Consider the following 71,712-nt stretch of genomic DNA (forward strand, 5'->3'; position numbering starts at 1 on the left):
TTAGCCGTTAGAAAGGAGAATGCATCAATACTTTGCTAGGCTTGGAGAGTTTTTGACGATTCAAGTTTATTTTCAAGGTGTTTTCTATCCATGTTCTTAATAATATTTTATTTTATGATTGTTAGTAACTAGTTGCGTTTGCTAGGGCGAGGCCATGAGTCTTAGCAAGAATATGTAGTTTCTTTTCAATTTACTTATGATATCATGCATGCAAGTTTTGAATTATTAATCATCGGTTTAAACTATCTAATTGTCTTGATGATTGGCCACCATTAGGATATTTAGAAAAGTAATTCGATGCAATTTTGGCGCAGGGTTGTCCCTAAAATTAACTAAGGCTTCTTGTGGTCAATATGTGTAATTTCTTAGGATGGACGACACGTTTTAAGGGTTATATGGTTTTTCAAAAGGATTTCACAAAACTTAATGAGTCTTGCATGTTCACATTTGATTTGGACGCCACGAACGGGTTGCATTTTAGATATACGTTTTATGTTGGAGGTTCCAAGTAGGGCATACTTTAGGAAAACCTAACCTTCAAAATATGCATGGGTAATTCATAAGTAATTGGAAGAATTACATAGGATTATTAAGGTGACGGTGGAACCTTAGTGCTTAAATAGATTTTTAAAACTATTTTCTTTTGTTCTCTTTACTTTGTCAATTTATTTAATTATTTTTAATTAAATTCATTTTTAATATTTTAGGTCATAAAATCAACCTCTTCCAAACTTTGTTTTCAAATAATTAATTAAGATTTGGTTTTAACGTAAATTATTCATTCAATCCATGTGGAAAACAACCTTGCTTGATCTACTATACTACAATTACCTTATACTCTTGTAAGTATTTTAAGTATTTTTATCCCTATTTTTACAAGTGGTAAAAATCCTATCATCAATTATTTAGATAATCCCAAGTGAGATCGTAGTACTTTGTCTCCATTTAGCAAAAGACACTTGGTATAGTTAAAACCAACCCGAGAAATGCTTAACATGCAGCTATCCTATTAATTACTAACAACTTCCCATAAAATGCTAAGAATTGTTTGGCCATTTGCCTGTAGAAACATGACAAAGTGAGTTGCTAATCCGTTAAGTAGTCTCTCTTGCTTTAGCAAATTTCTCACATGGAGACTGGAGAGGCACCCCCTCCTCCACCAACAAATTCAAAAATTGAAAGAGAAGAAGGCAAATGCCATACAAACACACCTCTCATGAAGAAAAACGTGACTTGATGCAAAGGACAAAATAATTGGAATCGTCTTTCCTCCTAATAAGACAATAAAGATTGAGAATCTAGGCAATCGTTGTTCACTCTCAGTCTGTCATAAAGACACTCAAAAATCAATATTTAAAACGCTCAGAAAAAGAGTATAGGATGAAATCTCATATGTTTCTCAAACTCATGGTGCTTGGATTTGATGTTAGAGGCAATCATGTGAACCAATTCTTACAGAGTAAGTTGAGTTTCTTCATTTACATTGACTATTTTTGCACTTTTGCTCTTGGTGGTGTCATATTCATCTAAGTTCATTCTTTTGCAACCAAAACTCTCTACCAAACTAAGCATAAATTATTAATTTTTTATAAGCCTCAAAACCCCAATAAAACTCCAACTTCTCTTCACAAAACCATGAACTCACAATCTCAAAACACCACCACCAAAACCTGTGATCCAGAGTGCACAAAACCCTCTTGTTTCTTCTGCAGCATGAAAGAGCCGGACCCATCTAACCAAAACGTGAAAATCATCAGAGCCTTGTTAGATTTGCCTTTCAGCCATGACCAAGAGCATGTCCTTGTACTAAGCAGCCTGTGGAACATAGCCATGGAAAACCCTAATGACCCTGAATTTCCATCTCTTGGAATATTTGAATGCATGGCAAAGCTTATTCACAAAGGACTCAATGACAAGGAGTGGCTGCTGACTGATCAGAACATTTATATTCCTTACTATGCTGCTCATATCATCGGGTCATATGCCATGAACATAGTTGAATTTGCTGAGGAGGCTGTAAAATCCGGGGTGGTTTTGCCTTTATTAGAACTGATGAGAGGTGAGATCACATGGGTGGAGCAGCGGGTAGCGGTTCGTGCTCTTGTTCATATAGCTGGACATGACAAGGTGTTTGAAGAAGCCTTTTCTGCAAATGAGTTTGAGATTGTAGAATTAGCCATGGAGATAGCCTTGACTGGCCCAAAAGAGGTTTACGATAAGTTTGCTGGGTTGGAACGTACAGAAAGATTGAAGTACCATTGCAATTTGGTTACAAGTGGGGTTGACGGAGGGTAGGAGATTGAGAACCGAAAGGCGGAAGAGTGGGCGAGCCAGCTTCAGTGCTGGTCTCTCAGCCTTCTCCACTCCTTTGCACGCAGAGAAAAGTCTCTAAATTTAATCTGCAGGAAGGAATTCTTGGTTAAATTATGTGTAATGTGGGGTGGTTTGGAAAATCAAACCTCACCTGCTGGAATTGGGTTGTTGAGAACACTTTGTCAAACCAAATTTGGTAGACAAAGTGTAGCGAATTCAGAAGAAGTTGTGGTGGCACTCTGCAATCTGTCGAGGTCATCAGATGATTGGCACATCATGGCCATTGATTCCCTCTTGCTTCTTCTCAAAGACCCCGAAACAAGATACAAAGTCATGGAGAAATCAGTTGTGTTTCTTGTTGATCTGGTTGAGCTTAGAAGCTGTGGAGGAAGACCGAAAGTAGGAGACACAATTGCGCAGACGCTCTTAATAGATTATCATAAAATAAAGTATGGAAATTTGAAAGTGGAGAGCAAAAACGCTGAGATAGCATTGGAGGAGATATGGGATTTGAAGGTTGACAGAAAGAGGAGAGAGAGACTAATGTTTGAACAAGAAGTTAGAAAGAAAAAATCAATGGTGAAGGAGCTGAAGCAACGAGGGAATGAAAGCTTTCAGTCAGGGAACCTTGAAAAAGCTGTGCTGGAGTACTCAGAGGCCATGGATTTGTGCCCACTGAAGATACGAAACGAGAGGATTGTGCTGCATAGCAATAGAGCTCAGTGTTTCTTGCTGTTGAAGAAGCCTGATGCTGTCATTAGTGACACAACCAGAGCTCTGTGCTTATCTAGCTCAATGAGTCCTCATGGTAAGAGCCTGTGGAGAAGATCACAGGCTTATGACATGAAAGGGTTGGCCAAAGAGAGCTTGATAGACTGCTTAGCGTTTGTTAATGAACGATTGAAGTCTAAGGAACCCAAAACTGAAAAAATCCCGAGCTACGCGGCGCATATGTATATCAAGCAGATGAACAGAACCTGGTTATTTGCTCCTGCCACGTCCAGGACGTTTAACATGCATGAAGATTTATTAGAACTCCATGAGCGCTGTGAGTCCTCTTAACTAAGCACAGTCTATTAATCTTGATTTGCAACGTTGCTCTTTTCTTATTTTGGTAATTGCTACATTTTTATATTAAGTAATACCAATAATGTATCACTTTAGAGTTTAGAGTAGTATCTAACATATTGTCGATGAAACATTCTTCTTTTCTTATTTGGTAAAGCACTGCTAGAGTGGCAATAATATTTACTTTACAATATTTATTACATTATCAAAGAAAGCATTATCATTTTCTTATTTGGGATAGTCAAGTACCAATTAACATTAACTACTAGGTTGTCAATATCTAGTAATTTTGACATTGTATCAATTTTCATCAGTATCTAGTACGTTGCCGTTGCAACATTACTCTGATTCTTACTAAGAAAATCCTGACACCAATCTACAAACGGCTAGGTTGTTTATATGTGGTAATACCAACAATGTATCACTTTCCAGTATCTAGTACATTGTCGTCATAACATTACTCTTATTCTTACAAGGAAAATCCTGAAACCAATCTACAATATTAGCTAGGTTGTCGATATGTAGTAATATGACAATGTATCACTTTACAATATAGCACATTGTTGATGTACATTACCATTTACTTATATGAGAAAGTCGATACCAATCTATAGGTTGTTGAGATCTAGTAATAACATTTTATTAATTTACATTATCTAATACATGGTCGATGCAGAATTACTCTTTTCTTGTTTAGGGTTTAGGGTTTAGGGATAGAGAGGGGGAAGCTAGCCAAATGTGGGATTCCATGGCTAGTTGTATCCGAAAAGTAGCAAAAGAGGTATTAGGAGAGTCCAAGGGCTTTGCCCCACACCAAAAGGAATCTTGGTGGTGGAATGAGGAGGTACAAACAAAGGTGAAGGCTAAGAATGAATGTTGTAAAGCCTTATACAAGGAGAGGACCGATGAAAATGGTGAAAGGTATAGAAAAGCGAAGCAAGAGGCGAAGAAAGCTGTCAGAGAAGCTAAGTTAGCGGCTTACGACGATATGTATAAACGACTAGATACCAAAGAAGGAGAGTTGGATATCTATAAACTAGCTAGAGCAAGGGAAAAGAAGACAAGGGACCTAAACCAAGTGAGGTGCATCAAGGATGAGGATGGAAAGGTTCTTGCTACAGAGAACGCGGTTAAAGACAGATGGAGAGGTTATTTTCATAATCTTTTCAATGAAGGACATGAAAGGAGTGCTTCTTTAGGGGAGTTGAGTAACTCAGAAGAGTGTAGAAACTACTCTTTTTATCGTCGAATCCGGAAGGAAGAAGTGGTTGTAGCTTTGAAGAAGATGAAGCATAGAAAAGAAATAGGCCCAGACGATATACCAATCGAAGTGTGGAAAGTTTTGGGAGAGACAGGTATAACATGGCTCACTGACCTTTTCAATAGGATTTTGAAAACGAAGAAGATGCCAAATGAGTGGCGAACGAGCACTTTGGTGCCTATCTACAAGAATAAGGGCGACGTACAAAATTGCATGAACTATAGGGGTATTAAGTTAATGAGTCATACAATGAAGCTCTGGGAGAGAGTCATTGAGCATAGATTGAGGCAAGAGACACGGGTTTCGGACAACCAATTCGGGTTCATGCCAGGGCGCTCAACCATGGAGGCAATCTATCTCTTACGAAGATTGATGGAAAGATATAGAGATGGGAAAAAGGATTTACACATGGTCTTTATAGATTTGGAAAAAGCGTATGATAGGGTCCCAAGAGACATTCTTTGGAGGATTTTAGAGAAGAAAGGAGTACGAGTAGCATATATCCAAGCTATAAAGGATATGTATGAAGGAGCAAAGACTGCCGTAAGAACTCATGAAGGACAAACCGAAAGCTTTCCCATAACTGTAGGATTACATCAAGGCTCATCCTTAAGTCCTTACCTTTTTGCGTTGGTAATGGATGAGTTAACAAGACATATTCAAGATGATATTCCTTGGTGTATGCTTTTCGCAGACGATATAGTGTTGATAGATGAAACTCAGGAGGGGGTAAATGCAAAGCTTAACCTTTGGAGAGAAGTGTTGGAATCTAAAGGTCTTCGCCTAAGCCAATCAAAGACAGAATATATGGAGTGCAAGTTCAGTGCAAATGGAGGCCAAAACGAGTTAGGGGTGAGGATCGGAGATCAAGAAATACCAAAGAGCGACCGTTTTCGTTACCTAGGATCTATCTTGCAAAAGAACGGAGAATTAGATGGAGATCTCAACCATAGAATACAAGCTGGATGGATGAAGTGGAAGAGTGCATCTGGCGTGTTGTGTGACCGCCGTATGCCACTGAAGCTCAAGGGAAAATTTTATAGGACAGCAATAAGGCCGGCGATGCTGTATGGCACAGAATGTTGGGCGGTGAAGCATCAACACGTACACAAAATGGGTGTAGCGGAGATGAGGATGCTTCGTTGGATGTGTGGGCACACGAGAAAGGATAAGATTAGGAATGAGGATATCCGGGGTAAAGTAGGAGTAGCCGAAATTGAAGGAAAGATGAGAGAAAATCGGTTACGGTGGTTTGGACATGTTCAAAGAAGGCCTACTGACGCTCCGATTAGAAGATGCGACTATGGGACAGAGGTTCAGGGCCGAAGGGGTAGAGGAAGACCTAGGAAAACTTTGGAAGAGACTCTAAGAAAAGACTCAGAGTACTTGGATCTAACGAATGACATGACACAGGACCGAGCACAATGGCATTCTAAGATTCATATAGCCGATCCCACTCAGTGACTTGGATTTTCCAAGTCTCCAACCGAGAAGTTTTCCTCACTCGGAAAATTAAGGGAACACTACCCCAACCTACATGCTCCACTCAGAAAGCTTCAACATACAAGCTTCAACAAAAGAAAATTCAAAGAACTTAGCGAAGAAGGCTTTGGTGTATTTAACACAATACGTTGAAATGAAAGAAAGCTTATTTATTGATATCCCCGATAAGCTACAAATATGTACATATACATGAGTCAAAATAAACAAACAAGATGGAGCCTTCACAAAGGTTGCTTAGGAGAAGTCTCAGCAGTCGGTAGAGCCCCAGAAAGAGAAGGCATCGAAGGGGGATCATTCGGAGCCTCAGTACTGGACAGAACCCTAGAAGGATGAGGCATCAGAGGTTGATCATTTTGAGCTTCATTACGCGGTACAGCCCCAGAAGACGAAGGCAATAAATGCCTCTGGAACAAACCCACAAATCTCTGATGATCAAGTAAAACCTGACCATCAGTTTCCTTCATCTGGTCAAGCTTCCTCTTCATGTTTGTAGCATAGTCATGTGCGAGCCGGTGCAACTGTTTATTCTCATGCTTGAGCCCTCTAATCTCCTGTTTGAGACTCATCACTTCGGCCGCCAATGATTCAACTTGGCGGGTTCGAGCAAATAGGCGTTGGGCCATATTAGACACAGAACCTGCACACTGAACACTGAGAGCCAGCGAATCCTTAACAACTAACTCATCAGACCGTTTGGAAAGTAGTCTGCTATCTTTGGGAGTGAGAAGGTTCCTGGCCACCACCGCAGCGGTCATATCATTCTTCATCACGGAATCCCCAACGGTAAGATGACCAGTAGGGGAAACGAAGGATGGGCGCCATATGTTGTCTGGAGAAGGCGGGGCTGCCTCTTCAACAAGGTTCAAGTCAAAACGACGGTCGGAGGGGCCAGACATTTTCAAAGGTGTTGAAGAGAGAAGAGGTCGGACAAATCAAGATCTTACAAGTGCAAGAATGGAGCTTCTACTGGTGGAGATTCAAGTGTGCTTTGGAACTTAATGCCAGCCCCTATAAAAAGCGGCACTCGACGGAGCTTCAGACATCGAAGAGGCGCCTGCTCAGAAATCGAAGAGGCGTTTGCTTTCTCAAAAGCTGGGCTGCTTAGAGACCACGAGGGTTGATCTCATAAATCGAAGAGGTGTTTGCTTTCTCAAAAGTTGGGCTGCTCAAAGACCACGAAAGCCGATCTCAGAAATCGAAGAGGCGCTCGCTTTCTCAAAAGTTGAGCTCCTCATAGACCACGAGGGCCGATCTCAGAAATCGAAGAGGCACCTACTTTTCCAGCCTTGTCAGCACCTGTCACACGCATACTCAGCTTTGCGGAAATTATGGGTATTCTGTCGAAGATTTCTGGGGAAGTAGAAAACACATGAATCTTACTGTCCAATCACCCACTTCCCACACGCAACAATAGCTCATGGGTACCACAGATAACTTTGCCAAAGTTCTCTACCAAAGTTGAGCACGTGAAGCTTGCAGCTCCCACTACATCGCTCTGACCAAGAAGGGTAAAAGAATAGCAAAGAAACAGCACTAACAAAGTTTAGACCCATAAATTTTGAAGGTCTAGCTACCATATTATTACCCACAAGGGTAAAGGAACAGTACCACTGCTGGATAATTGGAAAGTCCCTGTGTGTCAACCTCTGTGCCTCGTGGCAAGGTAGACTAGCAAACATGCCCAACCTTTACTCATATTCGAGAAAACACTCCCAATAAGATTGCTTGCTCCAAAATCGAAGAGGCACCGCCCTCCGAATCTCGAGAGCCAGACTCCCAACATGACTACTTTCTCAAAAATCGAAGAGAGGGTAAAGGAACAGTACCATTGCTGGATAATTGGAAAGTCCCTGTGTGTCAACCTCTGTGCTTCGTGGCAAGGTAGACTAGCAAACATGCCCAACCTTTACTCACATTCGAGAAAACACTCCCACCAAGATTGCTTGCTCCAAAATCGAAGAGGCACCGCCCTCCGAATCTCAAGAGCCAGACTCCCAACATGATTACTTTCTCAAAAATCGAAAAGACACTGCTCCCCGAATCTCGAGAGTCAGACCCCCAGCATGATTGCTTTCTTAAAAATTGAAGAGGCATCGTTCTCCGAATCAATCGAAGAGGCGCTCGCTTTCTCAAAAGCTGGGCTGCTCAGAGACCACGACGGCCGATCTCAGAAATCGAAGAGGCACCTACTTTTCTAGCCTTGTCAGCACCTGTCACACGCACACTCAGCTTTGCGGAAATTATGGGCATTTTGTCGAAGACTTCTGGTGAAGTAGAAAGCACATGAATCTTACTGTTCAATCACCCACTTCCCACACGCAACAATAGCTCATGGGTACCACATATAACTTTGCCAAAGTCTCTGCCAAAGTTGAGCACGTGAAACTTGCAGCTCCCACTACATCGCTCTGACCAAGAAAGGTAAAAGAATAGCAAAGAAACAGCACTAACAAAGTTTAGACACATAAATTTTGAAGGTCTAGCTACCATATTATTACCCACAAGGGTAAAGGAACAGTACCACTGCTGGATAATTGGAAAGTCCCTGTGTGTCAACCTCCGTGCTTCGTGGCAAGGTAGACTAGCAAACATGCCCAACCTTTACTCACATCCGAGAAAACACTCCCAACAAGATTGCTTACTCCAAAATCGAAGAGGCACCGCCCTCCGAATCTCGAGAGCCAGACTACCAACATGATTACTTTCTCAAAAATCGAAGAGACACTGCTCCCCGAATCTCGAGAGCCAGATCCCCAACATGATTGCTTTCTCAAAAATCGAAGAAGCATCGTTCTCCGAATCTCGAGAGCCAGATACCACATACCACTTTTTCAAAGTGCTCTGACAGAGTTAAAACATGTGAAGCTGGCAGCTCCCACTACCGTGCTATGACCAAGCAGGGTAAAGGAATAGCATTACTACTTGTTGTTAGGGAGACTCCTATATATGTTGACCTCCATCCCCAACGGACAGGCAGACCTGCAAAAATGCTCAACCCTTCCTCATATCTGAGAGGGCACTCCCAACGAAACCTTTCGAAATATTCAGCTTTCTTTCCCCCCGATAATACCTCTGCAAACAAGCTATACTAGAGCAAGAATATCTCATATCATCAGGGTTAAAAGCAAGAGTATCCCATATCATGCTTTTTCCCTGTCTTTTCCTTTGGCCTTGTTTTTACCTGCAAGACAAGGAGAAAGAGAGCAATCAGTCAGCACTTGAAATCAAGCTCTCAGCCAGGAACTGACTGCCTGGAACCCCTTACCTGATTACTTACCTGGCATTGCTCTCGAGTACTCATCTTCAACATCTTATGTTTCCAGGGAAGATACCGCATCTGCTTGAGGAACAGATAGGGCAAGTGCGAAGGATACAAGGAAGCATGTGGAGACAAGCGTAACAGCATACGTACCGATACATCCATTACTCTGTCAAACGTACTCTAGATTTGATGGACTTGTTTTGACCCTCAAATTCTTCAGTCGGCCTTATACTCTGGAGGAAACCAGAAAACCCTCCAGCTCAGTTCAAGAATAAGCCTGTGGAAAGTTACTTCTTCAAAAGCAAAAGTATCCCATATCATCTCTTCTCATTTTTCTTCTCTTTATCCTTCATGCTGCTGCAAGATGGGGAGAAGGTGAACAATCAGCCGGAGCCCTGATTGCTTACCTTGTCTGTCACCTCTTTCAGCAGATCCCCTAGCCCGGCGACTTGGGGGACTCCTACTACATGGTTTGTATCGCGCTGGACCAAGCCTGAAACTACAAGTAAGCTTCAAGTGAAATTGATACATTACCTTGTGCATCTCCACCAGTTAAAGATACCACCCCTGGATGGAGGAAGAGTACTTCCAGAGAAGCTGCCACATCTACTTATGAGACAGATAAGGCAAGTCAAGATGATACCACACTCCGATACTTAGAAGTTTCGTGATTACGAGATCATTCTCCCACAATATTTCCTAATGTCATTTGTACTCTAATGTCATTTGTACTAAATCATTCACTGGTACTCACTAAAGGAGAGCTTGAACCTATGTACTTGTGTAAACCCTTCACAATTAATGAGAACTCTTCTATTCCGTGGACGTAGCCAATCTGGGTGAACCACGTACATCTTGTGTTTGCTTTCCTATCTCTATCCATTTATATACTTATCTCTATCCATTTATATACTTATCCACACTAATGACCGGAGCAATCTAGCGAAGATCACAAAAGCGACCGTTTTCGCTACCTAGGATCTATCTTGCAAGAGAACGGAGAATTAGATGGAGATCTCAACCATAGAATACGAGCTGGATGGATGAAGTGTAAGAGTGCATCCGGCGTGTTGTGTGACCGTCGTAGGCCACTGAAGCTCAAGGGAAAATTTTATAGGACGGCAATAAGGCTAGCGATGTTGTATGGCACAGAATGTTGGGCGGTGAAACATCAACACGTACACAAAATGGGTGTAGCGGAGATGAGGATGCTTCGTGGGATGTGTGGGCACACGAGAAAGGATAAGATTGAGAATGAGGATATCCAAGGTAAAGTAGGAGTAGCCGAAATTGAAGGAAAGATGAGAGAAAATCGGTTCCGGTGATTTGGACATGTGCAAAGAAGGCCGACTGACGCTCCGGTTCGAAGATGTGACTACGGGACAGAGGTTCAGGGCCGAAGGGGTAGAGGAAGACCTAGGAAAACTTTGGAAGAGACTCTAAGAAAAGGCTTAGAGTACTTGGATCTAACGGAGGACATGACACAAAACCGAGCGCAATGGCGTTCTAGGATTCATATAGCCGACCCCACTTAGTGGGAAAAGGCTTTGTTGTTGTTGTTGTTGCTTGATTTTGATATTCGATAATACTGACACTATATCACTTTACAATACCTAATACATTGTAAATGCAATATTACTCTTTTCATAAACCCACTGGTAATGTTTTACTTTCCATTACATTGTGCTCCCCCTTGTGCTTAATCACATTCATTTGTCTTGCAGGCAGACCTACCATTGTAGAAGAAACATTTGATGAAAAAAGATGGAGAAAGGTAGAAAGGGAAAGTAGAAAAAAGGATATAAATCTTAGTGATAGAGTGGGAAGATTGAAAATAGGGTAAGGGTAAGAAGACAAAATCAATAAACTTCTGCAACTTGAAAAAAAAAAAAAAAACAGACATTCTCTAGAGATTTTTCAGTGTAACCGTCACACGAGATGATACATCACGTGTTCCTATATAAATGGTGGGATATGTGTGTCAAAAGGTTAATTACCTAAAATTTAAAATTTTTCACCACTTACATAAACACACGTAGTGTACTATCCGTGTTCCCGTCACAACTAAAAATCTCTCTATTGTCTGGCAGCTTTTGCTTCAGGATTTAAGGACAGTTTTGCCTTTATGTCTACAGTCTACTGGTAGTGTGTTATGTGTATTGACCATAATGCCCTTATTATCTCAAATTTTGGGATGCCGGGGGGGGGGAAACCTTTTTGGAAACTTTAACGAAAAGCTATCGGTACTGTTCATTTTAACGAAAAACCACATTTTTACACTAAAAAGTCAATCATGGTACTATTCACTTTACTTTTTATTTTGTCCTTATCATTAAAACTAAGTTTTCAAGTCCTTTTCATTAGTTTTTCTAACCTTTTTTAGGATTGTGGGTATGACAATTAGGTTTTTCAGAAAAACCATGAATTCTATTCCCTTTTTTTTTTTTTTTTTTTGGGAGCAACATTTTCGTGCTTCAAAGATTGACAATTACAAACTTACAATTTCAATCATTCTCATAAAAAGTTTGGTGGTGTTTCGGAATAAAGGATGGTTTAAATTTTTTAACAGATAAAATTTTTATTTCTTTTTTATATTTTTTAATAAAAAAATCCAACAATTAAAGAGACCGAATTATCGATACTCTAGAGCATTATATAAAATTTTGCATTTTCATATGCATATCATAGATCTTGGTTTCTTTAACTTTGTTACAAATTCAGAATTTTCATTGGCATGGTACTAATCATATGAATTAATTTCTTTGGCATATTATTTTGATAAATATTTAGAGTTTCCACGGGGATTTGAGTTGCATAATCTGCTCATCATTTATAAATGTTGTAATTTGTATCAATTTGTGCAATTACAATCATCTCTTCATGCTGCCGCACACTCACACTCATTAAATTTTCATGGTTATGAATTTTCACATTGTTTTCTTTTTTTTCCTCCACTTTCTTACAGATCTGCCAACTTTTTTGATAAGGTGTACTTTCTTACACTTGATATTGTAATTAACCATTATAAAACCTTCTAGTAACAAAAGTCCTTCAAAACCCAATCAGATGTCGTTTTAAAGGATCATACCTAAAACTAATTGCACTCTTACGTTAGCAAAGGATAAATAATTTTATGGATGCACAATTGTTTGTTTTTTTTTTGTCAAATGATAACTTTTATTAAATTTTAATAGAAACGTTTACATCTTCAGCAAGAATATTAAATAAAAACTCTGGACCAAAAACATCCCAACGGAAAGCATCTCTATATGAGGCAACGTATGAGGCAACGTATGAGGCTATAGCATGAGCAACGGCATTTCCATTTCGCTTGATAAACACAAACCTCACCCCTCCTAATTGAGACGCCAAATGACCAATATCATGGATAAAAAACACTCCAAAGTAGCATCTACCACATACTCCCCATTAAGCATACTAATTATCACCTAAGAGTCATACTCAATCTCCACTTCATCACAACCCATCTCCATGCATACCATTAACGTTGTACAAATCACAGCAGATTTTGCCATCGCCACATTATTGAAAAATAGGCCTCCCTTCCCACCTACCGCTTGCAGCAATCCGACAAAGTCCCTCATAACCCACCCATATCCTCCTTTGAGTGTCTTCCCACACCATGCACCGTCACAGTTAATCTTAAGCACACTATAATTTGGCCGCCTCCATCAAACTAATTGTCCAGCAAAGATAGCTCCATCCTCATCCTCATCCTCACAACGAACAACAACTTGCTTCTTAGAATTATGGCATGCTCTGAATTCAATAATTTGCTAACCCCCTCTATGGGATTAGTCAACACTCCTTTAAACATCATCTCATTTCGACTCTTCCAAATTCTCCGCATAACAAAAACACACTCCTGCAAAAGCTCCTCTTGTCCATCTTTGTCACGAAATCAAGCACATAACCCTTGCCAAGACTCACGAAAATCCTACCCCATGATAGACTTCATGTCTAGCTGCAAAAAGCAGCAGTACCACAACACACGGCTGAACTCGCATTCAAAAAAAAAAACCAAATGTTGCTCCATGTCCTCCGCTTCTCCACATTAGATTAGTGAATTTTTAATGGCTTACGATAACACCCATTTTTTGACACATTTTGTATATCCCACTTCATAACTATTTACAAAGATCCGAACCATTTATCTTTTAGAAGTGCTCTAAAAATTATGTTGATAAAAATTACCTAAATCGGAAATCATATGACAATTGAATTAATGATAGTTACTTTAATGTTTACTTGCAAAACTATACTCGTCAACTTTATTCACTACAAATAAATGTTTAAACAATTTTAAATTTGCCTAACTTTTTGCAGTATTAAATCGATTAATATTAAAGACTATCTATGACTATGATATACGATATACCAATACAATAGCGTTATAATAGGACTAATTGCTAATTGATATGGTATAGCACTGCACTATTTGAGAACACTGCTACCGTAATAGTGGTATTTGAGAGCATTTCCCAAATCAATTTGATATATGTATGTGTGTGTTTCGTTCATTCACATTGGGTCTCACATATGAAAAACTCCATACAAACAACAAAATCATCTGCCGTTACCGTTGAAAAGAATTGGAACCTCATGACCCGTCTTGACACCGACTCCAAACCTCGATGGTGTAAGATGTAGTTAGTTCAAAGGAAACAAGGGAAAAGGTACGGTGGCAAACAATAATGTCCCAAAAAGGGAAAAGATAGTGAAATATTGAAAATGTATAACATGACAAGTATGTATTGTGAATTAAAATTGCAGGTCAAATTTATTGTGATGAACAATAACAAATGAAGAAGCACAGAAAATAACAATTACAAATTTATTATCCAAGGGAGCCTGTACAACAAATAAACATACAGCATGCATAACATGTTTACAATGATACAAGCAGGTGTAAGATTTGCAGAAATCTTGCCTCAAATTGACTCAGTTTCCCTCCGACAAATACCACAAACAATCTTCCCGCTTACAATATTTGGCTGCAACCAACTCAGATTCAGAAAGTCACAACATTGTATCATATGATGCGTATTTTACATGTGGGAGCTTCATTTGAATACTTGGATATCCAATATCTAAAGACCCTACAATAAATTAGGCCTCGTTTGGTTCCTTGGACTGAATTGGATTGGGTAACTCATAAACTCTTTAAGGTGTATTGATTATCGAAGGTTATAAGTGAATGATATTACAATCCCACCATTTTCAACCTAGAAACCAAACGAGCCCTAGTTTTGAGCAATCAGAGAGCTATACCATATTCTCATTAGACCTACTGATGCAGTGAACTCACCTCTTCAGGACTTTTAGAAGCTCAGTCATTGTAAGTGCTCAGAGCAGCAACAACTGAACCGGTTGTGGCCAAAGTTGATTGCACATCAGGATGATCTTTCCAGGATGTCGTTGACTTCAGACAAGGATACAACCAAGTCTTCATCGAATTAACAAACGAGTCCGGATCAGAGTTCAGAATGGCTTCCCAATCTACCTGTAAACCTTGTGGGATATTTCCTATGAACTCCATATTAGCAGCAAGAAATAATCCGAGCATAACAACAAACCCAACAGCTGCAGAGCCTCTTGAAAGAGGCATAAAATTGTACCTGAAAGAATATTATGTATGGATGTAGTCTTTATTTAGATCTATATATTTTTGGAAAGACAAACATGCCATATATATGCAACAAGGTTAAATGATATACCAATAATACGTCATCCTTAAAATCGCATCTCTCACATTTTCAAGCACGGTGAATTCATTAGATCCATAATTTTCACCGCAATAAGCATTGCATATAGCCTGCCAATACATAGTCAATACTTGCAAAATTAGTAATTTGTTCAATCAAACGATTTGAAATAAAAATAAATTATGCCAACAGGGATTGTTGATACTCCAAGTGAAGGACAAACATTATTATAAACAAATCGTTTTTTTAGCACCTCCAGCTAAAAAGAATCTGCCCAATAAACCAGCCTAAAGTCCATTCTATCCACAAGACTCACCATGAAAGAAATAGTAAAATGTGGGACTGCATCTTAAGGTTCTGCTTAAGCATGATATAAGGTGGCTAAATGTAAGGTATATCTCGAGCACATATTTCTGCTTACATATTTAATTAACCTAGCGTTAGCAGTCTGAAATGAGAAAAAAGTATATCAGGAATGCGGGATTAAGAGTCCTGCATAATCCAAGAAGGATTTGCAGTAATTCTGAGAAGGCATCAGTTCTGAACAATATGAAAAATGAGAGTTCACAAGGTTTGCAGACATGTAAGAGAGGAATAACACTTCAGAGCATGTTTTGTTTCATGGCTCAGGCTAGGTTTCAGGTTGCAATCCATTGGATGTAGGATTAGCAAAATCAAATTCAGATATACTCTATGCAAGATCTGGTACAAACATTTCACTGGCCAACACAATGCTTCGGAGATGCTATACATACAAACTAGGGGATGGTAAGACACACTTCTCATGTCTCATATTGCGCATCTGTTCTTCCCATACAAATATACAAATGTATTGCTCTTATCAAGGATCCCCAGAAACAAATATACAAATGTATGGATAGAAATACAATAAAATATAATGGCTCGCATAGAAGGGTGTAGGGTAACTTACTTCCCATGCCTTCGCCATTTCTGCATCAAATTCATCCCACCTTGAAGGCATACAAGGTGTTCTGATTGCAAAGTCATATTTGTTCTCCCCCCTGGAATAGTCAGTTGATGCATCCAGAAATTGAAAAACGGAAAGAAGTAAATAAGATGTAAAAAAAAAAAATAGAAAGAAAAAACAGAAAGTTGTAAGACAAGAAGCTACATTTTTACTAGGGTAATCCTTGTCCCTTCAAGATGCCTCCTGAAACAAGCAGCCAGTCAGAAATTAGGTGTGACATGGAATTAAAATGTGAGAACATCAATTTCAACAATATGCAATCTTACCCCTCAAAGGCAGTACTATCGCACCAAGTAGACAACCAGAAGTCCTCACCGACCACTCTGTATAAATCAGTGCAAGATTTTGCTTGCATAATCTGCATGAATATAAATATACTAGTGAATGACTATTTACATAGGAAAGAAAAGATTGTTCAATGAGGGTAATACATGAAGAAGAAAGCTAACAGAAATTATGAATTAAAAGTGAAAATATCATTTAGGAAAAGGATAGAGTAGCCTTCATATCAAAATATAAGATTTACAAGAGTATAAAAAAACGTATTGGTGAACTCACATCTTGCAATTTCCCATCCCTGGATAAATCTATAAGGTTATCGACCTTATTATACACATATGATCTTTCCTTCATAATAGCCTTGGTGACTTCTAATGTTCTGCCACATTGACAAGTGATGAGCATTCAAGGAGGGCAATTATTTGAACAGTTCAATACAAATGGAACCATTATAGACCTTCACCTTTTAAAATTTGGGAAGTAGCGAACAACTTTTGCTTGTCCAAGGATCAATGGTGTATGAGATCCAAATCCAGCATTAAACTCTTCACTGAGTTGGGTAGAAATCCAGGTTCACATTAGAAGACAACATAGAAGAATATTTTACTATCTTATTTAACCATTAAAATGGAAAGCAGAATGAAATTCAATCCAAAAATGATCTCCAGTGGCTACTGAGCATAGAAATGATTCACATTTAACAATCAAATGGAATACCTTAGCTTGTTAATCCACACAACAGGGTCGCACGGTTCAGAAATCTGCCGCCATTTGACAGCTATCGAATAAACCTCATGCCATGACATCATAGACCGTGCAGATGAATTAGATTCTGTAATTCCATATGAAGTTGAGGTCTCTGAAGAGCTACTTGTACTGCAACCAGCACCGCCTCTATTCTGGCTAGGCAAATTAACTCTTTCCCTTCTCCGGCCTCTCTTACCAAACTTCAAGGTGCTTTTATTATTAGAATATTTCCACTCCGCTTGGAAGGAACGCCATGCTTTTGAAACCTTTTGTGCAACCTCAATAGCAGCCAATCCTGCCATACGATGCTGGTAGACATAGGATATGAGAAAATAAAATTATTGGTTGATTAATTCAAAGCACTTCATGGCAAGGAAAACTAGAAGAAACAATGAAATATATTATATATCCTATGCATGTAGAGTTGAAAGCGCAAAATGAGTCAAAAGAAGAATGCCAAAAGCCACAACGTAATAATAACAACCCGTACGAAAAAAGTATAAAAAAAATGTGGAAAAAGTTTACTTGTTTTCTTCTTTACAAAAATATGGAAAGTGCACAAGTTAAATTTAACTTGGCTACACCAACACAATAGGTCAAAATTAACGGTTCTCACAGTCAAGTACAGATTTTAGCTCCTTTTTCAAAACTTATTTGGAACAGAAAAGTTAATTCTTGTCTTTAAACTGGCTCAAATATAAAAGTAAATTCTCAGATTACCCAACACAAGCATGGTCACTTCTATTCATCAATTTGTGTTTGGGACAATGAAGCGGATAAAATGGGTCACGTAAAAGAAATTTCAGGTAATAGTGAAACTGTTCTTGATGTGCACCTCTGGTGAAATGTTTTGCAAATATTTCAACTGAGCAATTTTTTAACAGATGATATACCATTTAGCATCTAGGTATGAGAGAGGAGAAATATCATGGGGCTTGAATGCATTGCAACATCTGCAGCTTCAAATGAATCTAACTGATCCAGGTTGTTGAATTTTAGGGGAAAAACTAGAGGTGCAACTATTCCTCAGGCAATATGTTTACTTAAAATGATAAAAAGTTGAAACTCGAAAAAATGGAAAGAAAAAAAATACAATTAAGAAGCCACATCAATAATTGTAGACAAACTTCAAAGTTAATCAAATCACCTGACGTCGATTCGGTAAGAAGCCAGGACAGTCATATTGGATTTTCCTTCCAATTGAATCAGCAGCTTGCAGAAGAGCAGCCTTCTGCTTTGTAACTGAAAAATCTTGCTTTCTAACCTTGCCCTTCTTCAAAGATTCACGCAGGGGAGGTTGTCGAAAGACCTTTTCGCATACATTCTTAGGGTGCAATCTCTTGCACCAGTACTCCTGGATATTTGATATTAAACAAACAATAAACATAATGTAGGAGAATTTGGAGCAATTGGTTAATGTTCCTTTTGCATATTGATTTATAAGAGGCTGTGCTTTACCCTGTATTTGGGAAAAGATGGTTGAACATTATAGCCAAAAGAAAAAGAAGTTTTTAGGGTCCTCTTTGAAAACCATGACTATTAAAGTGCATTTGGATTGAGGACATTAAAGTTCCAAGGAACATAAGACTCAATTGTTAAAAATGCAAGACAAGAAGACTACCAATGACCTACTCAAGCACATTACAAAGCTTCTTCTAGCACACCACAAAGAGACCAAAAAAAGGACTTACAAATGACACCTAGAAAGGTGTCATTTCAAAATTCGAAGTTTTCTCAAATGTACTGGATCTAGTTATTTTCTTCCTCTATCTAATTGCTGCATTTCATCCTACCAAATATAGCCCAAGTTCCATGTTACTTTGAAGACCCTAATCCAAACATGCCATTAAAGTTATAGTTTGAGTTCTTTTTGAATTAATAACTTTTAACATGGTTGGCTTTATAGCCTCTTTGCAGTGGAAAATAGACGATCTTGAGAATTTCATATTTCAGCTTCAATTTCACAATTAGTTGTTTAAAGGACTAGGATAAGGGAATAGGTCCTTTGTATATTTTATATATCTCCGATGACATTGTATACTTGATGCCTTTTGCGTTATTGTTTACAGTATGTCAATAATGCATGTTATTTGAAGTATAACTGTGTCACACATTGTAAAGTTTATGATTTGAGAATTGAGAGGCATGCACCTGCTGAAATGGTATGACAAAAAGTAGATGCAAAATTATCACAATGAACTGAGAATCAAGACCAAATATAATTCTCAAGAGATAATACCTTGAAAAGTGAATCAATATCTCCATCAATATCAAACCAGCAAAATTCACTGTTGATTCTTGATGCTGTGTATAGAGCAACCTCTTTCTGGAAACAAAACAAAATAACAAAGTTAATAGTTTTAACATGTAAGCAATGAATAGTTTGAGTTCAAATAAGGCCATCGTCAGTCATCAGTTCCCCTTGTGTGGTATTGTGATTTATCAATCATGCATACGTTTTCACTCATGAAAGGGATACTACTGTTTCATTCAATGTATCTGAAATAACAAAATAAAATGCAATGGAGCAAAGTGTCAAAGGTTCATCAAAGATATATGCTAGAACATGGAACTGCACACCAAAAGTTACAGAGTGCACACTATGAATCTGACTCTTTGCACATCAGCACTTACATAGTTCTTACAAGCAGACAAATATCAATGCAAGTGCAAGAATATCAACATCAAATAAGCCATATTATTCCAGATCAATTAAACCTGATAAAAAGCAAGGCATTGCAACACAAACTTCTCCATTGAGTCTAGCTCCAAATCGAGCACAGCGTCGTAGTCCTTGACCTGTGACCAGTACATAACTGAATCATGAATAAATATGAAGCTGATATTCCAAACCAATCAAAGAAATAACTTCTAATACCGCATGTCCATATTCTCCAAGGGCATGGTAGCAGGATGCCCGCAAATACAAGCACTCAATATTGGCACTCTCAATGCTCAAACCAGTTGACAAATCCTTAATAGCCTTGCTGCAAGATAGAATCCAGCAATAAATTACAGACTATTTCAAAGGGTATGATTTCACTAACAAGATAACACAAATTTAGTCAGGCAACTCCAAGCAACATTGGCAACTTTTTCATCTATCAATATGGTCAAATGTCATCATCCTTAACATAATACTTAATACACCCAATATGTATGGAAACTAGAAAACCAAGAGTATAGTGCCCCACCACAAAAAAGAAAAAATAATAAAATAAAATAAATAAAAAATTATACAAGAAAAAGCTATTGTGCCTGTGGACTATTGTAGTGCCTAAGCGGATTGTTGTATCACAAAAAACATATCGTCCTTGCAAGTGATGATCACAATTTATTAAATCATCTACATATGATCAAAGACAACGGTATTACCATAAATCATTCATGCTTCAGAAGGTCATGCAAACATGTTAGTAGTAATATGGTTAATGGACTACATGTCAATCATTGAAACCAAATATATGATTTGGTAGAACAAACCTGTGTTCTCCCATCCCATGGAGCAGTAGTCCACGCAAATGATATGCTTTGGCAAACCTTTCAGATTTAGACACAGAAAAAATCTCCAGTGTTAACACCAGGGACCTGAAGGTCAACATAAACATTACAAACACGAATGGCTTAGTTCAGACAGAAAATGCTCACCTCCCATCAATTTGTAGAGCTTTCTGCAGACATTCCAAAGCCTTGGTTGGGTTTGCCATATCTTGATAGAACTGAAATAACCAACATGCCCAGAAGAACAGTATTTGTAATAAGTTATAACTGCTTGATTTGTATCATCTGAAATGGCAAGTCCTATTGGCTCTATAGGAGTGAACTAAAAATCTGCTACCAAGCATCAGTTATGACTTATGAGCCTATCCTTAGATTCTAGTGTATTATATGAGTACTATGTCGACTAACAGAGACAGTGTCCCATATTGATTCCATGGGACCCTGCCTTTCACTATGAATGATGCCATTGGAATGAGGATATGCAATGAAATGAACCAGACGCATGCAAAGCTTTCTCAAACATTAATGGAAATGCATTTGGCCTTGGTAAACAAAATAATTTGTCATGGATACCTGGGTTAGCTGCAACCATGCCTCAAGAAAATTCTGATCCAGTTGAATTGCTTTCAAATGTGCCTCCTCAGCTTTTTTATATTCACCAATAGAGGACAATGCCAAACCCTAGGGAAGTCAATTTCAGTTCAGTCAAGACTCAATAGGACAAGATATAATACAGGGAAACCAGTGTGACCAATCACTAGACTAAAGAATCAACAGGAAACCGAATCTTGAAGACTCACCAAATATGTGTATGCAGATGCATTATCCTTGTCAAGTTTCACGCATGCAGATAGGTCTTCAACGGCAGTGTAGAAGTCCTTGAACTTGAAGTTGGCAATTCCTACAAAAATTAAAATGCTACTGTCATTATCTGTCTATAAAAAAAAATTAAAAAAACGTTCTTTTGGCTACTAATAAAAATACAGTGAATAGATTTCCCAATATGTGTACTTCTATCGGCCATTGTGTTATAGTATTGAAATTATCATGCAATAGTATCTGTCACTTGCATATAAGTTTCATTTGTTACACATAGTACTGAGGTTATCATGCAATAGTCTCTGTCAGTTGCATATAAATTTTCATTTAATATAATTAAAGACCTCACAAACTTCAAAATCAAGCTTGTACAGCTATTAGACTATCACTCTCTCTAGAAAATTGTTTGCCTGCGTCATTCTTAACATCCTAACAGCACTTATTGCATCAGGAAAGACAAAATGAAATACTGAAATTCCTGTAATACAATTTCATTTTGTTCATATAAAAGATGAAGGCATTATGTTATAGCCTTTGAAACTGAGTCCTGAGTTATGATGATTAATGAAAAGATATGGGGTTTGAGCTAGTTACCCCTTTCGTGCAAAATGTCGGCTGAATTTGGTTCAAACTCTAATGCCTTGGACAAATCTTCAATGGCCTGGAATCATGAGGAAACAAATATGCAAGGCAGTTCTTGTGTCATAACAAAAGAATTTTTCTTATTATTTTACCAATAATTAAGTCGGAGGAACAGTGTACAACCACAACCAAAAAATATTCATTAGTTAAATTCAAAGATGATACAGTTACATGGAAAGACTGAGATAGCATAACCACCTCAACAAATTCTCCCATGGCAGCTCGTGCTTGTCCTCTCCGTTTCCATGCCTCACAAGCTGATGGATTTGATTCCATGGCCTGAACAACATAATCAGATCGACTACTTGCATGTGAAGGTCAAGCCAAAATATTTTTATTCTTTTGTCAGATATTATTTAGTCAAATACCTTTGTAAAATCAGCTATTGCAGCCTCAAGTTCTCGTTGGAATGCATAGGCTGTCCCTCTCCCTATTAGTGCCTCTGGATAGTTAGGATCCTCTTTCAATATCTGTGCATATAATTATACAAAAATGCAAATGCTCATAAAACTTGCTAATGGCCCCATAGAACAATGACCCTCTAGACTTGTTCCCTATCCACACACAAGAAACAAAGAAGGGAAAAGAAAACAAATGGAAGTGAAAGACAATCAAGGAAAAGTATAGATGGGAAGACAAACTGAAATTGCCAGAAACTGTTCAGGATGACTGGCATGGAGTGAAGCTTTACCTTGTCAAATATAGATATGGCATGAGCATACTTCCCTTCATTAACCTTAAAAAAGTTGCATTATATGTTAAACAGAATACAAAGTTTAAAACGCTGGAAGTTCAACACAAACAATAACTGTGCTCAAACAGAAAAACTGTTACCAAATAAAGAATTATAACATACCTCTGCTATACCTCTTGATAATCGAAAATCCACACTTATTGACTTGGTCTTTGAAAGTCTAGCAACAGAGAACTTTTTATTTCTCTTGGACTCCTCACCAATTTCATGGCGTATATCAGATTTAGTACTTAATTTAGGGGGTGTGGGAGGAGTTTCTGTTAAATCACTTGATTTGCTACAAATCATAGGTAACTTACTGCATGTATCACTTAAATCATTGCATGATTCAGAATGTAATTTATCATTAATATCATGATTCCCATTGATTTGGCTATCAAACTTCTTACTCCCTCCGGCTTTATCACCAATTCCCTTGGATGCGACAAAATTTCCATTTCCATTAAACTTGCCGTGGACCGCAGAGGTAACTGTTGATTCACAGCATAATTTTGATTCACCACTCAATTTATTGTGATTCTTGTAAGTCTCACCAGATTTCCCATTAATATGCGGGCTTGCTTCGGACACAAGTTTAGATGATGCTGACTCTTTTGCTTGGTTATCATCTCCATTACTTTCGTCCTTCTTTGCAATTGTTAAAAGCTCTCCCAGTTCTAGCAACTGCTTCAGATCTGCACACTGACGCAAGGCATGTTCATAGCCTTGCTCCCAAACCAAAAAAGCATCCTCTTTCCTTCCCAAAGCAGAAAATGCACGACCTATAGCACAAAAATCAATTCTAAGATCGCAAAGATGCTTGAGCCCCAAGAGTACTTCTCGAATCATAAAACAATCGACTACGTGCACACCAAGAGTGCACAATTATGCATGCATCACAAAGAGCAACATAATTCTAACAAAATTAACTGTCCTGTTTCAGTGTGTATGCGTGTATATTAATTATTCGAAAAAGTGTGCATTCTCGTAAATGTACTTTCGTATATAATGACAGGGAGTAAGCTCCTAATTATTGGAATAACCAACTATAAAAAATACTTTAATTTATAATTTTCACAGAACCTTCAATAAATCATCGTTAAGGAACTTCTAGATCATACCAAAAAAAATCTGGTATATACAAGGACCGATACAATCAACACCACCGCAAGTCATCCAAATAATGCACTATTGATTCCTTAATATCATGCTCACAAATTTTTTGAACCTTTCACTCGGCATCAACTAACCACTCAATCACATATTCCAGTAACACCTAAAATTCAAATTAAGACGACCTAAAATCTATTCCAAAACCTCTAATTACGAGTAGCTTAACAGTTTCATAATGGGAGCTATAATTATCAACTAATTACTCCAATTATATCAAATTTAAAGAAAACGAAATAAACATTCCAAGTCAAATAAGAGCAGGAATTCGACGAAAATGATCGGAGAAAAACCTTTGAGGATGTAAGCTTGAAGAAGCGCAGGGTCCAGCTGAAGCGCCCTATCGCAGTCCTTAACCACGTGCTTGTGGAGCTCCAATTGGCTGTAACAGAATGCTCTGTTGCTGCAATACACCAACATTCAGAGCCACACAAAATCGATCAGAACACAATTCATTTAACAAATGGAAGATCAGCAGGAATCGAACAAGCAAGTGAGAGAGATGGAGAGCGCGGCGGACCAGATGTCTTGGATGGAAGAAGACTGGGAGAGGAGGGAGTCGATGACTCGGATGGCCTTGGACCAGTCACGTGAGGTGCAGAGCTTGGCAAGCTCCGCCCTCTCGGCGACGGCGGCCGCCATTCTGAGTCGCCGGAGTGAGGGATCGGGATGTCGCGGGAAGTCTCGCGTTTTCTGTGTGTTCCTTTCTTCGCTTCAACGGCTCAAGCAAGAGGAAAGTGGCGAGGTGGGGGTTAAAGAGGGATAGGGGTAAAGTTGGTAATAGGAAAAAGCTGAAAGTTGAAAACTGAGAATGGGGCGAATCATAACTAGATGGGCTTGCAGGCCTACACGTGCGATTCGCACGTGTTTAGAGATTGCACGTGATTGGTTGAGCTTTAGCACTTTGTTTGACATTTTGTACGGCAAGAATCCAAAACCAAACCTCTCCATGTCTGGTGGGCCGGACTTTGAATTGGGTTCGTTTCTTCTTTGGACTGTGCTATTCAGGCCCATTTAGGAACACGTTGCAAGCACCATCTTTTGGGCTGGTTTGGTATTGCTGTGCTTTGAAAAAAAGCTGCTGTGAGAATAAGCGGTTGTGCTGTGAGAATAAGCGGCTGTGAAATAAAGCCAGTAGAGTGTTTGGTAAACTTTTTTGTGAAAGTGCTTTTGGAAAAAAAAGCAGGATGATAGTGTGTCTTTTCATTAAAGGAGCACTGTAGCTCCGTGTGCTTTGAAAAAACTGGCTTTTTTTCAAAGCAGCAAATAGCAGCTTCAGCTTTTCCTTTGATTTTCAGCTTATTCTCACAGCAGCTTCTAAAATAAGCCCTTTTTTTTCAGTTTACCAAACACAAAAATGACCCTCAGCTTTTTTTCACAGTGGCTTTTTTTAAAATCACCTCAATCCCAAACGGGGCCTTTATCACTTGCCACTCAGTACTACTGTCTGGTGGTATTTATCTTCACTTGTAAGTGAAAGGCTTTAGGTTCGAATCTCGTATATGGAAAATTCGATACCAAATTAGGTTGCCAATTATGTGGATTAGCCGAACTTTTTCCCCTTAATGTAAAATATATCGTTGTACCCAAAAAAAAAATAAAAGGATAATTTGGATACGGTCTCTAATCCTTAACATTCTTTGATTAAAACCTTAATAGTATTCAAACTTTGATCAAAGTCCCTTGACTTTGTACACCTCATTATATTACTATTAATATTTATATTTTTATAGTTTTGACATTAATTGTTTGATATTTTATGAGATTTATAATCCTATAAATTTAAAATCCCTCTTTATAATACTATTAGAAACGGTTAGCAAAAAAAATTCAAACATTTTGATTTAATAAACGGATAAAAACTATGTAAAAATAAGAAATAATAAATGGCAAAAGAATGTATCCATAGTGTTAAAAAAATTGGTACATTTTACATAAAAAATAGGTACATTTCACATATAACAAAGTGGTACATTAATAAAGAAGAATTGGTACATTATAAATAAATTAGGGTACAAATAAAAGATTAAAAAATTATGAGTACAAATGAATTTTTAAAAAATATAGGTGCTAAAAGAAATTAATACATAGGTACAAAATAAAACTAAAAAGAAAATACTACAAATTTAAAAAAAAATGTTGCAAATTAAAAGTGGGTACAAACTAAAAATATAAATATAAGATACAAAGTTTAGGCATAAAACATAAATATACCATATGTAATTTTTCTATCATTGATTAAATATACAATGTCACGTGACGGTATACACATGAGTACAAACACAAATAAAACTTTAAAAAATTGGGCACAAAAAGAAACTAATATATGGGTACAAATTAAAAATGAAAAGAAAATTGGTACAAATTAAAAAATATTTGCAAATTAAAAATAGGTACAAACTAAAAATAAAAATATATGATAAAAAATGTAGCCATAAATATAAATATACTAATTGTAACATTTTTAACACTAAATAAATATATTTTAAAAAAATATATTTTATTATTCAAATAATTAATGATGTTATTAATACCCAAGGACCTTGATCAAAAATTGAAAATGAATAGGATTTTAATCAATGGAGTAATAAAAAGAAGGCTGTGAACCTAATTTTTCCAAAAATAAAACATCCTTATCACTTGAGTCATAAGTCCCCATGTAAAGATATACTTATATAAAGGATGAGATATGATTAATTAATACAGACCTGAGTGTTTGGTACTTGTATAAAAAATAGTCGCCAAATTATTTAAATAGTCCAGCCTATTCACTCCAAAAGGCCGATATTTTTTAGACCGGAGCTCTAAAACTTGCTAAAAACATAAACACCCATCTGCTTTCTCCCTTGTCGTCTTCGAGTCTTCTCTGTTTCTCAAGTTGTTGGTTTCCCTAAGTTTCCAATATCTCCTCTCTCAAAATACTTCGGATAATTCAAATAACTTTTTTTTAATACAAATGATATAACTACTTTAACTTATATTAAGGAAATGGTCTGAACATGAGATGCCATGGGTTGAAAATGAACGCTCTAACTACCAGAGCAATTTACCACTTACATCCAAACAATTATTTGAATTAGCATTAAAGTTGAGCAAAGTTGGAGTTGTTCGTAATAAATGAAAATAGATAACCTAATTTAAATCAAACCACATTAAGAAATAAAAATACTTGATAGTCCTCAAAATAGTTTATGACAAGTTCACCAAACTTTGTGCTTATAATCAAATTCATTCATATTAATCGCTACCCTCATTACCACCACCAACACGACAACCACCACTACTTCACTACCAATATTATCACCACAACCACCACCAACGCCACCCCACCAACATTGTAGCATTTAGACTCGCACCACCAAACCCCGCTCATTGCATCATATGTGATGACTTGCTTAGGCTACTACCACCTTAGACACGACCAACTTCATCGTCTGAGCCACCATCACCTCCACGGGCACCACCGCCATTTCCATACCACCGCTCTCTACCACCATTATCAGTGCCACCACCCACACCTTCACCGCACCACTATAAGGGCCAAGTCAATTTTTTTTTTTCTTTACTAACATGTTTAGTACATAAAACTTAACATCATTTTCGTTTTAGTCATTACACTTGGAAACTCGTTGCCACAGCTACACTGATTGCGTTTTTCCCCCCTTTTGCTCCCTATTCTATTTGTAGAGGTGGTACTCTGGATCCTTCCTAAATGTTATATGCTTGTATTTTTTAAATAATTGCCATGTGAAACTTGTGTTGTTAGACTATAACGAAATAACCTAAGTTATATATTCCAATAACAATCATTCGATCCATTAATTAACTTAAAAAAAGTAAAGGTTCTAATATAAAATTAATTGATGATATGAGAAATAATCTAGCAACATAGGTAGTAATCTAACTCTTATAAGCATATGTAACGTGCAAGGTTCCTTATTTTTCTGGTGTGACGTGTGAGATTGATATGTTAATACGTCTCATCATGTATAACAAATTTTTAAACCTAATATGTGAACAACACATACTAAGTAATGTGTAACACGTATAGTCATTGAACTTTACATGCGAGACAATATATTTTGATACAATAAAAAAAATAAAAATTCCACCAGAAGATCAATTGATAATATAAATCAATCTAATTCTTTTAAGTATACATGTAAATTCACTTTTTTTTTCGACGTGACTACTAGTAATTTGTGAGAGGGTCTATGTTCTTCCAGGAGGATCCTCTCCGGATCCTCTTCATGAGGATCTTGGAGATTCTCAAATCGTCTCCACTTAACGTATATCATGCGGTCAGTTTTCGTCAGGTACTATTTATATTTAATTTAAAATAAAAGTATTTAAAATAATTTATGACTGCACGATATACGATAGACGGACACGATTTAAGGATCCTTAAGATCATCACAAAGAAGATCCAAAGAGAATCATCATTCTATGTTTTTAGAGGAAAAGAAATAAACAATGGGCATAGTGCCACTTGTAACATGTGTCGAGAAATAAATCAGTGGAATTAATACCCGTCAAATTAGTATCAACTCCTTGTTTGTTTTGTTGGGGTTGGTGGTGTGACACAGTGACAGTGTCTTGTATTTTCTTGAAAACTTTGAAGGCGGTGGGGCGGTGGGGCGGTGGTTCACATGGAATACCTGCCGCATTGGCACCACATACAAAAGTTGAAGAAACCACGTGACTATTAGTATCAGTTTGGTAGGTCAATCTTGAAACAAAACAACTTCCATGTCCATGCACTTAATCTTTCGTTGGTTCTTTTTAACCAACTACAACATTCAAGTGTCGAATTAATTCATCTCGAAAAATTGATGAATTTTATAAGAGTGAAATGATGAGTCTATGTGCTTAGGTCGCCAAAGGGAAACACTATAAAGGGAACATGATAAGTTTTTTTTTTTTTTTTTGGTTAAAGGAAAAACTTCATATAAAAGAAGGGCACGAGGCCAAACAACAAGCAGAGAACTAATTCCGTCATCCCAGAGAAGCAAAGACAAAGATAAATAGGATCAAAAGAGACACCACCACTTATGAGTGTTTGATTACACTGACAGTCAAGATTTCTTTTTTGATCATTTAGTCGTATTGATCATTATGGAAAATATTCAAACACGACACATTTTGTGTTTGGCTTGAAAAAACTGATTGCTCATTGCAACGTGAAAAGTTAGAACACAAGACCGTGCGGAATTAGCCTCACATGCACACCACAACGTTTATTCCTAAATTTAGTCGTGGTATTCAATCGGAATTTGGAGGAATTTTAGAAGAGTGAAAATCCATGAATATTCAATTAGGATTTCAAAAGAGTGCATAAAAAATCATATAAAAATCAAAAGAGAATCAATATACAAAAGTAAACGGGGTGTGTTAGAAAACATGAGTGCATAAATCATTTTCCGAATACCATCATAGCGGCATCAGTCTCGTCCAGTTTATCAAACTATCCTGACTGTGAATTGCAGGTCAAGATAAATTTAAGCTTCTATAAATAAATCCCAGTAATATACACAATGTGGGAAATCACAACAAATTATACACTGACGAGAGAGAGAGATGCAAATGAAGTCAATGCTCAACGCCGAGAATTCAACAGCACCTTCAATCTGGCCATCAAACTATGTACAAGCCACCACCTTTCCTGTAAAATCTCGCAGCCTGCTGCACCTACGTTTAAATTTTCTCATTCGATTTACACAACAGATGCAAATTTTTTGCCACCGATTTCTCTCAAGGGAAGGTGTGGAGTGATCCATCTGCTGCTTCTTCGTTCATTGAAAATATATCGACAGGGACATTAGTGCAGCTAAAGAGGCTCTGATCCTTGAGACTAGCATTTGAGGAAAGTTGTGAATGATCTAGGAATATCACTATTACAGTGATATCGTCGTGGAAATGGCGCCTTACCCCCCTTTTAATTCTTCTTACATTGTCATATCTCAATTCTCTTTTCCTTACAGCCTCACCGATGGCAGCTCTTACCAATCGCTTTGCTATTCCCTGTAATTAAATTATGAGCAACTCTTAAGTTCTCAACATCTTAAAACTTTTATAAAACAGAAAACTAACACAGAACTGAACTTGGTGGGGGCCTTACAGCTCTTGGATTTTTGGAGACGATTTTCACGGCTGTTTCATCATTCAAATGCTCCCAGAGACCATCTGTTGCAAATATCAAAAACATGTCCTGTGGCTGTAACTTTCGAACTACTATAGAGGGTTCTGCTGTCATTACAGGCTTCTTTAAAGAAACGGGCATACCAAAGTGGTGAAAGAGAGGATCTCTGTTAAACTCAGGTTTCTTCAAGTAGACATCACCGATTGACCTTGAGACCTACAAAGGGCAGGTTTCATCAGATAATAAGCACGGGAAAGTACCAACGAGATAAAGCAACAACTCACAAGAATATTACTTTCACTTTCACAATGTATTTAGGATTTATAAAGTTGACTACCACCAAACTGAACTTTCGTCATAAGGCCGCTGGAGCATGTTTGCTATATGTGTGTTTCCGTAATGAGCCTGAAACTTGTCATATCTCTTAATTGCATATGAGAGTGGACTTCAACAAATGAGATACAAAGAATCCACTCGACCATGATTTGCTAGTCACACAATACAACACATTTTAGGCTTTAATGTGCATTTCATGAACCATCATCCCATTTGCTTCAGATACTTAAATTCTTAGCTGCCTAGAAAGCGGCTACAGAGTAAAGAGGAAAACCTGTGAAAGTAGATGGATCAGGACAAACAATGAGAGAATACCATATCCGCAGAAAAACAGTGGACTTTTCCTTTGTACTCGTGTACTCGTCAAGAAAGAAAAGCTGTAAGATACGGTTCATGCAATGCACCTAATCAGAGCAGGACTTTCTAGGACGAGGTTCATGTCCTTGAACAATATGCTGTAAGATGGCAATAATGAAAGGCATGAGACGATTAGCCGTTTGTATTACCGCAGGACAAAACAATATATTACAGGGAATCTCCTCTTCATAGGACTAGAGCTAATAATCTCGGACATCCTAAAGTACAAGCACGCAATCTCATCACGCTCGTACCACAAAGTTTCATAAGATTCTTTTAGTTGCAGTAGGGGACAAGTTTCCCCAGATTCTTATGCATCACTGAAATCAAACCTCGGGTTCAGATTCCAAATAACTTACCATTTGAACTAAGTTATTCGAACAACCCCTAAATACGTTAACCAATAGAACCATCATAAATTAACACTGTACTACACTACAATGAAGGTTGAATCAAACTCTAGTATTCCACTAATATCTGAAATAATGATCAGCGAGATGATTCACGAACTGAAAAAAAAAACCCACATTTAGTACCTGAATAATGCCCTTAATTCGCCAAACTCCACGCGTAAACACCACAATGTGCGCATCATCAGGGTGAAGATCCTTAACCTCCTTCCTCACTTCCTCCACTGCAACATTGTGATCCGTAGACAACCGCTCCGCCACCACCGCCTGCCCATCCGATGATCTCCTGCCAAGAACTGCCCTCGAATCTCCGAGATTAGCCACATATAAAAGACCATCCGCAATTGCACCAACCAGGCAACACGATCCTACTGAAGCAATCTGCGGCCGCACCATCCATGATCGCTTAACCAACTCCAAGAACTCCTCCTCTGTTGCATCAAATGCCTGCCTTATCACATCCTCCGACAGTCCACCTTGTTCAGTTGCAAACTCTGAGGGAACAACAAACAACCTTAATTTCGAAGAAAAACACAATTCCTTTTTTCTTTTTTGTTGAAATAAATGTTAAAAGGAAAATAAATTAAAAAAAAAAAAAAAAAAAAAGTAGCATCTGAATTTCTTTCACATTGTTTAGCTAAAAAACCTAAAAAAAATCTGTGAGATCAATAAGTCAACTGGGAATCTTCCTGGTCTCAATACATATATCTCCTAATTGAAATAAAAGAAAGACAAGAACATGGGCATTTCTGCAGATGGGCGTGCTACTTACTGTGAAGGAAGCGGAAGAGTCGGTTGGTAATGAAGCGGGAAGCTTCAGGACCGCCGTGGCCGTCATAGACTCCAACGTACGTTGCGAGAGGAGATGAGAACACCTGTCCCTGATCTTCCAGCGCCGAATTTGCTTGAACCACTGCAATCGAATAGTTCCCAGAAGAGTGTGGCTTGAGGTCCATGTGCCAAAGCAGGCCATCGCCGCCGTCTCCGCCACCAAAACACTTCTCCAACGGCCTCCTACACATCTCCAACATCATTGTCAGCTTGGGCTGGTTGTACTTGGATTTTCCCTATGGTTTTGGGGAAAAACAGGAAAGAGGAATTCGCGGGTTTTGGTTTGGTTTGGTAGTTGGGGTGTTGTGTTGGAATAAAAAGAGAGGGACATGGGAATTCCGTGTTAAAGGGTAAATGAAGGATTATATTGGGTGAGGGCCAGGCCAAAGCCAGACATTTTTTTTTTTTTTTAGTTAATCTATATCTTTACATTAGGGGATATGAAGTTCGGCTAAGTCACACAATAGGCAACTTAATTTGGTATTGAATTTTTTATCCACAAGATTCGAACAATGGGCAACCTAATTTGGTATCGAATTTGTCATCCACAAGATTCGAACATAAAACCTCTCACTTCTAAGTAAAGAAGAATATCACCAGATCGTAGTACTGAGTGGCGGGCTAAAGCCAGAGTTTGGTGCGTTTTAACTTTTAATGATGGTTTTTGGGACTAGTTTTTTATATTTTATTATGTATTTTTCTGGTTGAAATTTATTATTATTATTAATCACACATTGTCCAATTACAATTTACGTGTGTAGTTTTTTTTTTTTTTTTTTTAACCAATTTCTTTTGAACGGGTAAAATTTTAAATTATAAAAGCTTCATTATTTTTTCTCCCTTTATATGTAAATAGATAGATGATTAGCGATTTAATTAAACTAATGGGGTAAGCTATCCACACATCTCATTTTATTTCTTACACGCCCCTTGATAATTTCTGTCTGTTAATCTTCTTTAATTCATTCTATCCTACGGCCGAAAATTAAAAAAGTGTGTAAGAAGTAAAATGGGGTGTGGATATCATACCCCAAACTAATTAGTCGTTTAATTAAAAGATGTGGTTTTAATTTTGGAGTGTGGTGGTGAGTGGACGGAGAAAACTTATCTAGAGCTTTGTCTTTTTTTTTTTTTGGAAAAAATATCTAGAGCTTTGTTAGACGAAAGAGAAAGAGAAGGAATCATGTTCTTTATTATCTTTATTAACATTTTGGAAAACAAGTGTTATGGTGTGTTTTAGGAATATGGGATAGGACTCACAACTCATGAAGTCGTGGAGACCCTTTGATTTTCCGAGGATTAAGTCTTGGTTTTGCCATTTGACTTATGATCCATGATAATATTAGAAAAAGAAGAAGGAACCATTTGATTCTTATTGTTGAAGTACATGGTTTGTTTGGAAGAGTTTTTAAAATAACTGAAAGCATTTTTTAATTATTAAAAGCACTTCTGATCATGTTTGGCAAAAAAAAAGTTAAAAGAGCTTCTGAGTTCAAAAAACGTAATAGACATGCTTTTTGAAGGAGCATTTGAACTTTTATTAAAAAAAATTGATTTGCTTTTAATATAAGCGCTTTTATTAAAAGTGATTCTGAGCATAACCGCTTTTTAAAGAAGAAGCAATTCCAAATGACCCAAACATTATTATTGTTGGAATTAAATTTGCGCACTGCTATGGAGGTTTGAGAAGTACAAATCCGTTTACATGCAAAATAGTAAACAACTGTCAAGTTAGTCATCAATATTATGAAACTCAAGCATAGGCAAGAGAATAAGTGTGCGATAATTGTGTTACTAGAGATGAACCATAGAAGGGTGTATCTATACCATTCGAAAATAAGACCTTTTAGGATCCGTATTAAACCAGGAGATCCCAAATGATATCTAGAAAGTTAATATTGCGTTCTCTTAGGAGTGTAATTACTTGTGGCGCACGCCAAAATTATAAGAAACTTGTTGATTACTAGTTGGATTAGGTTTTCATATCTTGTGGAACAGGCATGGTCAATTTGAGTGAAGTCGTCGGATTTCGCCCACTGCTCCGGAATTGGATGATAGTGGCATTGCTGCTCCGTTTATTCAACTCCATTGGGAAGATGCTGAGTCCATCAAAGACTTTAGGGGTATTCGCATTTTGATCCGTCTTACTTCGGCCTTGAAAAATCATGACCCCACAACTATATTCGACTAATATAAGAACGAACTTGTAATACCCTGAAAATTTAAATATATGAATTAGATATTCATAATTATGAATATGTGGAGAAAATCGAAAATAAATCGATTTATGGTTATGAAAATTTAATTGAGAAATTTTAAAAGTTTGTTTCCGGAAATTATTATAGTTTACATCGTAAAATTTATCGATAAGTGAAAATGATGAAAATGCCCCTAGTTGGTTTAACGTAATTATACGATGACGTATTTTATCCTCATATATTTTATCATATTTCTTGACATATTTGAATAGAGGACGACCCTATAAGCGCGTAGGCGAAAATCGTTCACGAAACGAAGTTATAACGAAAGATATATAAACTATCAAAGGCAAAGGTAAAATGGTCATTTAACCACTAATTTGGAAAGCTCCAGATTTGGCTGGAGGAGTGGCCTGGTGGAGATAAGTCATGTGTGTGGCTGTGGCAGGGGAAAAAAGAGAGGAGACAAATGAGAGGGAAGAAAAAGGGGAAATGAGGGAAGGAAACAAAAAAAAAGGGGAGGAGGTGGCTCTTCCATAGCTTTTGGAAGAAAATTCTTCTTCATTTGGACAAAAATCGGAGAGGGAGTGTTTGGCAGAGAAATTGAGAGTTAGAGAATGTGATTGTGAATGAAGGATTCAGAGATTTGAGGGGTAAATTCTTTATTCCTTGATTATCTTGATTTTCGAATTTAATTTCCTTAAGTTGAATTGAAACTGCCATGATATATTTGGAGTTCTTAGTTTTATTTAGGGTTTTCTATCATTTAATGAACCAGTCTGAACATAAATTGGAGTTGGGTAATTTGGATTGGGTTTGTAAATCAAATTTCTTGATCAAGGGTTTGGTTCAAAAGGTCAATTTCTTGTTAATTTTAAGCCTTGTTAGTTTTGCATGTTGTATACATGACTTATGGACTACCTGGAAGTATTTTGGGATTTGTTATATGAATTGAGAATGAGCTGTTACGTAAGTTGCAAAGAAAACTCAAGTTTCGAGTAGCCTTCTTTGGCTATTAATTTCTAGGTCTTTATGTGCTCCTTTGGAGAAAAAATTTAGTGTGTTGAAAATACATATATTCATGATCGTAACCCAATTGTTTTCACTCAGTTCCGTCGAGTTTTGGTTTATCAAAACCCATATATAATTACACGATTCAGTTTAGTTTTGAATGTTCCAAAGGGAGCCTAAACTTGGTCCAAGAGTGTTGTTTTTCTAAAATGTGTAAAATGGATTGTGAACTACAATTGGCTTGATCCCTCCGAAGGGTATGTAGGCAGTCTAACAAGAAGTTAGATGCAGTTATAAAATAAACGAGATTAAATATTAGTGGAAAAACTGTCAAAGAGAGAAATGTTAGTATGGTTAATAACATAAAGGGTAACTATGACATTTTTGTGCCTATCACTGTAGTTAGCTTCCATATAAAATTTCCGGGGCGTTACAGAACTATTTGATATCAAGGTCTCGAATTGAAAAGAAAGAAAACACACCCTAGCACGACTCTCTCTCGTCGATTTCAATGGCGGGTGTTTTGGGTCGTCTTTGGTAACATTGACCATCCTGTTCATTATAGCTAGCTCGTCGACATAGGGTTTCCAACTTTCTATATAATTATTGAGAAATGCTAAGGAAACCCTCTCAAAAGTATGATGCTTCATAAGCTCTCCACCATCTCATCCTTTTATCACAAAGTACCATTCCAATTTTATTGGATGTCCCCCAAAGAGGAACTATTTATCACAAAGTACAATCATGTTGTCTAATAGAAGCATCTCTCATTGATCTTTGAATTTTTTATATTTTCTAAAACTCGACTACATGCATGCATGAACGCTATTCTCCTCAGCTCTTGGAATGTTACCGGGAAACAACCAAATATGTATTTCCTGTAAATTTAGTAGAGATGTGAGGAGACCAAAAAAGTCGATATCAATGTCGAAGTTTTCTGTCGAGTTAAAAGTTGGTCATTCCATTACAACTAGGTCAATTAAATACTTTGAACAGACAACATGCTTTAGAAAATTCCGCACTCTTTGACTGTTTTTGGAAATGTGCTTTCTCTCGTCCCCAATTCATTTTCTTTTTCTAAGGAAATATTTCAGAAGAAATTTCTGGGTTAATAACCAACTGAAAAGAAAAATATAAAACACATAGTTTAGCATTGATATAACATGGATCCATTGAAACTCACACCACTAAGATATGAGGCACTTAGTACTACGGTCTACTGATTCATTTTCACTTGTTAGTGAGAGGTCATAGGTTCGGTTCTTGCCAAATACAAATTTGAACCATATTATTATTAGTTAATTGTGAGGCTTAACCCACACCCACACTCCCTTAGTGTAGATAATATTGTTTATTCAAAACAAAACAAAACAAAAAACAAAAAATATGAGGCTACAAGCAACAAGTCATATCAGCCAAAAATAAAAAATAGAACGTAGAAAGCAAGGCTACTAAAAAAACAAGGTAAAACAAGAGATTTAGCACTTTCTTGATAAGTTTCGAAGAAGAAACTTACAAGTTAATTTCTTAAGATGCAAATGAAACCCTACTTCCACATTTATAAAGAAAAAAAAATTGTAAATGATAAATTTTACCATCTAGCTTTTAATTTGGTTTGGTTTGATTTGATTACATGTTTGAGATTTTGTCACCCGATCTAAATCAAATGGAACTAACAATTTACACATTGATATTTAAATGATTTTATTTTACAAATGTATATCTTTTTATTGGCTAATAATTAGGTAAGCAGAAAGAAAGTTGATTTTCAAGGTTGATGGAAAATTGAAGCTCTTTGAGTTGTAACTATATATATTGATAACTAAACTTGGAAGTTTGATGTTATGTTGGATTTTAGGATGATTTGATGTATCATAAGAAAAGTATGTTGCAAATTATTGAATTTTCGTAATTGGACTGTAAGGTTGAAGAAAAATGAAAGAATAACAAATAATATTAAGGCTGAAACACCAGTACCAAAAGGTTTAACATTAGTTTGATTTGGTTCGGTTTCTTTAAGAATTTTTGTTAAACTTGAACCAAATCAAACATGTTAGGCCATCTCCAACCGATCTGGCTAGAGAGTGGTCAGAGGGCCGGAAATAGCCCGAAATGACACGAAAACCATCTCTAACCAAGGGTCATACCAAAGGGCTCATGGGCCCCACCAGGCCAAAAAAAAAAAGAAAAGGGCCAATCGGCTGGCCCAACCCAGCCAGCTAGTCGGCCCGGGGCTGGGCAAAAATTTGAATCCAATGGTAGCTGACGTCAGTTACCATTGGTTTTGAAATTTTTTTTTTCTGGCCAAATTTTAATTTTTTTTTAAATTCCCCTTTTTTCCTATAAATAGTTAAGCCATTCCTACATAATTTTCACCATTCCATACTATCTCACTTCATTTTATTTCAACTCGTCACATTCTATTTTCTTACCTCTTCCAATAATCTTTCCTTCAATTTTTTCAATAATTTTCAAATGGCCACATCTGCAATGAAAGGTAGGGCTTGGACCCAAAAAGAAGATGAAGCTCTTTGCAGGGCTTATAGATGGGTATCGGAAGATAGTGTGAGGGGGACTTCTCAAACAAGTGTAGGTGTTTGGACTCATGTGTCCAAAAAATACTATGAGTTCTACGAAAGCACCACTCCACCGAATACCCAAAACCATGAGAGTTGCTCTTCAAGTTGGAAGAAGCATCTTCATCCAAGTTTGAATAAATGGCATCAAGCATTGTTAACAGCTGCAAGTAGACATGAAAGCGGTGCCAATTACTACGACAAAGTAAGTGTTTTCACAATTTATTTTAAATATTTAATTATATTACATTTAATTTCATAAATTAATTTCCTTTAATTTTTGTAATTATATTTTCTAGGTACGCCAAGCGGAGGAATTGTATATGTAGGGCAGCTCGAAACCCTTTCAGCATCACGGTTGTTAGGAAATTTGTAAAGGGTAGGTGTTATTTGAAGATCCACCTCAACATAGAGTAGGTTCCATGTTGGTGTTTGGAACTGCATCATCAGCTGTAGATGAGGATGAAGATGGATCTCTTAACATTTAAGAAGCAAGGGTAGAAAATCCGTCTTCGGGTGAAATTTCCATACCTAGGGCTATGGGACCAAACAAAGCCCAAAAATTGAAGGAAAAGGGCAAGGCAAATGATGATATCGCCTTTCAATAGGAAATGGCTGCCTCTTTGCGATTCATGGTGGAGCAAAATGTCATTGCCGAGAAAGAAAGGAACCGTAGGCATGAAGAACGAGTCAAACAAATACAAGAAGAGATGGACGATATGAATATGCAAAGGAACACTTCGGATTATACTCCAATGAGTAAGGCCTATTTTGATAGAAAAAAGAAGGAAATTATGGCTCGACGGTAGTTGTTTACCTCCGACTATACTCCTACAATGACGGATGATGAGGATGATGAAGATGATGATGATGATTATAGACTTTAAATTTAAGTTGTAGTTTTTAAATTTAAGTTGTTGTAGTTTTTAAATTTAAATAATAAATTATGTTTAGCCCTAGGTTGGAGATGATTTTTTGTCACAGGGCTATGTTTGGCCTATGGCCCTCTGGCCCCTCGGTTGGAGATGGTAAGAAATATGGACCAGCACTGTGGATGCAAATTTTCTCCTCCTTGATCTTGGACGATTTTGCACCTACAAACCAACTAGCACCTTAGGTTAAGGCCAAAAACCTCACACGCCCATGATGAATGAGGGAGGCTTTGGCCGAAGAACCTCCGATGCCAAAGTTAGAATTTTAGAAAGAAATAGTGTTTAGAGTATTTGGGATTTTTTTTAAGAGAATTGGAATTCGTGTTTGGTGAAAATGGGAACCAATATATAGGAGAGGAAGGGTGTGGCCGGCCATTAGGCCAAGGATGATTTATTTTGGGGGGTTATGGAGATAATGGGCTAGTTATTTTGGGGAGTTATGAAAATAATTGGCTAGTTAATTAGCAAATAATAATAACCTAATTAACTAGCTATTTGAATGTCATAAAAGGGAAAGAAAATGGTAGCAAAAAGCAAAAGGCATGGCCGGCCCTAGTGGGTAACCGGCCTTTGGTATGTTTTTTGGTTATAATTTGGTGGTTTAATTGATAATTAAAGGATTGATTAGGTAATTAATCCCTTAATTAGTTAATTTTAGGAAATATGAAAGGAATATATTATTTAGCTAATTTATTAGCTAAATAATGGAATATAAAACATATAGAATAAATTAGATTTTGGGAATTACCTTATAGAAAGGATTTGATGAAATAGACTTTAAATTGTTACCTATTTTGGGCACTTTTGACTTGGTTGAGGATGATTGTCCGCCGCTCGCGCGTAGGAATCTCGATATGCTTCAAGGGTATTTTTGTCCTTTTTTACCCAAAAATCCACGTGTTGCCTTGTGATTATTTTTGGTTCCACAAATGCCCCCACACCTGTTGGGCTGCTCGCAGGAAAGGGCAGCAGGTTTAAAGATCTTCTTGCTTTAGGAACTTAAGACTGTTTTCTATTTTGATGTTGATTCTCTCTTTAATAGAAAATTAGATCCTTCTAGAAAAGGGAAATAAATTTCTCTCAAAGCCTATTTAAGTCCACCTTAAGTGGGTTATTAAATCAACTTTGGAGAGCGATTTATTCTACCCTACAAGAGAGAGATAGCTTAGAGGATATTTGTTTCCCCTCCTCTAGCAATCTTTTACATCTTGCCCGTGCAAAGGACCGTTTTTCGTTGCTTTTTTTGTCTTCTTCATGCCGCACTGAGGTAAGAAAAAATTAATTTTCCTTATCTTCTTCTTGGATGGTGCTACCACGAGACAGCCGTCGGGGTGATGCGGCACGTCGGTTGGCATGGGCCGATGAGGTATTGTGGCAGGAACCATTGCTTTAAACTGCTCGACTTGGCCAAAACCAAGGGCAGCTTGTGTGATTAGGGCCGCGGATTGTGGTGTTGGGGCGCAGTACTAGGCGAGTCACATGGCTTATGTCCTTTTAGGCTTTTAGACATAACGCGAGCTAGGCTGGTAATTGAGAGAAATGAAGAGGTTGCGTGCCTCATGAGCTGCTGGAATGTTGGGTTGAACTCCCTTGCTAGGTACCACGAATGACATTGGTTACTTTAACTCTCTTCGTCAGGAGAAACGTGGGCTGCTCCCAAAAGAGAAGGTGAATAGGATCAAGACGGATGCATTGGTTCGTCCAATCATTGTTGTGGATCATGTTGCAAATGAAGGTAGGAAAAGGGATCTTTCCTGCCTGCTCAAGAGATGCTGGCTGAGAAAAAACCAAAGACTTCTTTCATTGCTCGCGCGGGTTTACCGACTGCCTCCAGGCTTGTGATTGACTTGACTTTTTCCAAGGAATTGAAAAATGAGGCTGCTAGATCTGAGCATATGGCAACCTACCATGTCAAGAATGGCTAGTATGATTGCTGATAGGATTGTTCGGCATAAAGGTCCTGTCATACCCCTAGTACCGAAATTTGTACCAAGACGTTTGTTGGGATCTAAGTTCGGTTCACCTTTGGAGAGGCTTGCTATTATGAAGAGCGATAAGGTGGACTCTGCTGCTAAAATGACGCCAAGGCTCATTCCTTATGTTGCTGAGACTGATTCACCTGCTGGGAATGAGGAGACTGCTCGCGTAGGCAGTTGTGAGAAATCCACTAAGCCTGCTTTTGGGGAGGCTGCTAAGATCTATGTACTTTTAAAACCATATCTCTTGAAAACATAGACGCTTATGCCAAGTTTGTTGATGGCGTCAGAAAGGTTGTTTGCCCAAGCTCATTTGCGAAGCATACGACCTAATATAGAATGACTACTCTGCTTGCTATAATGCAGATATAGCAAGGCTGCTAAGGAGATGGCAAATACTATGGCAGATTTTGAGCTCGTTGCTTTGAAGGGGTCTAATATTTCTGCCCCTACTTCTCTGCAGCTTGAGATCGCTCGCCACGAGATCGTTGACTTAAAAACTAGGTTTGACGCGATCCAAGTTAAGTATGAAAATATAGAAAATGAGATTGAATGTTACAATACCTCAGATTCAAGATCTTGAGTTTGCAGTTTCTAAGCTTCGTTTCGCTGCAAAGGATGAAGAGTTGATTGTTGCTTATAACCAAGTGATCCACTTCAAGAGAATCATCGATAGGCTTGAACCCGAAGTGTTGGAACTTCAAGGCGTACTAAAAGTCTGAATAAGGAACTGGATGAGATGTAGAGCATCCATGTTGGTTTACTTGAGGATGATGAGCAGCTGAAAGGTGAAAAGGCTGGGCTCGGGGTTTCGAGACCTTCTCTATTTCTCCGGAAGACTTGCTTGATTTTACTTTTGAGACTTCCATTGGTGAAGTAGTAAGAGAAGTTAGTGCCCAAGTTGGGGCAGCCGGGGGTGAAGCGCTTGATGATACCGCTGCTAAGAGCGTCGCGATTGCTGAAGGTGTGGCGATCGAGTAGTCATGGGATGTCCAAGCTGCTATAGTCTTCTAGGTAGCCTTTAGGATTTTATTTGTTTTTCCTTGTAGCTCTTGTTTTGCTTGAACTCCTTCGGCCTTTGCTAGTTGTTTATAAACATGTTTTCCTTTTTCTTCATCTTCGTTTCTTTTGTTCATGCCCTAACCTTAAGACTTGATAGACCAGTGGCAGGCATGCTACTTTTTTATAAGCAGACAAGCCCGCATAGTCTATGCAGCCGTAGGTGTTGGTGTAGAACTTTGCAAAGTTGTTAGCCATAGGGTTGGCAGCCGGATGCCTTACTTACAGAAGCAAACAAGTCCGCATAACCACTAGGCTGTTAACCTTAGCTTTCTCCAATTTCGTAGGTTGCGTAGCAAGTATCACAACACTTTAGGACTTAGTGTAGGTTGTTCCGTGCTTGGCAGAGGTGAAGCTTATCGACCACGTAGCATGTCAGCAGTGGATAAAACTTCGTATATGTGCGCTAACTTGTTTAACCTTTCACAAGAATGTACGGTTGTATAAGTCTAGTGCGGCTTTATTACTCGAAGGGCAAGCCGTAGGCAGTCTTCCAGAACCATAGGCTACCTTAGTGCATTCGGTAGCAGCTTTAGGGTTCCAGGGTAGCCGTCTGTAGGGCGTACTATCACATCCCGGTCCGTGTCCACCACATCCCAGGCTCGTTCCACCACCGTAGCACGATATTGTCCACTTTAGGCTTACCATTCCCTCACGGTTTTATTTTTGGGAACTCACGAGCAACTTCTCAATGGGTCACCCATCCTAGGAGTGCTCTAGCCATATTCTCGCTTAACTTCCGAGTTCCGACGGAACCCAAAGCCAGTAAGCTTCCAAAAGGCCTCGTGCTAGGTAAGGATGAGAATATACATCTTAAGGATCACTCCCTTGGGCGATGTGGGATATAACAATCCACCCTCATTAGGGGCCCGACGTCCTGGTCGGCACACCACGGCCAGGGATTGGCTCTGATACCAATTTGTCACATCCTGGCCCGGGTCTACCACATCCCGGGCCTATTCCACCACCGTAGCATGATATTGTCTGTTTTGGGTTTACCATTCCCTCACGGTTTTTTTTTTGGAACTCACGAGCAACTTCCCAGTGGGTCACCTATCCTGGAGTGCTTTAGCCACCTTCTCGCTTAACTTCCGAGTTCCGACGGAACCCGAAGCCAGTGAGCTCCCAAAAGGCCTCGTGCTAGGTAGGGATGAGAATATACATATTAAGGATCACTCCCCTGGGCTATGTGGGATATTACACGTACTGCGTAATGTGCCTCTTCCGTCTCTAGGGCCCGGTTCCCCATGGATTAGGCCAAGAGACCAAAAATCCTTTAGTTAGCTAAGTCTTGACAAAGAACATTATGGCTACTTCTAGGAATCCCGGTGCAAGCAATCGTGCATCTAGTTATACTAGGGCAGCCAGACTCATCCATGTCTGGATATTCGGAGTGTAAAGTTTATCCTCCCGTCTTGGAAAGTTGACCCATATGGGTGTCGGGGAATTGGTTTACCCACTCGCACTGGAGAGCATGGTTGTTCCCTCGGGGGGCGCAATTCCTGCGATGAGTTCCTAAGTAGGGCATAATGTTCTTTTGAAGTGCAGGAGTGATTAGTTGTTGTAAGTATGTAGTCGAGCCAATTTGTGATTACTTCTGAATTCCTCATTGAAAAAACGAGTGAAACGAACGAGAACTTAGTTGTAAGGTAGGAATTGCATAACAACTGGATAGTCCTCAGCTTGTGAGGTGATGCCCGTCGAGCTTCTTGAGTCTTCAGGTTTTGATGTAACAAGAGGTCACAAATGGTACTTCTTCAGATTGTAGGCCATCCACTGCTTTTCGATCTTTTTGCTGTTTCATGGTGACGATGGTGTAATTACTCTTACCGCCTTTTCTGTTGATCTTATACAGACCTTCCCAGATGAGATTCATCTTTTTGGAGCCTTCTCTGCGGGCAGTGATGAAGGCCTTAAGACTAGATCTCTGGGCTGGAACTGTTGGATCTTGGCCCTTTTGTTGTAGCTGGAGAGGAACTGCTGCTGGTAAGCTGTGATACCGGTGATAGTCTACTCGTACTTCTCCTTTGCCAGATTTAAGCTTGTGACCATCTCCTTTCGATTGCTCGTCTTTTGGTGGTGCGATATGCCCATAAACATCTTTGGAGTTCGTCTAGCCATTTTCTTTTCTTATTGGTGGGGGATTTCTTGTGGCAGTCAAGGATCATCTTAGTGGATGCTTTGGCCCGCCTATTGCCTTGAGGATATCTTGGCGTAGACATGTGTTGCTTGATGCCATATTTTTGGAAGAACTTCTCCAAATCTTTGCCCACGAATTGCGGGCCGTTATCGGTGACGATGGATTAAGCGATGCCAAATCGGTAAATGATGCTCCTTCATATGAAGCGCTCTATGTCCGTCTGAACCATGATCGTCATGGGCTCTGCTTCTACTTATTTGGTGAAGTAATCGGTTGTCACGATCATCATGCCTTTGCCCATAGTAGTCTGGCTGGTGATTAACTAGGACTCATAATGAATTGAAAGCTTTTTCACCACTAAGTTTTTTGTCATTCGAATGCCTGCTAGTGGGGCTTCGTACTCTGCTTCATTGTTAGATGCTTTGAAGCTTAGAGTGATCGCCTGCTCAAGCATTGAAACGTCTAGGGTAGCAAGAACCACGGCTGCTCACGAGCATTCGTAGTTGGATGCGCCATCTACATACAAACCCCAGAAATCTCCATTGAGGGAACAAGTGTGGCTAAAGTGTGCTCGGCTGCCTTCGGGGCGTCGTTGGGCTGCTCTGTTGCATTGTCAAGGCTAAGCTTGAAGGCGCGGTAGGGAGCTGTGAAGCTAGGGCCATGTTACATGTAGCAGAATATGCTCAACTTCCAGTATTAGGTCACTTTAGAGCTAAATAATAGAGCAAGGGTCAGCTAGGGCCGTGTGACACGCGGCAGGAGGTAGTGTTCGACTGCCAGTACATGTTGCTCTTATGTAGAATCTTCTGGGATGACGAGGATAAAACTTGCTTCTGAGTGTTCCTTCTAGTGTTTGTCTGCCTTTGGCGTGTCTTTTGGGCCGAGTTGCTGCGTTCGTCAGAAAACTTTGCATCTGCCAAGGTCTACGCCTTTATCATCGCAGGTTTGGATTCGGTGGAATAGTGCGTCCTAATGATGACTGCGTGCGTTTGAAGGTAAAACTTAAGCTTTCGAGTTACAACAACTATCGCCAAAGTTAGCTTTTGAATTTTTAATAGCATCGATGAGAGCTTTTGAACTGTAGAATACAGGTAACTGTAGAATACAGGTAGTCGGGCCCTAGTTCTTCTCGCATGATGGTAGAGCTTATTGCTACTTTAGATACCGTCAAACATGCGAATAAGTCATCCGTTGCTTCTAGGGATGTGATGTTGGGTACTTCTTCAAGTCCTTGAATGTGCATTGACGAGCTTCATCCCAAAGTGCATGCTTCTCTGCCAAAGCAAAAGAGTCTGCCAGAGTTAGATCTTCTTTCATGATCAATTTTCCGAATAGCGGGTGGTCTGCTGGAAGGCCTTTTTGGAAGGCTGCTCTAGCTATCGAGTCGTTGTATCCGACTATCCTTGCCTTATCTGCTTTGAATCTCCTCATATAGTCACAAGTGACTCTTTTGGGTTCTTCTTGACGTCAAACAAATGGTTGGACTTCTTTTTGATCAAGCGATAAAATGAATATTCTTTGATGAAAACCAAAGAAAGTTCGTAGAAATTCCGGATGGATTGTAGCGGCAGGGTGTAGAACCAATCTTGCACCTCGCCTTGTAGAGTGGTGGCGAATATCTTGCATATGTGATCATCGTCGTTTCGATAAAGGATCATTGCACTTCGGTAGTGCTTTAAGTGTCTCTTCGGGTCTTCATCCCATTTGAAAGATGTGAAATGTGGCATGCTGAACTCGCGTGGAGGCTCTGCTTACTCGATCTCGTCCATGAAGGATGACCTGCTTATGTTGGTCATGTTCCGTCGTAGTGCCTCGTCGGTGACCTCGTTGCGTTGGAAATCGTGCAATCGCTTGGTTAAGAGTCTTTCTACTTCTTCCTGAATTTGCCTTTATTGGGGGTAGTGGAGCTCTCGGCTGCCTCCAGCTATGACTTGCTGGTCTAGGTTGCTCTTCCATGTGTTTGGCTCGTCTATACCTCGAATGCAGTGCATATAGTGCGTTCCTAGCAGGCGAGTGAGTTCTTCGCAAGCTGCTGGTTGAACTTGAGCTGGATTGAGTGACTGCTTCTCTCCGTCCGTCATGCTGCCTACTCCGATGCGAGGTGGATGATGCTCTTTGCGGGCTTAGCCACGAATGAACACTTCACCTGGAAGGTTGCTCATGTTGACTATCAAAGTGTGACCGAACCGTGAATGTATGTTCGTCCATGGGCCTAATCGAGAGTGCATGCTCCTCCGCACGCTAAAATGGGAGTATACGTTATCTCGAGGGCCCAATCGAGAGTGTACACTACCTGAATGCTCGGTTTGTGGCTGGTCGAGTAACTTTTTGCCGGGACGTTGCTGGAGAGATTTTTTGTCTGCCCTTGTCCTACTTCGGGACATCTTGTCTGGGGCACGTTGCATCTCAATGTGCTGCAAGAACTGGTTCACCAAGGTCGTCTGCTGTGTGAGGGCACTTGTCAACTCTATGACTTGTTGAGACAAGTGTTGTTCGCCACTTGGATTGGAAATGCTTGGAAGGAATGCGCCTCCTTGGGCAATGGAAGGGTGATAAACTCCGGGCGCGAGATTTGAGTAGGGAAATGTCAAATCCGCGAAAAGGTATGGTGAGAATGCCCTCGGCTTGATGGTAGGTCCGGATGGTTGAGATAGTCTTGGACCGACTTGGGTTGCTTGGAAAGCCACGGGAGCAGATTAGGTCGCAGGAGCAGGCTGGGCCACGAGAGCAAGCTAGGCTGCGAGAGTAAAATGCTCGGTGGGAGCAGGTTGGGCCATGGGAGTAGGCTGCTCGGCGGGAGTAGGCTGAGCCACAGGAATGGGCTGCTCGGTTGGAGCAGGCTGCTTAGAGTGTGATGCATATGGGTGCGGGGCTTGGGCTTGGCTTGGCAATGCGTTAAATTCGCGTTGGGTTTGGAGTGACATGGCTTGGCATGGCCTTGGTGCCGTGAGCCTTGGATGGCACGGCTCGGGCCGTGGTGAAGGCACCATGAACCTCGCCACGGGTAGCTACAGAGGTAGCCACCGCGGTGGTGCCCGTGGTGGAAACTCGTGATGGTGGTGCCGCTCCACTTATTGTCGCATTTAGCCTCACGGATCTCCGCAATCCCATTTCTTGAATATTAGAATTTTCACTTGTGGAATTTTCTAAATTTCTAGCCATTATATTTTTCTTATACGTTTTATCAAAGAACCTTTGCAAGTAAAAAATTCTAATAATAAGAACGTACGAAAAATATTCAAATGGACTAGAAAATAAAGAAAAAACCTTTTTGTGCGAGAGTCTTCTACAAGTATGGATTTCAACTCTCAATGAAAGCACCAATTTGTGGATGCAAATTTTCTCCTCCTTGATCTTGGACGATTTTGCACCTACAAAACAACTAGCACATTAGGTTAAGGCCAAAAACCTCATGCGCCCACGATGAATTGGGGGGGGCTTTGGCCGAAGAACCTCCGATGCCAAAGTTAGAATTTTAGAGAGAAATAGTGTTTAGAGTATTTGGGATGTTTTTTTAGGAGAATTGGAATTCGTGTTTGGTGAAAATGGGAACCAATATATGGGAGAGGAAGGGTGTGGCCGGCCATTAGGCCAAGGATGATTTATTTTGGGGGGTTATGGAGATAATGGGCTAGTTATTTTGGGGAGTTATGGAAATAATTGGCTAGTTAATTAGCAAATAATAATAACCTAATTAACTAGCTATTTGAATGTCATAAAAGGGAAAGAAAATGGTAGCAAAAAGCAAAAAATAAAAGGCATGGCTGGCCCTAGTGGGTAACCGGCCTTTGGTATGTTTTTTTGTTATAATTTGATGGTTTAATTGATAATTAAGGGATTGATTAGGTAATTAATCCCTTAATTAGTCAATTTTAGGAAATATGAAAGGAATATATTATTTAGCTAATTTATTAGCTAAATAATGGAATATAAAACATATAGAATAAATTAGATTTTGGGAATTACCTTATAGAAATGATTTGATGAAATAGGCTTTAAATTGTTACCTATTTTGGGCACTTTTGACTTGGTTGAGGACGATTGTCCGCCGCTCGCGCGTAGGAATCTCGGTATGCCTCAAGGGTATTTTTGTCCTCTTTTACCCAAAAATTCACGTGTCGCCTTGTGATTATTTTTTGCTCCACATGTACTGTTCATTAAAATATTAATTTCTTGGAGGGCTAAAGGGCTAAAATGAGCCATTTGACCCTCTTTTGGTTGGAGATAGCCTTAAATTTTAATTGGTTTGTTTATCATTTTTGAAGGGAACACAAATTGGACCATACAGACTCCTAGTTTGACCGCATTTTGGGTCTACTATGAAGTCGGGTTTTAAAGCCATCTCCAATGGCTGGCAATGTGCCCAACTAAAGCTCAACTTGATTAAAACCCCATCTTCATTGTTTGTTCAAATCGGGCTGGTTTCGGTGAAAAATAATTGCGAATTGAACCAAATTACACTGTTGAGCTCAGGTTCAATTGGGTTTCGTTGAGATTTAAAAGCTCAATTATGTCAAATTTGGCTCACAAATTGAGTAGATCTAACTCAATTGCGGCTTCTAATGTTGTATGTTGTCATTGATGGAACTGAGGTGGGGAGAGATAAAATGTGAATGAGTAAGGGAGATGTGAATTATATTTGAGCCACTGGGTTTGGTTTTGGGGAGATGGATGGTTTAATATAAAGGACAAGGGGAGTAGTTCGGTTCAGCTTGGTTCAAACTGAAGGTTAATATAAATGAATTCATAGTCATATCGATTCATACTTTTTTGGTTTGGTTTGGTTCAATGTAAAAGTTATACTTTGTGGAAAACCAAACCAAATCACAAATTCGGTCCAATTTGGTTGGTTTTTTTCCATCCATAGAATGTCCATACTTGTGTCAAAACCTATTAGATTTTTAGCAAGCTCCCCATTTCTTATAGTTGATTGCTAATTGTAGATATAACTGAAGTCTCGTTACCATGTGACATTTTATGGAATCCATCATTTTCTTTCTAGTTTATGTCCTGTTGTCAAAAGATAAAAACCCTACCACTTTTTTCTTTTCCTTGTTTAGTTTTTTCAACAGCTCTCTTAGATTTTTTTTTTTTTTTCCAGACATCTTTTTCCCATTCTTTTTGAACTTTGAAAGAACTCCATGAGTTCCCTCTTCCATTAGCTTTTCACCACCTCTCCCTTTCTCTCTCTTTCTCGTGTGCCCTTGTAACAGTCACGAATATAGATAGCATCCACCCAAAAAGCTTCAACTCACTCACACTTTAATCATGACTACCACAATCACACCCACCCATGCTTAATCATTTAATTAATTAATTTAAACTCAAATTCAAAGCTAATTATAAAAATTAAACCCAAAGAACCTAAAAGTTTAACAACAAAAAACAAAATTAATGTAAATATTATTTCAAATTAAAGCGAACCACAAAAAAAAAAGATAAACAAATGATAGTTAAATAAAGCAAATTGCAGGCATGCTAGAGAGCATATAATTGTTTTTCCATATTTCAAGCTTTCATCAAGAAAGCTAAAACCTTCTAAACATTGGAACCACATATAGCTTTCTAGAGGAAAACTTTTTTTACACTAGAAAAAAAGTGACTTTTGCACACCATTCTTTCTCTCTTGACACAACTACGTTTACCTGGCAAGAGGAATGCTAGCAATTTTCTCATTTCAACCGCAAACTCATATTTCTCTCGAGAGACAACTATGTTTATCCGACATGAGGAATGCTAACAACTTTCTCATTTCTCCTTATACCACGTATACTCAATTTGCACTCAAAAACTAAATTTCAATTATATTAAAATCCCATTTTTTCCTAAAATATAATTGAAATTTTAATTTGTCAATCACAAAATAATTTAGTGTTAGTGGAACCGATGGACAAAAATAAACTAGTGTGCAGAAAAATAAAAGAGACGTACAAAAATCGTTTTCCTTTTTAACTTCCTATCCCCACCACCGGTCGTCGACCACCACCACCACCGCCATCAACTTTAAACATGCACAGGAAAAGGAGAGTTTGCATGCGAGTGCTGCCTTAGCCATTCATACGTTCTGTGATGTGAAAGGGCCTGCTTTTCCTTATGTTTACAACTTTGCTGCTGCTTCTTGTTATTCTTCCTCGTCATCATCTTCAACTCTATCGCTACTTTTTCTTCCGACGCGGCATGCATCGAATCAGCTGCTGCCGCTCTTACACCACCACCTTCATTGATGTGACTTGCACTACTACTCCTACCGCTGCTCGATCGGCTCTTGAAAATCACGTTATCAGACGCCACCATTTCGATCGAGCACTTGCAGCCATGAACACTGCTAAAAAAGCTCTGCTTCTTCTGTTTCAAATTATCCGACTTCAAACCACTAATAGCACTAGCAGCATTGTTGTAACTGGATATGAAACTTGTACTGTTGGTGCTACTAACACTGCTATTTCGACTGACGGAATTTCTCGCGTTGTTATTCGCGCGAGTACTAGTACTACTATTGCTGCGAAGTACCTTGTTAAAATCCTGCAATTCCATGTCGGGAGTGCGCACCAAACCCAACCGGAAAAAATCCCACATCGAGGACTTATGATGCCGGATGCCCGCCTTTTCTAATCGAGAATTCGGAATTTTGATTTGCGGTTTTGGACTTGGTTCTGTGTAGAATTGGTTTCTTGGTCTTGCTGCTCTTGGCTTTGAAGCAATGCCTGTTGTGGTGGTGGAGCTGGTGCTGCTGCTGAATGATGAGTTGTGACTAATTCTGCTTCTGCAACTGCTGCTTCTGAGCCCGACACCGCTCAACGGACACTGCCTGGTTGGTCTGTTGGAGCGGGTATCTGAGCTGATGGAGAGGCGGAGAGGAAGAATTTGGCCTTGGAAGAACACTTCATCTGCAGCACACATTTTTGTGTCTGCCAACAAATTATTCAACCCGCCACGCATCGACGAACAGAAATCAAATTCTTGATCTTGCTTTTCAATGGCGACATGGGAAGACTCAGATTTGAGATTGAGATTGGAAAATTGTGTTTGATCCTGTTTGATCAAATTCACTGGAAGATCACAAAGTGACACTTCTTCCTCTTCATCTTCTTCTTGTTCTTCCTCAAATTCGTCAGCGTCGGAGGCAAAATCTTCGTCAAGGAGTACTCTTTCTTGTTCATCATCAGCAGCAATGTTTGGAACTGCTGCCATTGTGTTTTCTGAACTGGGGTTCTCCTATTTTTTCTTTTTCTTTGTTTATTCCTTGTGAAGAAATGAGGGTTGCAAGGATGTTGAGAAAATGAGAGGATTATAAATAGAGTTGGGTCAGAGGCTTAGAGGGTGTGAGGAAGTGAGACATGTGGAATATAAAGAGAAGAACATCCCAAATTTAAAATATAAAAAATATAGGGAGTGATTTTTCCACTCGCTTTACCTTTTAATATTATTTTTTTAATTAAGTATGAAGTCTTAAATTTGACTTTCTTTGTTTCAAAACAAAAAAAAAAGTTTAACTTTCTTAATGACAAGTTTGATATGAATTATGGATATAATTCATTGTATGATTCATTACAATCTCATTTGCACTATTTATGTATATAAAAGAAAAAGTGAATTCAAATCACTCTACGCAAGGAGATAGTCTCCATTGATATTATTGCATAATTCCAATAATGCTTGTTGCATGTTAAAAAGTCACCTCAATTATCTAATAGATGTTTGTCATGTGGTATCATCTGATTGTAAAGAATAAGATAATGAGTATCAACTATCAAGTAATATATTTATCATGAACCGTTCATTTGTATTCTCTCATTGAAGATGCAAGTCTTGTTCATAAGAATATCTGGACTACTGGAGAAGTGAAAACGATGTGTGCCAAAATATATGTGATGAGAAGCAAGTGGAGCGCCGAAAAAGCAATAAAGAAGGAATAAAAGGGGAGAGGGGGAAGGCAGGCGACCCAATGGAATAGTGGTGTCTCCTCTTCTTGTTTGGGAGTGACTAAAAAGGAAGTGTGGAATTTGTGGCCTCTGGGGCCGGCCATTAGCTGAGACCGAGATTGTCTCTATCGAAATTATGAAATCAAAGTGGATTGCCTTCCATTGCATGCCTAGCTCCAAGTGGTGTAGTACGATCGTTTATGATCATTCATGGGAGTTGAGATTCCTCCTTTCTTTTTTCTTTTTTCTTTTTGGGTGAATGAAGGTGTTTCTTTTGTTTATATGGTTGATCATATAGAGGATAGTCTTAATAAATAGATAAAAAAATTATGAAAGAATTCATTACATCATGTGATGGGGTGGCAGTATTTTTATTAAGATTATTAAGGTTTAAGCCAGATTTCAGTGGTTGTAAAGTAAGAAGCATTAGCGGGCCAACTTGTTATGTTGGACTTTTGTAAGTCGGGTTCTAGAAGCGATTTTTTTGGGTTATGACTTTCGCCGAGAGTCTCATGTGTAAAGAGACGTCTATCTAATTGAAGATGGAAGTCTTGGCCAAACAAGTTTTGCAGTTGGTAATAAGTCCAACGAAGAAAATTCGTCGAGGATTTTAACTTGGGTTAGGACGAACCAAGGTGTATTTTCACCTAGGTTCATTTAGGTACTGTTTGGTACGCAGACAGGATGGAACAGGACGGGACGGGACGGAACGGATGATGTAAATATTGAAAAAGATAAGGAGAAATTTTGTCATAAAATGTTATAAATTTGTGTTCCACGGATGTGGAACGGGTCGTTCTAGGGAGAAGAGGTGGAACGAAAAATCAGCCAAATTTCGTCCCATGGGACAACCCCTTCCACAGTTTTTAAGTGCACCAAATGTGGGACGGAACGGCTCGTCCCGTTCCGTCCTGTCCCGTCCCACGTACCAAACGGTACCTTAAGGGATACGGCTAACCAGCAGACAGTGGCGGAGCCAATGTGGGCATTGGCTGCTACTGACCCTAACAACTTCTAATATCTCCCCTTTAAATACTTAAATGACTCTTATAATAGCTAAGGCAAGCACAATAGAGACCATTTATGATTATTTCTATTAATAAATGAAAAGAGGGTAAAAAGACAACTAAGTCTTCTATCACATAAAAAAAATGATAGACAATAATGTAATTTCACATGTCCAAATTTTATTATTTTTTATTGAAGCCTCACTTACAAGTGATGTTAAAATATCTCTAATATTTAAAATTAAAAAAAAAAAAAACCAAAAACAAAAACCTCACACTCCCCCCCCCCCCCGCCCCCACGTTCTCTATCTCTCCCTCCCCCTTTCTCCTTCTCATTTTCTTAAAAAATGTGTTCATACACACAAAGTGTGTAGGCGAATACTAGTTTTTATAATTAAATCATACCAAAGCTACAACGTTTTCAAAATAGAGACAACTTTTCTAATGATAAATATTGTAAAGAATCCACATCATATGAAAAATCAATGGTTGAATGATAGCTTGGTTGTATACAATAAAAAATGAATGAAAATCAATAGTTAAATGATAACATAGTTATATATGATGAAAAATATATTTGATTATGTTGATTGTGATACGACATTTCTAAAATATGAGAACATATCGTCACCAATTACAAATGAAAGTATATATATTTAGATTTCAGAAGCTTCTTGTTCGTCACCCCATTATGGTAAATTTCTGAATCCGCGACTACTAGGGAAGACCTAATTCGATATAGATATGAATTGGTTAAAAGATAAAATCATGTGTGGCATAGTTAAATCTCTTTTTGGCCCAGCACAAATATCAACTTGTTTCAAACTGAAAGTTCGAGTTGGCAACCTGTGAAAACTGTTTAACATTGAAGAGAGTAGATGAGGAAGTTGTGCTAGTGCCGATGCTGCTTGCGCTAGTCATTTAGGGGATTACTGTTTGTGTGTGAAAATTATCTCCAAATCACTGAAAAAATGCAACCATTGCGACAACACTTATATTTGTACTTGTTCATTAATGAACTGCTATCCCTTGTAAAAAGAAAAGCCTCATTCATGATGTAGTTAGGTCCTACATTTACAAAATATAACATTCCTTATAAATGTATGACAATTACCACCAGCGAGTGGAAACTAAGAGTATTACAGAAGCAGTCCCAAAATACATTTCTTTTTAAGTTTACCACTTCTTGATCTCTCCCTCACAAGATTGAAGAATATTCAAAATCTATCAGATATACCTAGTTTGCCATCATGATTTGATTCAATTCCAAACTAATGTCCCTTAATCTTGCCTTCTCCAAGATCAATTGTAAGAAAATGATTAAGGGAATGTATTTGAAAAACACACACACACACAGACACACACACAATATACGAAGAACTTGAGCGACCAGAATATGATTGTTAATGTCTTCATTTTAAGAAAAATGCCGGAGTCGTCCCTGCGCCTACGGGCATCGAATAATCAACATCAACCATTATCCCTGCAACACACAGCTTGAATCAACTACATGATCCCAAAACAAAATGCAATCCACACCAAACGCAAACTCGCATTTCTATTGGATCTTCACACAAACACATGCATCTGTTACCAATCAAATATCTTCATAACAAAAGGCAAAAAAACAAGCAAGGAAACTAAGGAACTCCTTGTTGGTTAATAGCTTCAGGGGCAGAAATATCACCCTGAGAGGAGACAGTGGTGCCGGAAACGGTGGGGGCTTCTGTGGAGCCAGCACCTCGCCCTGGCTCCACCTGTTGGTGGCCTTCCGTTCCGTATGCCTGGCGCTTGTAATCCTCCAGGTTATCGTACTGCAGGTACGGACTGTCCTTCATCGGCAGCTCTTCCTCCACCTTCCCTTTTGCTTCGCCCTCAGCTGGCTTTCTGCTCTGCTGCTTTTGGTTGCTCGCCATCTCAGAGATCTTGATTTCTAGGCTATTTGTCTTCCAATATTTCACTGGTTTTCTCATGGTTTGCATGGCTTTTATGATGTTTTGGTAGTGCTCTCTGACTCTGCCACGTGTTTGGATGAGGACACGTGTCGCACAATGTGGCTGGTCAGCTACAATTTTCTTGTGCGGTATGCTACATATGTCGACGACAATAAAATCGGGTAAGCTAAAAAAAGGACAACAGAGTAGGATCTGGGAGAAGACACGAATTATGATCCAATTCTTATGAATGAGGATTTTCTTTGGATTTTCTTTGTGAAGATTCTTGAAATTTTTAAATCGTGTTTGTTCATCGTATATAGTGCAGTAAAAATTATTTAAATATTTTTATTTAAAATTAAACATGAACAATATCGAATGAAAACTGACCTCACGATATACGAAGAACAGACACGATTTGAGGATCTCCGATCCGAAGAGGATCCTCATTCCAGTTCTTATAGTCTATAGATATATGATATGATTTTTTTTGGTCAATTGGAATTCCATTAAAAAGCAACATGGAGAAGAGAATACAGATAGACTCCTTAGAAAAGGAGAAGATAAGCACAGCTCTTACATAGAGCAGGAACAGACATGTTCCAGTAAGTAAGAACTAGCTATCTAGCCAAACAGGCTACCAAAAAATCTACCTACACCCAAGATGGAGGGGCTATTCCGGCCCCACATGGGGATTATATAGAAGAAGGACAAGGGACGCCATCCCTAGACAGAACACCGACAAAAGAGGGAGCAGGCACAGAGTCCCATTTCGAAGAGCACACCCTTTGTATCGCCAACGATGTAGCTGCGTGAGCTGCTTTGTTTGCTGACCTAGGAATCCATTTCCAATGAAGAGAAGAGAACAAGCAAGCATGTCTCCTTATTTCTCCCACAATGGGAATGATTTTCCACAAACCTGATCAAGTGTCTTTTCTGAATTATGTCCATAACATTTTTGCAATCATTTTCCAAAACCATATTACGATGGCCGCAAGTTTCAAAATTTCAAATATAGTTTCAGCTTCCACTTCTTTAGGTGACGACCGAATCAAATCAGACTACCCACTGAGTCTCTCATAACAACTCCAATGTCAACTGCTAATGGATTGCCCTTCCAGGCGCCATTTACATTAACTTTGATCATGTGATATGTAGGAGGGCACAATGCAACAACCTGCAGTCCATTCCCACTATTCCCTTTGCGTGACTAATTCTAGATCGGTGACTCATAATTTCAGCAACGGACAAACGACATTTGTGGTTCACTTGGACAGGAATGGGAATAGAATCATTGAAAGACACTCTACACCTTTCTTTCCAAATTTCCCAGCAAGTAATCCCAAGAACAATAATGAGCTGATTACAGTCAAGTACTGGAGACGATTTGATCATCCCTAAAAACCATTTATCAAACCTGATTATACAATGTGGGCTCGGTAAGTAGCTTAAAAGATAACCAAACCACATCGGCCGAGTCCATGGACAAAGCAACAACATGTGTTTAATCGGCTCATCATCTACCAGGCAAATAGGGCAACATGCATTGTTTGCAAGATGTCTTCGAGATAGGATCAACTTGGTTGGGAGAAAAGAAGACATAGCTTGCCACAGAAAGTTGCAAATCTTAGGAAGTAACTTCACACTCCAAACAAACTTCCATATTTTCTTGTCGACTTGATGAGAAGAGTGTTGGTGGACAACAATATTTTGATATTTAAATTTGAGTCTCCAAAAGTAACCACTTTTCACTATGTACACACCATCCTTCGTCCAAGGCCAGATAAGACGATTCGGGATATCCAACAGGTAAAGCAGGATAGCACGAATCAGACTCATATCTTCTTCCTTCAACAGATGCTCATATATACTCAAATTCCACGTTGAGTCTTCTCTCCCAATCAAGTCACACACAAGAGACAGAGCACATCCCGGGAGAATTGCTTAAGGAGTGGGCTTCAGTCTTTCCATATCGGGGAGCCAGTTGTCATTCCATGCCTTCACAGTTTCACCATTACCAATCTGCCACAAAGCACCATTTTCCATCATTTTTCTACCCTCCAAAAGGCTAACCCAAACCCATGAAAGATGTGAACCTCGAGTAGCTTGAAGGAAGTCACAATTTGGAAAGTAACGTGCCTTAAGAATTATGACCCATAGAGCGTCGGGGTTGCAAATGATTCTCCAACACTGCTTCCCAAGAAGAGCATCATTGAAACTTTCAATATCTCTAAATCCTATTCCTCCTTTAAACTTGGGGTTGCATAAACTTCCCCAAGTACTTCAATGAATCTTCTTCTCGTCCTCACAATCTCCCCATCAAAAACTGCTCATATCTCCATTAATAGCTTTGCATAAAGTGGTGGGAAATTTAAAGCAAGTCATCGGATAAGCCCAGGACCGCGAGAGCCATGACTTTGATAAGAACTTCTCTCCTCGCCATTGACAAGTGAGAGGCCTTCCAACCCTTAATCTTCTTCGAAATCCTTTCTCTGATGTAACCCAATGCTGCTCTTTTAGACCTTCCCCAAATAGATGGCAATCCCAATTACACCCCCGGGTCATCCGTAGCTGGAATTCTTATAATTGCACACATTTCTGTCTTGGCATCCACCGTAGTATTGTCACTAAAGTAGACAGAGGATTTATCATAATTGATTTGTTGCCTTGAAGCAACGTAATAAACATCGAAAATCTTCATAATATTGTGACAATTCTCCACAGTGGCACGAAGGAAGAAAAGTGAGTCGTCGGTGAAAAAGATAGGTTATAGCATGGGGCCACCTCTGCTAATAGTCATCCTCTGCACAAAATTCACATTAGTAGCATAACATATGTTTTGTGAAAGCACTTCGCTCACCAAGAGGAAGAGGTAGGGAGAGGATCCCCTTGCCTCAATCCCCTTGATGGGTTGAAAAACTTCCCCGGCTTCCCATTGATCAACATCAACAAAGAAGTAGTTCTAATACAACGCCACCCAAGAAATATCAAACCCCATTCTCAACATATATAGTTAGGGCTCGCCCTGAGAATTTAGGGATCCTGTGCAATATTTAGATAGAGGCCCTTCATCTTTTTTAATATTGTATTTTCTTTGTTATATTTTTTCAATTTGTATCTATAAAATTTAAATACTAAAATTAGAGCACCAAATTATAAGTATTATTTGAGTGGACAAGAGTGCTTCCTGTCTTGAAAGATCTTCAGTTCGAAATATGTTGCATGGTTTTTTTGCGTAAAACTTATCAACTTTTTAAGTTAATAAATTTGCAAAACTTAGAAATAGCAAAATAGTTCCACAAGGACTTGAACCCAGGCCATGTACAAGAAGATTGAAGGCTTACACCACTAGCTCTAGTATGGTAATTATCATTATCTTGCACATTTAAGTACATAATATGTATCTGTTGACATGTAAAGAAAATTTGGGGACCTTTTCGAATCGGGGGCCATGTGCGGTGTCACCTTTTGCACCCCCTAAGGGCCGGCTCTGTATATAGTCTCCTCCAAAAGGTCCCACTCCACCCTATCATAAGCTTTGTTCATGTCTAATTTCAAAGCCAACTCACACCTCTTTCTTTTTTTCTTGAGTTTCAAGTAGTGGTAAGCTTCATAGGCTAGAAAAAGATTGTCATGGTTTTGACGGTTAGGCACAAAAGCATTTTGGTGGTAGGATATAATATATGGTAGGATGGTTTTGAGGCAATTGGAAAGAACTGTCGATAAAATCTTGTAAGAGTTGTTGCAAAGGCTAATAGGTCTGAATTGGCTTGTATTTTCTGGGTTAGGGACTTTCAGAATAAGGGCAATATGGGTTTTGTTGAGTTGGTGTAGATATAACAAACCATCCATAAATTCCTTGGTTGTCCCTACTATCACTTCATGAACAGTATCCCAAAATTTGTGGTAAAACAGCCCAGGAAAATCATTAGGGCCAGAGGTCTTCAAAGAGCCAAGTTGAAAACATGGAAGTTTTTATGGGGAAGTGTTGATTTATCATAATATTAATTAAACGGCTCAACGATTTTGAGTTGTTATATTTTACACAAATGATTCATAATGGATGGCATAACTGTTTCGATTATGGTACTGTTGACCCTAGAAACTACAAAGCCTACGTGGCGCGCAGGCCGAGTAATCTAAAGGCTAACTATGTCATTCGGTGATTGCGGGGCGTGCCAACTCGTCGGCCGAGCTCGGCCGAGGAGTAAATTTTGTTGATGTTGCGTTGGGTGCGCGGCTGACTTCTGCATCTTGCAATTGCAGCCGAGAAAGGAACACGTCTCGGCCTCTTGGGCTCTCGAACCTGAAGACAAGGTTACTATTCTTATGAAGTTCAATATCAAATTCGGCTTTCAATGTGCCGAATGTAATAACTGTAACACCTCACCTCGCCGAGAAGGCTAATGAGATGACCTCGACCAATAAGGATTTAGAAACCCTTCTCGACCGAGACTTGGATAGGTAATCAACCGCTCTCGCCGCAGTGCTGTTGATGCCAATTGAAGATACTGCGAGAACGACTAATTCTACGGTGACAGAGCTATCTATGCCGACTTAAGGTATCACCGGTTGCTTCCACAGTGTTGTTGATGCCAACGGAAGATGTGTCAGCGAAAAAGAAAAAGGAAAAAGATCTCAAGTTGTTGAGAGTTTGCGCAGGGCAATTTTGTATTGATTTGCAGGGGGCTCGAATAATGCGCAGTCTCTTATATTTATAGCAATGGCCCCCCAAGGTCGAGTTAAAAACCTACTCGGACTAGGTATTCTTCTCCTGATCAGTACCAACTCGACCAGTCCTACTTTCACTAGGATTGTGAACCTAGTCCTTAACCGAGCCGGATTCGCTTTCTGAATTACTGATCCCGTCGAGACTCCCTATTGTACTAGGACTCGACTTGCGTTCTGATCAAACTAACCTAGGCTTGGAAGCCCACGAGCTGAACGATCCATGGCCCTTTTGCCGCACGGCCTCTCGGGCCGAGAATGATCCTACCCTCGGCCCAAACTATTATTTTGGGCCCAAACATTGCCCCCTCGCTTCTGAGGTCCTCGGCCTGAATTCTTCAGCCGAGTTTCGGCCTTGAAGAAGCGAATCTGTCACTCAGAACCCTAATGCCCGAGTTCCAAGGCACATCTATTGATCATGGTTGCACGATCTTGATCCTGCTAACCAAACTCGCCACGTGGCGTCCTCCAACACGGCCAATCCCTAATAATGACGTCTAAGGCGTGCGGTTGCCTGAACCGCCTTGCCATTATGACCTTATGGCTGAACTTAATCACTACCTCAATCCGCGAGCCACTACCTCAGTTCGTGAGTCCACTTGTCATCGTGTAGGCGTCGAAACGTTTTTCGCCATCAATCTCGCCGTCACACGCGATCGTGCGCCCCCAAAACCTGAAACCTTCGGTCTTCTCAACTGCATTTCCCAAATACTCATCATGATCAGCGATTCCCTCGGTCGATTTTGCCCTTTGTTTTGAATTTCAAACGATTGCCCTTCCTGCCAAAATCCTATAAATACTGAAAACCCTCATTCATACTTTACGCTTCCAAAATTATTCTGAAATTTCTTGCCCTTATTCTCCAGCACATTTCTTTTTCCCAGGTCTTCGTCTTCAATTCCCCTAACCTAGAAAACTTTTTACGCCGTGCTTCCTTCCTACAATGGCGTCCTTCATCTCTAAGCTTTCCAGGGAATGTGAACAGCATCAGAAAATTCTTGATCGGAGCTCAATCAAAACCATTCGGTTTGAAAGTGACATGAGCGTTCCCCACCAAATCTTGGGTCCTCTTTTCAAGGCGGCAGTACCGTCGACCATTACTGGCCTTCTCCAGGAGCACTGCCTAACACCCTTGCTCCAAGGGTTTGAATGGTCGAGATGGGATGCAGCGAAACCCCAAGGCTCCTGGCCCTCAACGACCACGACCTGGGCAGCCTGGGTTGTTCGAATGGAACGGCTCTTTGGCGAGCAATGGAAAGCCCTCGGCATCTAGGACGCCATCCTCCTCTCATCAATGGATGTCGTTCCTGACAAGGAGCTTCTCCTAGCCGCCCTGTGCTTCTGGTGCTCGGTCACCAACACCATGGTTCTTCCCCTTGGTCCCATCGGTCCCACCATTCTCGATGTCACCGCCATTTTGGGGACTTCAGCAACTGGGATCCCTATCGACGCGGCACTCTTTGGGTACCCGTCGAATATTGACCTGAAGACGCTTTTTGACCGACGGGCTTTCAAGACGCTGAACCGTGAAGGTCACATCCCGTCGAAAGAAGACATTCAGAAGCTCCACAAGAACTTCTTCAATTATAACACCCTCTATCTCCATTTCACCGGCCGAGGAGAAGAGGACCTGCGAGAAGGGGAACATGAAGCGTTCATCTTCTATTGGTACAACAAGTACATTTGTTGTACCAAGTCAAACAAATGCTTGGTCGAGAACATGCCGGTAGCCGAGGCCCTGGCTAGTGGTCACGTCCTGGTACTGAGCTCCAACATTCTCGCCCATCTCTTCCGCTGCCTGGCCGAGGCGACCCTTCACAAAATCGACCCTCACCAGAATGGTCCCCTCTGGGTCTTCCAACTCTGGTTACAAGTGTACTTCGCCTCCCTTCGGCCGGCCATAGCCGACTTCTCACCAACGGAGGCACTTGGACCTTAGCTGGCCTCCCGACCGACACCTCCTCACCAAGCCGAAGAGGTATTTAGGTACCTCTTCGCTCTTGATGACCTCTCCAACGACGAATTCCTGATATGTCGTCGTCGAGACTATCCCTCCTCCATCAGACTGCCTACATCCATGTGGGGCGCGAGGGAAGATGCCGACCTTCGTCAGTCCTGGGGGTCATTTGTGCTCACTCGCGACCTTCCTTTCGGCTGCGATGGGAAACGAGCGGGTTGGGAAGTATATCATCCTAACTTCCTTGCTCGACAGCTCGGCTATCTCCAGGGCTGCCAGGTCCCCCTTCTCTCATCCCGAACAGTCCTGAGCCGTGGACGTGAACCCCGTTCCTCGGAGAAGGAATGCAAAACTACCGCGAGGGAGTTCCAAGAACACTGCCAAAAATTCCGCCTTCAGCCGGCCACCCCAGAAACCCTCTGCACTGACACCTTCGGTGATTGGTGGGAAGATTACACCCAGGAGTTCTTTGGTGCTCCGGTCGAAGATGTGCTGAACAAACTCTTCAGTGACCGACCTAAGAAGGCCTCGGCCCCCCAAACTCAAGGTAACTGTTCATTTCTCCTCTTTTTCTCCAGCTTTGCATATTGATTTGCCTTGCTGATTTGCTTTTATCTTCTCAGGTAGTTGGCCATTGAGAAACGTGGAGGCAGTTGTCGCCGCTAAGGCCGGGAAAAAATCGGTCGTGGCCAAGAAGGATAAAACCGCTGGTCGGACTGTGCTGCCCAAACAGCATCGCCAAGAGGTCGAGCCGGCTGTCGAAACTCCACCGCCTGCCAAGCGGGTAAAAAAGCTAGCAAAGAAGGGCGCACGGGAGATCCACGTCATCTCCAGTCAAACTTCAGGGTTTCCCCTTCTCCTGCCGTCGGCCAGCCCTTGGTCGAGAAACAGCCAGCTCCGGCCGCAGGGACAGTTCAAACGCGGCCTGTTTCTGGGGTTGGTACACCAGTTGTGCCTCCTTCTGTCGAGGAGGCACCTGTTCCAGAAAAGGCGGTTCCTGCGACCGAGGGAACTTCCCCTAAAAATCCAAAGCCCCCGGTCTTCATTCTGGAAGAGGATGAGGGGAGCGACGAGGTCCCGCTGGCAAATCGTCCTCATACTCGCCGACAACCTCCTCCAGTGTCCGAGATGGCGGTTCAAGCCGGCTCCTCCACGGCTGATCGTGGCATGCGTCCGGTCGAGGAACCAATAGCGGCGGCCGAACCCCTCGCTCCTCCTCGGGACCAGGATGTTCCTCCCTCATCCGGAGCGGCTGTCCCGGTCGGCCCCTCCATAGCCGACCGTGGCAAACGACCGGCCGAGGAACCCGAGGCAACGGCGGAGTCGCCCGTTCATCCTCAAGACTAGGGCTTCTACATTCCTCCGCAGGAGGTTACTTCGGCTTTCGTAAGTACCTTCTACCGTCTTTCCTTGATTGCTTTTCTACTTTAGAATTCTAAACGAAGAAAATACTAAATGTCAGGTGCCTGTACACTCTTTTCACCAAAAATTCTACGCGCCGAAGGGCGTTGTCTATATTTCTTGGCCGCCTCAGTGGCCATCAAACGTAGATAACCTCCATCGGCCACGTGAACTGAGAAGCACCTTGAGGCACTGGGCTCGGCCATTAAGTTCTTTAGGTTCGAGCAACGATCCTGGAGATATGGACGAGGTCTCCTCTCGGCAGGTTAAAAAACGAAACCTTCTTACTATTCTTGTCATGACTTCTTTTAAGCTTAACCTGATTTGTATGTGCAGGCTTCGTGGAAGGTCGAATTCAAAGCCCTCATTTCCAGCACAACTGCAGAGTCCGGTCCTTCGGCCGCTACGACTGAAGTTGCCGATCCAAGCGTTCTGACTCAGTTGCGAGAAGTCCTGTTGCTTTCAACGTCGCAAGTACTCGAGCGCAACGGTCTTGATCTGCTTGGCGTATGTCTGAACGACCTTGGAGCCGACGGTCGCCTGAGCGGAGATGCCATCGTTCGAGCGTCGTCTGCCTTGGAGCGGGTTCGGGAGACATTTAGTGTCTTCCAGACCGCTCTGAAGGCCGAACATGACCTGCAAGCTGCCACGGCCGTTCAAGACACTCTCCGTCCGAAAATCGACGATCTAAGGGCAAAAGCAAAAGCCTTAGCCGAGCTCGACCGTCAGATGGCCGAACTAGCCAAACGTCGGTCGGCCATTGCTTCCGAGCTTGCTAAAGACTTTGAATCGGGCGGAAAGGATTGCCTAACTGAGTACGCGGCGACCACAAAACGGGTCGAGCGGTTGAAGCTGGACAAGAGGAATCGGTAAGCTGAAGTTATCATGGTCGAGGTGCGGTGGTTGGAGTTGAAGGCCCTGCTCGGCACCCTCCTACCCTCTTCGCCTTAAAGGCACTTGGATGTAAAAACGATCAATTCAGTTGTCTTGTACATGCTTACCAATATTAATGAATTGATTTTCTACTCCCGCATTTCCCACGTGACCGGGTAGTATTTTTTTAAAAACTTCCCGTTAATCGGCAATCTGTGAACCAAACCGGTCCGGTCTTTAAGATGATACGCCTCTTTTCCGTATACTTTATGCACAACGAACGGTCATTCCCAATTTGGCGACCACTTGCCGAATCTAGGGTCTTTTAGTCCTACGGGTAACACCGTTTGCCACACTAATTCATCCTCGCCGAATGTTTTCTGTCGTACCTTTTGATTATAGGCTCGCTCGGCAATCCGTTTTTGTGCCACCAGTAAGTTATAAGCGTCAAGTCGTGCTTCTTCTAAATCTTCGAGTTCCTGTCTCATGGACTGATTATATTCGGCGCTAAACAAACTACTTTGTTCGATTAATCGCAACAAATTTATGCTTAACTCGACTGGTAACATTGCATCGTGTCCGTAGGTTAATGCGTACGGGGTTGTCGCAGTCGCCGATCGGGGCGATGTTCGATATGCCCATAACGCCTCGTTCAACTTCAAATGCCACATGCCAGGCCTTTCTTTTATCATTTTTCGAGGATGCCGATCAACACTTTATTACTTGCCTCGGCCTGCCCATTCGCCTGTGGATAATACGGTGTAGACTGTTCGAGCCGAATTTTCAAATTTTCCGTATACTCTTTAAACCTCTCGGCTGTGAAGATTGTTCCATTGTCAGTTATGATCGTTTATGGTACACCAAATCTGGTCACGATGTGTTCCTCCACGAAGTCGCAAACTTCTTTAGATGTTAGTTCGGCATATGATTTCGCTTCGACCCACTTAGTAAAGTAATCGGTTGCGACTATTATCCATGCGTGCTTAGCAGCTCCCGAAGATGGCGTGATTTTACCGATAACGTCCATGGCCCATCCTCTAAACGGCCATGGCTTTATGACCGAATGCAATGATTCGACCGGGACCCTTTGTATAGGGCCGTGGATTTGGCACTGTACGCATCCTCGTGCAAACTCGATACAATCCTTTAGTATCCTTGGCCAAAAATAGCCGTGCCGTCGAAGTAGCCATCGCATTTTCCGTCCGGATTAATGAGCTCCGCATACCCCTTCATGGACTTCTGTAATCGCCCGAGCACTCTCTTGGGGGCCGAGGCATAGTAATAACAAACCATCTTCGCCTTTTCGGTATAACTCGTTCTGATACATGACATAGTTCGTGGCGTGAACTCTTGTCTTGCGATCGTGTTTACCATTGGGATTATCGAGGTATTGCATAATGGGCTTTCTCCAATCATTTGGTACTGCCTCAACGGCACAAACGTCCACAGGGTCGTCTCGATCTAACAACGAAGGTAAGGACATGACTCTTGTACGTATCACGTTGTCGCGTTGGAGGACTTGTTGGTTAACCAAGGCCGGGTATAGCTGTCGCAACACGGGTATTTCTCTGCCTAGCTTGCCCCCCAAGAGTTGTGCGCCGGAGGCAATTTGAGCCAATTCGTCTGCGTCGGTATTATGACTTCAGGAAATATGTTTAAATGTAATACCGTCGAAGGACTGGGCCAAATAGTTGGCGATCATGTGGTAAGGCGCCAGGGTACAACTCATGCAACGAAAGGAACCATTGAGTTGGTTAATCACAAGTTCGGAGTCGCCGAGGACGAGGGCGCGGGTTGCCCGCAGGTCATGAAGAATTCCAAAGTCGACGATTAGGGCTTCGTATTCGGCCTGATTGTTGGTGCATTCGAAATCCAACTTAAGCGAAAATAACCAGCGATCGTGGTTCGGGGATTGAATGACAATTCCCACACCTACCGAAGATGACGTACTGGAGCCGTCAAAGTACATCGTCCAGTGGTTGTCGCGCGTTTGAACCATGCCGATTTCAACGTCGTTGCCCCCAAAACCATATGGGGAGGGATGTTGAGCAAGGAAATCAGCCAGTGCCTGGCCCTTGACAGCTTTCTGGGCTACGTACTGCAAGCTAAATTCGGACAGTGCCATGGTCTATTTCCCAATGCGGCCCTTTACGATTGGCCGGGTGAGCATATAGCGGATGACGTCGGTCTGAGCAATGACTTGGGTAACTAATGGGAGCATATAATGCCGAAGCTTGGAAGCGGCGAAAAACACGGCCAGGCACAGCTTCTCGACGGCTGGATAATTGATCTCCGGTTGACTAAGATTGCGGCTGAGATAAAAAATAGCCTGCTCTCGTCCAGCGTCGTTATCTTACGCAAGGAGGCACCCGATGGACTCTTCGGCCGCCGAGATATAGAGCTTAAGAGGCTTACCGTGCCGAGGAGGAACCAGGACAGGTGGGTTCGTGAGAGAGACTTTGATTTGCGTAAACGCCGCCTGATGCTCGTCATCCCACACAAATTTATCTGAGTCCTTGAGTTTCAAAAGCGTGGAGAATGCTTTCATTTTACCTGCTGAGTTGGCAATAAATCGGCGGAGGAAATTGATCTGTCCGAGTAAGGACTGGAGTTGTTTCTTCGTCGTTGGGGGTGGGGCATTGATAATTGCGCGGGCCTTATTCTCATCGACTTCAATCCCACGGTGATGCACGAGGAAGCCAAGAAAATTCCCGGGCGATACGCCGAAGGCACACTTGGCAGGATTCATCTTGAGGTTGTGCCGACGCATGCGGAGGAAAGCCTGTCGGAGATCGTCCAGATGTGTCTGTCGGCGTTTAGATTTGATGACAACATCGTCGATGTAAACTTCGACGATGGTTCCAATTAAATCATGGAAGATGGTATTCATCGCCCGCTGGTATGTGGCGCCGGCATTCTTGAGGCCGAATGGCATAACAACCCATTCGTAAGTACCGAGTGCCCCCGGGCAACGAAAAGCAGTTTTGTTCACATCGGCTTCGGTAATGAATATTTGGTTGTACCCGGCGTGTCCATCCATAAAAGATAAGATTGCATGATTTGCCGCAGCATCGATTAACAGGTCTGAGATCGGCATTGAATACTCATCTTTGGGAGTTGCCAGATTCAGATTTCTGAAATCGATACAGATGCGTAGTGCACCATTTTTCTTTAAAACAGGCACGATATTTGCCAACCATTCAACATATCGAGCTGTCCGAATGAACCCGGCTTTCAAAAGCCGAACCAATTCATCCTTGATGCCGAGTTGCACTTCGGTCGAGAATCGACGAGGTGGCTGACGGAAAGGTTTGCATCCGGGCTTAATACGTAATTCATGCTCGACTAGAGTACGCTCTAAGCCGGGCATTTCATGATAGCTCCAAGCAAAGCAATCTTTGAACTCCGTAAGCAAGGCACGAAACTCGTCCTTCATTTATTGGGAAGGTAACGCACTAACAAACAAAGGCCGTGGGTCATCGGCTGTCCCAACATTAATCTCTTCCAAGGGGTCCTTAACTTGGGGCCGATGATCTTCGAGTTCGGCCGGGGCGGCTTGAATTTTATCAAGAGACAAGACAGGACCATTATCTCATTCAGCAAGGAACTCGACGAGGTTAACGCCCGAATTTGGTTGTTTAGATATAGTATACCAATGGGCCAGCAGTCGTTCCATAGTAGATGAAACCGCGGCCCTACGTGTTTCCCGATCGGTGTCAAACATCAGCTTCGGGGAGGAAATTGGCTAATCCGAGTCTCGCCGAATCCTGCTGGACAGTCTCGGCGCCAACCTCGATAACTTTCTGAACTGAAATCCGAGTCGGCTGTCCTTCTTCATTGAAGCCTTGCAATGTAATGTAGCCGACGTGGTCATCATAATACCGTGCTTGGATCATGTTAGCTTCGAAGGGCTGGCTATCGGCCGGGTGAACAGTGACCGAGTTGCCGTCCCAAAATACAAGCACTTGATACAATGATGAAGGAATACAGCTGGTCTGATGGATCCAGTCCCGACCGAGCAGTGCATTATACTCGGTTTTGGAATCGACCACGAAAAAGGCGGTCATGTGAGTGCGACCAGCAATGTGTACAGTTAACGGGAGTACACCTTTGGTTTGGGATTTGTCGCCGACGAAACTACTCATGGTGATCCCTGACGGAATAAGTTCGTCATTCGAGCGACGTAAGGCCTTCATGATGTTCAGAGGCATGATATTGACGGTAGCTCCACAGTCGACGAAAACTTTAGAAACTGGATACCCCTCGATATGGGCCGTCACATACAAAGGCTTTAAATGGCGAAGTTTGGCCGATGATGAACGAGGAAACAATTCGGCCAAAGCCGCCTTTAGACTGTCATCTTTTGTCGTTGACTTAACTTCAGCAACAGATACAAAATCAACATGGCCGGCTTCTTCGGCGACTACGTCACCATCGAGGAAGTTCGGTTGGGTCGTGCTTGATTGAAAATCAGCGGGTAACACATGGACCATACTGATTTCCATGTTATCCAAGACTGACGGGCCCATCGGGTTAGGACCCTCCTCACTAGCTTCATCTTTTGTCTGGTCGGCAACCGCGAACTCTGCTGTCAAGGTTGGACAACGAGCCTCTTCTGTTCCTTCTTCGATGGTTTGATCCTGTGGTGCTGCTTCGGTAACTTGTTGGTTCTGCGTACCTACCTCATGTGAGGTTGAGATCGACAGTGTGCTCGGGGTCAGGACCTGCTCCTGGTAGTGTAGCCGGGCATCCCTAGTGTCGAGATAAGCATCCAGACGTGCAACACGTGCTATTTCATCGGTCGTAAGGCCGAAGAGCGAAACAGCCGAGAATACTTCGAAGTGATATCGTAAATACTGAAGGTCTTCCATTGAGAAAGGAAGGTCGGCTGTATCAATATCAGTGTATGGGTCAACTTTAAATCCAAGGACACGAGCTTCTCGTATGTGCTGGAACCTTGCTTTCAATCCTGGGTCTGAGGTTTTCTGGATGATTCGCTCGGCATCAGGACAAGTCAGGACTAGATCAATGGTGTCCTGGCATGCTTTTGGCAAGCCATACAGATCATTGGCCGAATGTTTCTTATGGAATTCTCGCATGTACTCCAAAGCCTCCCCAAGGAACGGGGGGTGCAAATTCCGTCGGATCTTGATCAAAGGTCCTTGTATAGCCGGCGAGGCCAATTTGCTTTCGACCTCTTGCCTGAAATGTTCAAGGCGCGCCTTCATCTCCCCTGGTCGAAGAAGAAGTTTGATCCGTTTATAGGCCTCTTCAAACGTGGTTTCGACATCTTGGTCGACCAGCCGTCCCCCTTGAGCTAACTCTGTCATAATGGCTGGAGGTGGTCGTTCATCATCAGTAGCAATGGTGTCCTTCGGCCGCCATTTAGGGACCGAAGTTTCTTGGGCTGCTCGTCGGCGGGCCATGCAATCTATCATTTGATGCCGGCGTTTCTGGGATTTGGACAACGCGGTGTAGACGCCTTTCGAAGAATGATATGTATACCAACGTTGATCTCTAGGCTCGGGAGGTTTGAAGGTTTTTTGGCTCCGTGATGATTCTGAACTGCTAGAATTACGTTTATAGTAATCATCGTCATAGAATGAAGCATCAAAATCGAGGCGCCGCCTGACCGGGGGTATCTCTTCCATTCGTACTTTAGGACCGAGCCTATAAAAAACCCCTTGATGTTTTCCTACTTCGGTAACCTTCTGCTGGGTTGCGGTCGTAAGTCGTTCCGTTATAAGCGAAGAGGGCTTCTCCTCTAGCTCACTACCGACCTTGGCTCTGCATTTGCTGCACAAAACCGCTGTCCCACTGTCTTCATCAGTGGTATAATCTACCATAGGTTTGACAATAGCGGGTCCCGTTAAAGCTGTAGGTGGTTTGTTTGAACGAAAATCGGCCATGAAACGTGGCCGAGAATTCTGATTCCAAAAACATTGCGTCGCAACATCTTCGACCTTCCCTTTCCCCTTGTCTTTAGGTAGGCATGCATCAACCATATTTACTGTTGCCGTGGGGAACGGGTCAGTATCAACTCTCATCTTCTTCTTTGGAAATTTCAGTTTGCCATTATCAATCCAGCTTTGGACGTTGTCTCGAAACACGACACAATTGTTTGTCGTATGTTTGCTTGAATTGTGGTATTTACAATATACCTTTCCTTTAAGCTCTTCGGCCTTGGGAATGTTGTGACCAGGCCGAAGCTTGATGATTCTTGCTGATAACAGTTGGTCAAAAATTGTGTCAGCCTTTGTAATATCAAAAGTATAAACTTTTGACGGTTGCAACGTTCCCTCAGTGGCCGAACGGCTTTTGACTTCCCTAGAGTCAACTTGAGTCAATGCCTTGCAGACGTATGGCTTATCTATCACTATCTCAGCTGCATCCACACTAACGCATTCATCCTCGGTTGATGCATAATTGACAGTAGGATTCTTGTAAATCGTCCCCTGAGTTGGAACTTTCGAAATCTTTTCCTCGCGGAGCAAGTAATCATACTGCTCGACATGCTGGGCTAATTCGTACATATCCCGAAAGTTTGCCCCTAAGAATTTCTTTTTGTATTCGACATCGAGGCCGTTCAAAGCAAGCCTGACAAATTCGACTTCGGGTAAAGGCACTCGGCACCAATTCCTGGCTGATTTGAACCTGGTAAGATAATCCATTGGTGACTCATCAGACGCTTGAGCCATCCTTGCTAATGAGGAAACTGACATCTCCATCCCTGGCCGATAAAACTGCTCGTGGAATTTCTCGACCAACCCCTCCCAGTTTTGGACAGAATTAGGAGGGAGATTGATATACCAGGCGAATGCTGAACCGGTCAATGAGAAGTTGAACAACCGTAACTTATGGAAATCACTATTAACATCCCCGCATTGCGCGGTGAAACGAGCCACGTGCTCCAACGAAGACAGAGACGATTCACCGGTAAAAAGGCTAAAATCTGGGATCTTGAAACCCTTCGGGTATCCGAACGTTTCCACGTAGGCCGGGTACGGATGGATAAACTTAGGAAACTTCGGCCCTTTCTTCATGGCCGAGTCGATCATCCGCTGAACTTCGGTCATGTCAACAGGTGTTGCTTCGACCTTCTGGTCGGTTCCGTTTGACCTACTATTCGACCCTCCTCCTTTTTCCAAGTCGATTTGTTTGAGCCGAGCAGGAATAGGCTCGGCCGGTACAATTGGTAACGGATTGTTTCCTGGTGGTAAGTGTTGGAGAAGATCGAAAGGCCTGCTGTCACTGACTTTACTAACCAGCATTTCGAGCAATCTGGTTTGTCGCTCATTGGAACTGAGTATCACATCATGCAGCTTGTCAATGCCTCGACTAAACGTCTGCTCGACTGACCGAGACTGCTCGTCTAGTCGCTTTCGAAGAAACGACCTTGTTGGCGGATCAGATCCTTCACCACCATCCTCATCGCACTCTTCTACTATCCCTTCATTGAGAACGCAGGTGTTTCTGTTAGGAATTTCTAGACCGCGTAGTTGACCGCCGAGGTTAACTTCTCTCTCTCGGCGAGTCGCGCTCGTGGACTCAGGTGTCACAGCGCTAAGGGGATTCTGCGCCTGTGGCACACTTTGTCCTATGCTCTGATTCGGCAAATCGGCTGTCGACTTTCCCATAGCTGTTTTCTTTTTTACCGATCGTGTTTCAATTGGCATGAACTTCGTAGTCTAGCACTGGGTCCCACCGGGCGTGCCAAAATGTTGACCCTAGAAACTACAAAGCCTAAGTGGCGCGCAGGCCGAATAATCTAAAGGCTAACTACGTCATTCGGTGATTGCGGGGCATGCCAACTCGTCGGCTGAGCTCGATCGAGGAGTAAATTTTGTTGATGTTGCGTTGGGTGCGCGGCTGACTTCTGCGTCTTGCGATTGCGGCCGAGAAAGGAACACGTC

The 71,712-nt window shown here is 40.7% G+C and overlaps 5 protein-coding genes across 6 annotated transcripts; 1 reads left to right on the forward strand and 4 right to left on the reverse strand.

Annotated features, from left to right (window-relative positions):
• Positions 1–782: 782 nt before the first annotated feature.
• LOC126602870 (uncharacterized) lies at positions 783–3,375 on the forward strand (the record flags this gene model as incomplete). The annotated part of the gene is given in 2 exon segments (XM_050269707.1): positions 783–811; positions 1,659–3,375. Coding segments are annotated over 2 exon segments (1,746 nt in total), but the record flags the coding sequence as incomplete, so codon positions are not given.
• A 10,776-nt stretch (positions 3,376–14,151) lies between these two features.
• On the reverse strand, positions 14,152–24,777 carry LOC126604020 (suppressor of RPS4-RLD 1-like). Its single transcript, XM_050271069.1, has 24 exons — positions 24,533–24,777; positions 24,306–24,415; positions 22,966–23,624; positions 22,801–22,845; positions 22,478–22,579; positions 22,308–22,388; positions 22,062–22,128; positions 21,449–21,549; positions 21,222–21,329; positions 20,796–20,866; positions 20,631–20,687; positions 20,026–20,134; positions 19,866–19,946; positions 19,387–19,473; positions 18,295–18,501; positions 17,118–17,455; positions 16,864–16,950; positions 16,680–16,779; positions 16,388–16,479; positions 16,266–16,304; positions 16,065–16,155; positions 15,146–15,243; positions 14,737–15,046; positions 14,152–14,422 (listed from the first exon to the last, which is right to left on the reverse strand). The coding sequence occupies exons 1-23, from the start codon at positions 24,652–24,654 to the stop codon at positions 14,758–14,760; spliced, it is 3,141 nt and encodes a 1,046-aa protein (XP_050127026.1). The 5' UTR covers positions 24,655–24,777; the 3' UTR covers positions 14,152–14,422; positions 14,737–14,757.
• Positions 24,778–29,401: 4,624 nt separating this feature from the next.
• On the reverse strand, positions 29,402–32,412 carry LOC126605741 (probable protein phosphatase 2C 78). 2 transcript variants are annotated; one of them, XM_050273179.1, is made up of 5 exons: positions 32,027–32,412; positions 31,381–31,748; positions 30,295–30,367; positions 30,131–30,195; positions 29,402–30,033 (listed from the first exon to the last, which is right to left on the reverse strand). In XM_050273179.1, the coding sequence occupies exons 1-5, from the start codon at positions 32,286–32,288 to the stop codon at positions 29,764–29,766; spliced, it is 1,038 nt and encodes a 345-aa protein (XP_050129136.1). In that variant the 5' UTR covers positions 32,289–32,412; the 3' UTR covers positions 29,402–29,763. The 2 variants fall into 2 exon arrangements, with proteins under 2 accessions (XP_050129136.1, XP_050129135.1); XM_050273178.1 differs by having other exon boundaries at positions 30,131–30,367; positions 32,027–32,411.
• Positions 32,413–49,430: 17,018 nt separating this feature from the next.
• On the reverse strand, positions 49,431–51,372 carry LOC126602052 (probable membrane-associated kinase regulator 1). The gene has a single exon (XM_050268865.1). The coding sequence runs from the start codon at positions 51,166–51,168 to the stop codon at positions 49,981–49,983; it is 1,188 nt and encodes a 395-aa protein (XP_050124822.1). The 5' UTR covers positions 51,169–51,372; the 3' UTR covers positions 49,431–49,980.
• Positions 51,373–53,875: 2,503 nt separating this feature from the next.
• On the reverse strand, positions 53,876–54,964 carry LOC126602206 (uncharacterized). Its single transcript, XM_050269037.1, has 2 exons — positions 54,594–54,964; positions 53,876–54,389 (listed from the first exon to the last, which is right to left on the reverse strand). Exons 1-2 carry the CDS (start codon positions 54,886–54,888, stop codon positions 54,319–54,321), a joined length of 366 nt encoding a protein of 121 aa, XP_050124994.1. The 5' UTR covers positions 54,889–54,964; the 3' UTR covers positions 53,876–54,318.
• Positions 54,965–71,712: the final 16,748 nt, after the last annotated feature.

This window comes from Malus sylvestris, chromosome 15 (assembly GCF_916048215.2).
Source record: "Malus sylvestris chromosome 15, drMalSylv7.2, whole genome shotgun sequence".
NCBI classification, from domain to species: domain Eukaryota; kingdom Viridiplantae; phylum Streptophyta; class Magnoliopsida; order Rosales; family Rosaceae; genus Malus; species Malus sylvestris.

What these genes read in the sequence shown, in the direction of transcription:
- LOC126605741 (XM_050273178.1), bottom strand. Translation starts at nt 32,288, where the DNA reads ATGATGTTGGAGATGTGTAGGAGGCCGTTGGAGAAGTGTTTTGGTGGC. An exon ending in GAATTAAGGGCATTATTCAG is followed by an intron (nt 30,368 to 31,380) that starts GTACTAAATGTG and finishes TGCCCTTTGTAG; the next exon opens with GTCTCAAGGTCAATCGGTGA. An exon ending in TCTCCAAAAATCCAAGAGCT is followed by an intron (nt 30,034 to 30,130) that starts GTAAGGCCCCCA and finishes ATTTAATTACAG; the next exon opens with GGAATAGCAAAGCGATTGGT.
- LOC126604020 (XM_050271069.1), bottom strand. Translation starts at nt 24,654, where the DNA reads ATGGCGGCCGCCGTCGCCGAGAGGGCGGAGCTTGCCAAGCTCTGCACC. An exon ending in CCATATCTATATTTGACAAG is followed by an intron (nt 22,580 to 22,800) that starts GTAAAGCTTCAC and finishes TTATATGCACAG; the next exon opens with ATATTGAAAGAGGATCCTAA. An exon ending in CATGGGATGGGAGAACACAG is followed by an intron (nt 20,135 to 20,630) that starts GTTTGTTCTACC and finishes TCTATCTTGCAG; the next exon opens with CAAGGCTATTAAGGATTTGT.
- LOC126602052 (XM_050268865.1), bottom strand. Translation starts at nt 51,168, where the DNA reads ATGGCAGCAGTTCCAAACATTGCTGCTGATGATGAACAAGAAAGAGTA.
- LOC126602206 (XM_050269037.1), bottom strand. Translation starts at nt 54,888, where the DNA reads ATGCAAACCATGAGAAAACCAGTGAAATATTGGAAGACAAATAGCCTA. An exon ending in CACCACTGTCTCCTCTCAGG is followed by an intron (nt 54,390 to 54,593) that starts GTGATATTTCTG and finishes TGTGTGTTGCAG; the next exon opens with GGATAATGGTTGATGTTGAT.